Source organism: Benincasa hispida, chromosome 5 (genome assembly GCF_027475165.1).
Source record: "Benincasa hispida cultivar pf3 chromosome 5, pf3_genome.v1.1, whole genome shotgun sequence".
NCBI lineage: Eukaryota > Viridiplantae > Streptophyta > Magnoliopsida > Cucurbitales > Cucurbitaceae > Benincasa > Benincasa hispida.
In genome coordinates this window covers 18,465,344-18,537,432 of record NC_143482.1, presented here as the reverse complement: position 1 = coordinate 18,537,432, position 72,089 = coordinate 18,465,344, and the positions used below count along the sequence as shown (strand labels likewise).

Genomic DNA, 72,089 nt, shown 5'->3' with positions numbered 1-72,089 from the left:
GATTATCTTTCACCAGCGCAATCTCTCTTTTTCTTTTTGGACAGGCGATTCAAAATGAAAACCATTTTCATTTAGTTCATCGGTTACAATAATCGACGCTGCCCCACTAACCCACGTCCAAACGTGATTTTTGGGTTAATTATCATATAATTAACCAACTAAAATATTAATAAATATAATCATATTATATTTTTAACCTATAGTTTGATTTCACATATCTACTATAGTATTTTTCTCCTCTACTTGATATAAATCATATTTATATCTAATTTCCTTCAAAATAATGTATCTCATACATTTAGCCAATTATATTATATATAATTAACCAGTCCAATTATATCATATATAATCGAATTTCTTCTTGTCAATTTGAACATTTCAAATTAACCAAACACTAGTTCTCGACTTTATCCAAGCTACCCAGAGGACCTAATAGACTTGGGGCTCGAAGCTCCAACGGTTCGTGAATAGCTGACTAAACTCTTTATCCACGAGATCCACCATCCGTTAACTGTCAGGAATTCCACTAAAGACCAACAACTGAACCCTTCATATCACAGATATATTTCTGTGTCCATCGGATATAACCAATCATGAGTACGATGACCCTTCACAGATGCTCGTAAGTACAGCGGGGCCAAATTACCGTTTTGCCCCTGTAGTTACATCTCACTCCTTAAGTACCACTGATTCCTCTAATGAACAATACGACATAGTCCAACTATGTGTGAACACCTCTCGGGCCAAGAGAAGGTGTATGGTGCCACATCGTTCAAGCCCCAAAATCAGCCCTTAAGGGAGCTATCTATCTACTTACCCCTGCCTCAGGGAAGGTGTGAATTCCATCTTGTGTAGCTGAGTTCCCAGCTCCCAAATCAGACAAATCCCCAAAATGGTATGTTTGAATCGGCGACCTAGCCACTCGCACCCATACAAATCAAAGGGCCGCCCTCAATGGCAGGAGTTCCCAACTCACTCAGGATTAAGGTCATGTTACCTATCATCCTAGTGAAGTGAAGTCTCTGTCATGAACGATGTTATATAACGAGACATTAACACTTCGTTGTCAGGTCTTATACAAACTCTCTGTATAGGATGCCCCTGTTCCCATGTCCCCAACACGAATGATCAGGATCAGACCATCTGTGACAAGTCACAACACTTGTGACCATTCCACAAAGTGGGCCGCATCCGTAGTATTACTAGGATAAGGTTTCCCTTCTATATCCATATATTACAGACCATTTTGGTTATCACTCAAGACATGATCCACTTGTATGTCACCACACACATGCTTGAGTCACATATAGATAACTAGATTTTATATTTACTGGTTTGTGGTAAAGAAAATAAAACAAGCACTGAGCAAAATACAAGATGTGAATTAAATATCATATATTAAACAACACAAGCGTTCGTACAAACTGTTTATAAACTACAGGACATGAGACTTTAGGGCATCAACCCCAACAAGTGGGAGGTTGCAATCGTTATAGTTTACTAACTGATTGCAACCTCCCACTATCTCATTCATCTCCTCATCGTTATAGTAACATGCATCGAGTATCGAGTAAGTTGCATCATGTATTGGGTAACTTGCATCGAGTATGGTATAACGTGTATCGTATATCAAGTGAAGTTATCGTGTATTGGGTAACTTCCATTGAGTATGGTATTCTCTGGTGGCTTTTTCTATTTGGATACATGACCAAGCGTGTTTATTGACTCCTCGAATGCTAGCATTAGAGAATCAACACTATAGAACCTGATGCATAGAGTAAACAAATTGATATTGTGCTCTCTAATTGCAGCAATAGTGTGCGAACACAAAATCTCCAAACACTGAAATTCTATGCAACTACATTCTCGAGTGTTAAGACTGACGATACCATTTAATCCATAATTCATGACATGAAATCTATAACAATTAATTGTATGTACTCGGTATCGCCTACCGTTGTCACACTCTAAATGTTGGGTTTAATGCCCTTAAACTCGTGAATTGTAAACAATAAAACTTATTTTTGAAAATTCAATAAGTTGTTGTTGAAAAATGTATTACTTATTTCATTTTAGAAATAAATCCAATAAACTAAAAGATCCATGACCAGTACTTGAACTTTATGTGGAGACATAAAAGTGGATCAAGTTCAAGTAAGTAGTCAAAATAATCTATAGTACATGAATGAGGTTGGGTGTCTTATTTTGGTAACACTATTGGATGTGGCCCACTCTGTAGTTATTACAAGAAGTTGTAAAGTGCTACAGACGATGCGAACATAATTTGTACATGTTATGACATGAGGAGTGTGGGCATCCTGTGCAATGGGTTTGTATAAGATCGGAGCATAAAATCAGTCACTCTGACTTTATAATGTTGTTTACAATTTAAGACTGACTATTTCAAAGAGATGACCTAGGTAACTTGTCCTTAATCCTAAGCTAACTATGATTTCCTGTTTATTCGAGATTATTCTTAGATTTGCATAAGTGAGGGTTGACTCAACAGCATCGGCTCAATAAACCTTTGTTTAAGGGGTAAGATCGAGTAGATAGCTTGGGACATTGGGTGTAAGATGGAATTCACTCCTATTCATTTTCAGGGATAGTGGGTCTTGAACAAGGGCCCCACTCTCTCATTGGCCTTAGAGGGACTCGATTTGTTGATCGAAACATAAATCAATTGTTCATTAGAGTATCAATGGAACTTAAGCAACAAGAGGTAATCTCGAGGGTAAAATAGACATTGGCTCAGTCGTTATTACGAACAACCTATGAAGGGTTAGCTTACTAATCATGGTTATATCGAGTGGACATAATATATCTATAGTAAGGGGAGTGCAATTTTGGGCTTTAGTGCAGTGACCCATTAGTTAACGAATGGGAGTTAATTTGGTGTAATGAGTTTAGCCAATTAATCTTGAATCATTGGAACCCATAATCTATAGGTCTACGAGGTCCCCTACTAGCTCGTAAATGGATTAGCTTTAGAGTAGCGTGATAAGTTAATTTGAAATGTTCAAATTAGAATTAAGGTAATTAGTAATTATATGAGATATAATCACACATTTAATTTTGGAACTAAATAGAATTGGAGAATTTAATAATATTTAAATATGATTTAAATAAATTCATGAAGGTGGAATTTGTATAAAATTAATTTAATATTTAATATTAAATTAATTAGAATTAACTAAATTGTTTAATTATTTATTTATTATTAATTTTATTAGAAAATTAATTTGATAAAATTAATAATGTTTTCAATTTTGTAATTAAATTAATTTTTGAAATCATTTTGTAAAATTGGAAAAGTTTGGAAAAATACAAAATGGGAAATGTTGGATTTCTCCACTCACCTAACCAAGGAGCTCACAATAATCCCACTTGAGTTTGCTGCAATTTTCCAAGCATGAGCTGCACCTCATCCAGGCTTCTCCTTTACATGATAGTCCTGCAATATATAGAGAAGATTGAAGTGGAGATGAAGCATGCATTAGTTGAATTTTTATAGAAAAATTTGAGTTGAATAAGGTGTTCTTTGATATTAAATTAATTAGAATTAATTAAATTTTTTAATTAATTATTTATTATTAATTTTATTAGAAAACTAATTTTGTAAAATTAATAAATTTTTAAATTTTTTTAAAACTAAATTTATTTTGGAAATCAATTTATAAAACAAAATTAATTGTAAAACACAAAATTGAAAAGAATGGAAAAGTCCATTATCTTCAACCAAAGGAGCTCACTCAAAATCCCACTTGATTCTTGCTTCAATCTTCCAAGAATGAGTTGCACCTTATGAAGGCTTCTCCATTGCATGATAGTTCTGCAATAAATATAGAAGATTGAAGTGGAAATCGAGCATGCATCAGTTGAGTTTTTGTTGAAAAACTTGAGTTGAAGAAAATGTTCGTCAAGAGAGTGCAGCAGTGAGCTTCTTCTCCAAATTCCCTTCATTCAAACTTATTTTGAGTCCTACAACTCAATATAAAGCTCCAAGAGAATAGTAGGGAACATCTTTAGGTGGTTCACAAGAAGAATTGGAGAAAATTTGCAACTGAATTCGAGATTAAAGAGGTTCTATAAAGGTATTACTTGAAACCCTCTTATAATTGTATGAGCATATTTCATTTATAGCCAAAATTGATGAATCAGGATGCTTATTTGAACCTTGTTGCTTCCACTGCATGCTGATATACTTCTTCTATTGGTATCAGAGCATCACTTAAGCATTCAATTTGATTTAATTTTGGAGTGGTGGGTGTTTTTTCATGAGATATATGAAAATAGTGCACTGATATGGTTTTCTGAGATTTGATATTTTTTTCTCTCTTTGATTCCTTGATTAAATTTGTAATTTGCTCTTGCATAATGAGCTTATATGTGTGCTCAAGAGTCTGTAATTTTTTTGGAGTCATTAGAGTTAAAATTAAGTTGTAATTGATGAAACAAGTGATGAAGGCCGAGCTGTAGATTTCCAGATCGTGAGCTTCTGTCTAGGAAGCATTGCAACGCTGCTCATAATTCCAACGAGAGCGAGATTTTCATTCGACAGCGTTGCAACGCCGCACTTGAACGTTGCAACGTTGCTCACAATTCAAGCGAGATTTGGTGATCGAGCAGAGAGATATGATCAAGTTTCAAACAAGATTTCATTTCGAGCAAGATTCTGATGGAATTTTCGAGTGAGATTTTGAATCTTGTTTGATCGAGATGTCTAGTTCAAGCGAGATTCTAATGGAATTTCGAGCAAGAGATCGAGTTCAAGCGTGTTTTTGAATTGAGTTCTAGCGAGATTTCGAGCGAGGTGCGAGAGATCGAGTTTGAGCGAGATTTTTGAACTTGCTTGATGAGTTTGACCTGTTGACTGAGTGAGAACCATCGAGGATTGACCGGTTTGACCAATTTTTCTGCAAACTCGATCTAGTTCAACTTTCAAAAGTGTTTTGATTGGTTCGGTTCAGGTGGTTCACATCTTGTTCGAGATATTTGTATCCAGTTTGGAGCGGTTCGAGTAGTCCAAAAGTGGTTTAGAGCTGTTTCTTTTCATTTTTGTAATAATTGGGCCTTATCTGTTTAATTATTTATGCATGTGATGTATGTTATAATTAAATAAATCTTGGTGCATACAGTATACCATGTAGATTTAAAATCCCACCATAGAAAACATGTTACATGCATTGAAAGTATGTTATAAAATGTTATAATATATAGTATGCAGGTTTAGGGTTTCTTTTATTTAATATAAATGTTATATTTAATATTGAATGTCTTTGGTGTATGTTGTGGATTTTTAGCATGTCTAAAACTTTGTAAGTTGTTACAAAATTGGGTTAGACATTTAAAATCCATAACAAAGAATAATTGCATGCTCACGTAGGTTAACCACTCGTTTTAATAGTTAAAATAGGACATTAAAACTTGTCAAACTTGGGTTACAAACTCAACTGGTATATAATCTTATCAAAGGCTGGAGCTATTTAAGCTGACAGTCTACGAAACACCTCCTACCTGGGGATTATGGCCGAATTATTGAGCGTTGTTAACCAGTTTTATGAGTAATAAGTGAGCGATGTGAGGTTTTATAACTAGTTTATCACCTAGCATCGTAAGTTAAATCCAATTATAAACGTTATATTTGGATAAACACCTAGACTTAAGTTGTTTAATTGGCCGAAACAAATCATAAGAAATGTATACCCCATTTAATGTTAGAACACTTTAGTGGGAGTTTAATAACATATATGATATGCTATTAGAACACTTTAGTAACAATCAAATAACGTATATGATATATTAAGAACACTTCAATGGGAGATTAATAAACATATATGATATGATTATTTCTAGCTCTCACGTCCCTAAGAGTTCACAATCAAAATTTATGTGGCACTTTGTGTCACCATGGGAGTGACCTCCATTCGAAAAGTGTGCACATGAATTTATCATGGTAAATGAGAGGAAGCTGTTCAATGGAAAATCAAATATACGATATATTGATTTCAATTCTCACGTCCCTATATAATTCCCACCGTGAGATCCGTGTAGCACTTCGTGTCACCCTCAGAGTGACCTTCATTCGGAAAGTGTTCACCATAGATCAAGACCAAAATGAATGGGGGAAGTAGTTCATAATAAGTGGGTGACGGATATGTGTCACGGTCTCTTCTATTGGTTTGAACCTTGAGATTCCTATGTTGCGCCTGTTTTTCGTCTTTAAGTTTGTCTCGCTAATCATTTAACAATGGCTATCCCCTTGGAGGGTTTTAACATAGGATTCGGAACAACACAAACTCCAGAAATGGATAGCATTTCTAAAGTCAGTTTCAAACTTTTACTTTCCAACTTTGGGAGAATCATTGAGATCAGACTTCTAAGGTCTAAAAAACAGAGGGTTACACTTACAGAATTACTAAAGAGTTAGAATTTCTGACAAAAAATGGTAGCTAAATGACTATTAGAATATGAGTTATTCTGGAGATAGTTTTTAGTCAAGAATGTCTTGTTGTAGTATTGTTGCAAAAATAATCTTGGGTACATTATTACTTTACTAAAACATGATTGGTTTAAAAGCGATTCACTTATAAAAATTGTTTATTTTTTTCAGAATGACAAGTTCACTAATACAATTGTTGGCATCTAATAAACTGATAGGGGATAATTATGCAACATGAAAATCGAATCTGAATACTATACTGGTGATAAACGATTTACGGTTCGTCTTAACAGAGGATTGTCCTTCCATTCCAAGCTTTAACGCAAACCAAACTATTTGGGATGCGTACGATAGATGGATCAGGGCGAATGACAAAGCCTGTGTCTATATCCTTGCTAGCATATCTGATGTTTTGGCAAAGAAACATGAGGTTATATGTAATACCCTAACCCCTAACTTGGAAGGCATGAGGAAATAGGATATTAAAACAAGAAATATAATTAAATTATGAGGAATTTAGACGCAGGAAAACCAAGATAAATGAATTAAGTATGAAATAACGCAATGGTTTAAGTATTGTCTACATGCTGCAAAGGGCATGCGGTGATGGAAACGTTGGACCAAACAACTGTCCTACGCGTGATGCCAAGCGATATTGGAGAGAGCAGTTTGAGCGAGAAAATGGGAGAGAGCAAGATTAGAGAGAGCAGTTTGAGCAAGAGAATGGGAGAGTGCGAGAGCCTCGAGAGCAAACCCAGCGAGAAAGTTGGAGAGAGCGAGAGCCACGAGAGTGAAACCAACGAGATTGGGACAGATGGATGCGTTTGAAGAGAATTGGATGCATTCATTAGTAATTTGGATAAATAAATCAGAAATTAAGCAGATGAAGTGGCAAAAGGAGATTACATGCAGGAAGATTTTTTATCAACTTAAGTAGGTGGTGTACGGTTGAGATTACATGAAAATTAAGATAATTTTGGTTGGCAAACCCAAAATTAGACAACTCAAAGCTCGGTTAGCCAGAGTTAGCGTGGGCAGTCTAAGTAAGAGCCATTTGTATGGTGAGTTGTCGTGAGGAAAGAGGCTGGGAACGACTATAAATAGGAGGCCTCGGCATGAAGGTTAAACTCATTCCAAACAATTTCAGTAGTAAAAATCCTAAGTAGAGAGTGAGCATTTAGTGGGAAAGCTACCGTTGGTGGTGGAGACAAGGAATTCGAAGGAGGTGCTGCACAGATTCATATTCTGTTTGAGTAGGGAAGATATTTACAAGTAAATTGCATTAGAAGGATTTGCTGACGTGAGTGTTATATAGCTTTGATAATTAAAGCATATGATGAGTGTTTATATAGCTTTCATAATAGATGCATATTGTGAGTATTTATAGCTTTGATATATGAATATATGCGTATGTAAATGCAAAATACATGCTTTTGATGATATGATGATCTACATGATATTATTTGTGTAATGACTATGAAAACTGGAATTATACCCGAGATATAGTTAGCATGCTCAGCAAAAGGTGCTTGGCAGGAAAATATAGTTGGCCTCGATCGGCAGAAAATAATAATCGGTGACGACCGGTGGGAAATATAGTCAAGTACCTAAGCATGACTAGCGGGATAAAGAAATAGTCGGTGTGCACACTAGCGAGAAATGGGTCATATGAGGTTTCCGTAGGTGATTGTGATGATTGATGATGATGTTATATGCCTGCCACGTGTAGCATGGGAATAAAGGTTACTGATTACATGACTATATCGACCATGCATAAGTTATACTGTGAGTATTATCATGAGATTGATTTCCCAAAAATGATGATTTGCAAAGTGATTTCTGTCTTAAAAGAACCACTCACTGGGCTTATTAGCTCATGTTTTCTTATATTCCCCCCCCCCTCCCCAGGTAGCAACGCGGAGCATTCGAAGAGGAGTCCACCACCCACCACCACCATCTCAGGATTTGGTAAACTCTCAGGGCACAGCTCAGACCATGTAACAAAGATTAGGGAGAAAATCTACTTATGTGTATAGAGGGATGGGGGAATACTGTAAACTTACTAAAATTTGTAATAAATATGGGGGGAAATATTGAACATGAGTATTGTCTTAGGATGCTATTAGTTACCCTCACGCTCCCTTCCCGGTCTTGGGGTTTAAGGCTTGGGAGGGGGTGTGACATTATAGGTACTGCCAAAGAGATTATGGAATCTCTACAAGGGATGTTCGGACAACCATTCTTCTCCCTTAGGCATGATGCTATTAAGTACATTTACAACTGTCGCATGAATGAGGGGGCATCTATTCATGAACATGTCCTGGACATGATTGTCCACTTCAATGTGGCAGAAGTAAATGGGGTTGCCGTTGACGAGAGAAGTGAAGTCGATTTTATTCTAGAATCTTTTTCGAAGAGTTTTCTGCAGTTCTGCATGAACACGCTTATGAATAAAATTGAATATAAACTCTTCTGAATGAGGTATAGGCTTACCAAACAATAGTAAAAGCTAAAGGTCTGAAACTGGAAGTACACGTTACTACTACTGGGAAGAGAGGAACGTCCTTGATGACATGCAGAAATGTACGTTATTATAGGCCTTTTATTTAGAATTCTGAGGGCTATAAGTAGAATATGCGGTGATTGTACTAAGAATTCATGAGAAAGTAAGCTTGCGTCGGTCAACAATGAAAATCTAGGCTAACCCACTATTATGTGTTATTATCCGTCCAATTGTCTGTTTTTGAAACTAACGCAGGAAACGATCGCATGCGGTGATTCCTGATAACGGGCTGAAATACACGTTATCATAGTACTAAGTTCTTAAAAAATGTTGGATGGGTTGATGAAATATGTTAAATTGCATCCATTAAGCATAAATTCTATAATATTACGGTCGAATGCGTCCAACGCATTAGAGCAGTTGATCTTTACATTTTTGTGCAGAATATGCGTTAACGCAATGCAGAGATTGCGATAATAGGAATACATTGGTCGAGCGCAACTTCACCGCAAAATTTTGCATTGTTCGTGCTTGCAAACATTCACCCAAGAAGAATCACCGCAACTTGGTCAGCGCAACATGGTGGGCGCATCCGAGTGAAAGGATAATTAAGAGTGATGAGAAAGAAAGCTGATGGCAGTCGGATCCAAATTAAGTTGACAGTCGATAACGGTCACGAAGTACATTCAGCTTTATCATTGAAAATTATCCCGCACATCAGTCAGGAATTGAAGCTGTTCCATCTGTACAACCGGGAGAGAGAAGCCGCCTTTCACCATGGAAACTCTACGCATACCAAGTGCATCCTTCAGAGAAGGGGTTAAGCAGTCGATTACTTCATCACTTTACACGTTCACACCTCTGTCCATAGTTTTCTTTCAATTTACGATGGACACGAGAAAGAAGGTGTGCTGGTAGATTGTTCCGGTAAGCTTGGGAAAGCACCGGAAGCTCCAAGATAGAGAGAGGGCCGACGCCTACGGAAGTGGGAACATTTGTAGATCAGAATAGAGATTCAGTGTAAAAAGTCTCAATCAGCAAGGAATTGCTACCAGGCTCTCTACCTTTACTTTTCATTGTCATTTTGTACTCAACTCATTTATAAGAATAGAATGTCTGTCTCTATATCTGTTCACTCTTTGTTATTTATGCATGAGTAGCTAAATTAGTTGAATGGGTTGATAAGTAGTTAGCTAGCATAACGAGGGAATCTTCATCTTTGCGATTATCTTGTTTATGTATGCTTCATTCGTCTATTAGAGATACTTAGGAGGGGTAGTCTAAAGACAGGATCTAGACTTGGGAAGGTCAAGTCAGAATCTAGGTTTAGAAGAACCAGATTAGAACAAATAAACGGGAGATAGGCGCTTAGGAATGAGCACTATTTGTTATCAAAGCATCGCATGCATCTTAGCAATAAGATATGATTGTATGCGGTCACCTTGCTTTCATGCATTTTGCATCAACGCATAGGACAAGAGTAGAGACTTAGGGATAAGCTCTATGGACATTTTGCATTCAACACATGCGTCCTAGACTTAGGAGCATCACATTTACATTGGGAAATGACTTGCTGTGCATGGTTGTAACATGATCGCAAAGTTTGACGCACTCCCGAGTAACGCTAGCTAAAGATCTTCTCAACCCGTTCATCGCATACTCATTGCATCTATCAACACAACTATCTTTCCCAAATCTATTGCCTTTGTTTACTTCTTTTTCATTAACGCAACAACACACCCACACTTTATTTATTTACTTGGTTACCACAAAGTTTCATAAACATTACCAACACAACTATTTTCACAAATCCCTATGTTCGACCCTGGACTTACCAGGAAACTAAGAGGAATTTACACTTGAATTTCGCTGGGAAAAATTGAGTGCATAATGCAATCCATCAACGCATATCTTCCATATTTCCATTCATAAAATAACACATCAAGTATTTGGAGCTATTGTCGGGGACTTAGGCAAAATTGTTGTTAATGGTAATTTTTTTTATTTCTTTACAGAACTCTTAATCTCTGGCGAACTACGACCCGGAGATTGAGAGAACATTTTGAAGGAGACTACGAGACCACGAACAACAACCACAATCCGATAAAGAAGAGATGGTGGAGCAACCTGGAGGTTGAACACCAAATGATAATAATGTCATGGCGAATCCGATTTTGTTGGCAAACGATCGCAATAGGCCCATTAGAGACTATGCATCACCGAATCTCTATGATTTCTCTCCGGGAATCATGAGGCCTGCCCTCGATGGAAGTAAATTCGAGATGAAACCGATGATACTGCAGATGATCCAGACTGCAGATCAATTCGGAGGAAGGCGTGGCGAGGATCCGCACGCCCACCTCCGAAGTTTTATTGAGATCTGCAATACTTTTGTGTTCTCGAACATCTCTACTGAAGAAGTTCGTCTTACGTTGTTCCCATTTTCTCTCTGTGATCAGGCTAGGAAATAGGCTTATTCGCTCGAACCAGGAGCGATTACTTCTTGGGAGCAGGTAGTGGAGAAATTCATGAAAAAGTATTTTCGACCTACCGAGAACACAAGACGAAGAAAGCTTATTACTAATTTTGAACAATATATGGACGAATCACTCAGTGATGCTTGAGCAAGGTTTCAAAGGTTCGTCCGAGATTGTCCGCATAATGGGCTACCAGACTGCCTTCAAATGGAAATTTTCTATCACGGTTTGAATCTTGCTTCGCAAACTGCTGCCAATGCGGTAGCCGCTGGTGGTCTACTTGACAAAACTTACGAGGAGGTAAAGAATATTCTGGACCGCATCTCCAAGAATCATGAAGACTGGAGGGAAAGTGACCAAAGATTAAGACTCAAAGATTCTGACTTAAATAACGGTGCCATTATTTCATTACAAAACCAAATGACCGCAATTATTTGATTCAAGGAATGGCGATCAGTAGCCCAACACTGCAAGGTGGGCAAATTAACGCAATGTCAAAATAACGCAAGGTGTGCAACTTGCGATGATGGTCATGCGATGGAAGATTGCCTGCAAAATCCACAGTCTATATATTTTGTAAAGAATAATCCCTTTTCAAACACTTACAACCCCCGGTGGAGAAACCACCCAAATTTTGCTTAGAAGAATCAACAACAAAATTTTCAATTTGTGGTGCAAAAAGAAGGGCCACCAGGATTCTTCCAACGCAACAACGGTCAGCAGAGAAACCAAGCAAGTAGCTTATAACAACCAATGCAATCTTCTTCTCTAGAGAGCCTATTGAAGCAATATATAGAGAAAAACGAGACAGTGCTTCAAAGTCAGGCTACGTCCATCCGCAACTAATAAGCTTAGAATGATGATATGATTCTAGATAAGCATGTGGATGGTGATGAATGATGGATCATACAAGCTCATGTTGCCATAAACTTGATGACTTGGGATGGAAATGGAATGTGGATGATGTGTTATGCTTAATTAGACTTTTATGCGATACTACTTCTAGATGTATGTGTTATTAATGAAATGCTGGTAGTATGCTATGCGTTGTCACAAGTTTCCTTGCGTTGAAACCAAGTATAATTCCACTGCAAGTTTCTCGGAGTGATCCGAGGTCGAACACAGGGATTGCTTAGTTAATGCGTTATGTTCGTGATATATGCGACCGCGGGTTTTTCAATTAATAAAAGTTGTGTTTATACAGGTATTTAAAGTTGCGGTAAAGTAAAATTGTGCGGTAAAGTAAAGTTGCGATAATAAAATAAAGTGCGGTAAAAGTAAACCTAAGCTATTATGATACAAGATACAGGATACTGATACATGATACTGAGTTTAAGACTGACTGTGAAGGTTATAAAAAGGGTCGTGTTATGCGGTGGCAAGTCTTTATGTATGAAACAAAAATAGAAAAGATAACTAGTATAAACATCACAAGTTATTAATTGCGTTAAAGACATAACTACGGTTCCGCTTTCCCTTGGCGTACACCTCTCGGTGATAGGCCGCATTCCCACATCTCTGTGGTGAAACAAGGATGAACGTAATGAACGCAAGGTTGCTTCCATCTTTGGAAGTACTTATCGCTTTAATTAATGCATTCTTCTAACCTTCTCTCGATAGGCAGAATGGCATCTTCACTTCTACTCTCACAGGTGAAGATGTCGTCTAGCATACTTTAGCTAAACATATTTATTTCCTTAGCAAAAATTAATTTACTTGTTAGATTCATTCTAATTACCAAGAGATTAAGAGAATATCATGGAGAAAGCGATTCATGGATGAATGGAAATAAACAGAAAGATGGAGATGAAAATGATCATGACATTCAATACTAATATTTGGCGTCTGATACATGGTGTGAATGATACAGATTAAGAAGATGAATACAATTGATGATGAAGAGATAGAAATAAATACAGAAGAGTGAAAATGTCTTGACATAGATCTGGACGGTGGATTTGCTTGCCAGTGAATGGGTTTAACCGCTGCATTCAGCCAGCCATTTTATCTATTTTCCCATGCATCTTACTATGCGTTAACAGTTGCCATGTCTCTATCTCTCATAGCCATACTTCCATTGCTTAATCTGTTTAGTTATGAGTAGGAGTAGCGCATAGCCCTTAACTTCAATATTCTTTTATTCTTCGCCGCAACACATTACTCCATAACATTTAGCTACAAGTCCCTAAGTTCGACCTCGAATCACCCGAGAAACATGCGATCTCGTTATACTTGGTGAGAGAGCAAGAAAACTTGTGGTAGGAATGCATGGTCATCGCATAGATTCTTAGACGCATATTGCATATCCTTTACTTCAATGCATTGTTGGATTTTATGTCCTAAAACTCGTAGTTTGTAATATCATATTCTTGTTCAATGAAGCAGTTATTGAAAATATTTAGTAAATTTAAATTCTATATTCATGAATCCAATAAACTAAGGTTCGCTATTAAGTTTAAGTTTGAACTTTATATAGTGACATAAATGTGGATCAAGTTCAAATATATATAGCCAAAATGGTCTATAGTATATGAATAAGGCTGGGTGCCTTATTCTGGGGACACTATGGATGCGGCCCATTTTGTAGTTAGTACAAATGATGTGATCCTAAACCGTTCATGTGGAGACATGAAAACGGGGGCATCCTATGTAAAGAGTCTACATAAGATTGAACCATGAAATAGTCACTTTTATGTTTTAAATGTTGTTTAATGTATAAAACTGACTATTTCGTTAATTGATGACCTAGGTAACTTAATCTTAATCCTAAGCTAACTATGAACTCCTGTTCACTCGAAATTATTCTTAGATCTACATAAGTGAGGGCAGCTCATTATCGCTGACCCAATAAGCCTCTCATTTAGGGGTAAGATCAGGTGGATAGCTGGGAACATAGATTGCAAGATGGAATTCACTCCTACCCATTATAGGGATAGTAGATAGGTTGTTCCCTTTAGTACTGAATCCAGATCTTGAACAAGGGGCCCCACCCTCTCATTGGCTCGAGAGGGGTTCGGTTTATAGGTTGGATCTTAAACCAATTGTTCATTAGAGGATCAGTGGAACATAAGGAATAAGATGTAGTCTAGGGGGTAAAATGGTTTTTATGACCAAGCCGAGATTACGAACAACTTGTGAAGGATTAGCTTACTAATCATGGTTATATCAAATGGACACAAATATATCTATATTTAGGGGAGTGCAACTATGGGACTATAGTGAAATGACCCGTTAGTTAACGAATGTTGATTAGCTCCATCGAAAGAGTTTAGCCAGCTAATCTCGGATCATTGGAGCCCATGATCTATAGGTCCATTAGGTTCCCCTACTAGCTCATATGGAATAAACTTAGCACAGAATGATAGAATAATTCGAATTGTTCAAATTAGGTGAAGAGAGAGAAACTGATAAGTATATGTGATATAGTGATCAGTTTTTTCAGTTTAGAGATACAACTTTAATATTTAAATGTGATTTAAATATCAAGAATATGAATACGTTCGTATTTGAAAGCTCGGAAATAATAGAAATGGTCAAAGATGTAAAAAGTCAAAGAGTTGATTTTTGACTTTGAATAGTCAAACTTTGACCGACCTTATATTCAAATGTGATTTGAATTTCGAGAAAATGAATACGGATTCATGTTCGGGAGGTCAAAATTAGTCAACATGGAAAAAATAATAAAAAGTCAAAATGTTGACTTTTTGGTCAATGTTTGACTTTGACCAAATGACTATTTTGCCATTTGACTAAAGTTAGTGGGAAAATCCAAACTTTTGTTAGATAATTCCACTAACAAAATTAGTGGGCTAGGCGTTGGCTTATAGTAGAGACATTAAGCCCACTAAGATAGTGGATTCTAGGCGTTGGGATTTTATGAAATTATTTCATGCAATTTTGCTTGACCCTTTTCTATAAATATGGGCTTGTGTTTTTGGATTAAAAACTTTTGGAAAATTTGCAAAATTAGTTTTTAAAATTGGGCTGAAAAAAAAAACCAAACTCAACCCAATTTCACTATTCTATTTCCATCTTTTTTTCTCTCTCTCGGGTTCTTCATCCATCAGGTCCCACAATTCGGTTCTAAGTCCAAAGAATAGTAGGTCAGCTCTAGTGGTGGTCCATTCGTGTTCGGGTGGAGGTAGACGAGTTTTAGGAGCTTCAAATGTATTATTTCAAAATAATCCTAATTAATTCTTTTAGGGTTGCATGTTTATTTTGGGCAATTAGAGTAAAATTGATTCTTATTTCCGCTGTGCATGTCGATTTTTCATCATGTGGTATTAGAGCGTGTTATAATTTTATTCTGTTGCATGAGGTGGGTATCAATTTATTAGACAAAATTGTGATTGGAAACTAAAATGGTTTTTAGGTTTTGGCAATTAAATTAAGTTTTTTTTTTAATATTAATTTGTAATTGCTCACATGTTTATGAGCATTAATGTGTGAAAAAGGGTCTGTAGATTTGCTAGAGTTATTAGAGTTGAAATTAAGTTGTAATTACTCGGTTTCGAGAAAGAGGACGACTTCGAAATGGAGAAAAAATGCTCACAGACCCGATTTTATGCTCCCAGATCCGATAAAGGGTGCTCCTACACCCGACTCGCATGCTCCATGCACTTGTCCAGACCCAAGACCTGCTTAGATCCGACCCAGATCGCTGCTGCCTACTCGCGCCTGCGTTTCGCGCCCAGATCCGACCCGATTTGCTGCCCACCAGCTCCACTTCACGCGACCCGTGCACCGCAGCTTCCGTTTGACTGCCCTTGATTTAGTTGACCAGCCGGTCCAGATGGTCTGGACCGGTCCAGTTGAGTCGGTTTGACCAGTTCAACCTAATTTTTGGAGTTTTTGGGCCAGTTTGAGTGTTTGAAGCTGGTTCGAGAGCGGTTTTTTGTACTACACCAAATTATTATTGTAATAATTTAGTTGTTAGCTTAATTTTAGAGCCAAAACCAATCCATTTTAATTAATTATGCATGTTGATGTATGTTTTAATTAAATTTTGAATCTTGTTGTGCATATATGCCATATAGATTTAAAATCCCACCATAGGTAAACATGTACATGCATTTAATATATGTTATAATTGTTATAATGTATATAGTATACATGTTAAGTTTTTTTAATAAAAGGTGTTATGTTAAAGCATGATCATTAAGTATGAATGTATGTTATGGATGTATGATTCTAGGGTTATTATGGTTATAATTTTATTTTATAATTGTTATAAAATAACCTAGACTTTAAAATCTATAAAAAAGGTAAAAGTTGCATGCTCCCTAAGATTAAATTGGTGCAATTTCAATCGGCTTTTCTAAAGAGTTAGAATAGGTCAATTACTTGTTAAACAAAGAGTTATTTACTTACCCTGGGAGATCTTGTCTAAGGTTGGGGGTTCTTAAGATGACGATTTATGGAACACCTCCTACCTGGAGATCAAACTGGCATCTAAGTTAAATAATCATAGTTTTAATGAGCATGCGTGAGAGATGTGAGATAATAAAATTTGTTAATCACCTAGACATCATAGGTTAAAATCCAGTATAAGAGTTATACATGGATCTATCACCTAGACTTAGGATATGTTTAATTTAACCGAAATATAACTCTAAGTATTTTTTTATACCCTAAACCTTTATAGAACACTTCAACTAGAGAGAAGTAGCGTACTTTTAGCTCTAGCATCCCTAAGAGTTCACATCGTGAGGTCCATGCAGGGCTTTGGGCCATGCTTAGGAGCGGACTCCCTTCAGAGAGTGTTTGCATAGATCAATATCAAGGTGAATAGGAGAAGTAGTTCATAGTAAGTGGGTGAGGGGTATGTAACAACATATCCCACAGTCTCTTCCATTAAGTCGCACCGTGAGATTCCTATAATGTGCCTGCATGTCTGCCCTGGAGTGACCTTTCCCTTCGGAGGGTTGTATTATAGGATTCGGAACACCGCGAACTCCAAATCTGGATAGGCGCTCTTAGATCAGTTTTCCTATTGACTTTCCACTTTCGGGAGCATGTTGATTCTAGTTTTTGAAATCCAAAAATGGAAGGTTACACTTACAAAAATTACTAAGATGTTAGTATATTCTCGACCAAAGTAGCGATAACTAAAGTGCTATAGGAATAAAGAGTTATTATGGGGTTAGCATCTAGTCAAGATTGTCTTGGTTCAAAAAAGAAATAATCGACTGCCCTTTGGTGGAGGTAACTATAAACTTTTAAAATATCGTTGAAAAATATAATAATGAAAGGTACATTATTAGTTTTTTTCTAAATTAAATTGGTTTCTTTGTGATTATAGTTTTTTCTAAAATAATATGTTTATCTTTTTCAGCATGAATAGCTCAATAATTCAACTCTTAACTTCTAAGAAACTAAACAGCGATAATTATTCGACATGGAAATCAAATCTAAACACAATTCTGGTAGTTGACGATCTAAGGTTCGTCTTAACTGAGGAATGTCCTTAAGCTCTAGCCTCAAATGCTAACCGAACTGTTCGGGAAGCATACGATCGATGGGTCAAAGCCAATGAAAAGGCTAGTGTTTACATTCTTGCCAGCATGTCTGATGTTTTGGCAAAGAAACATGAATCCTTAGCTACAGCTAAAGAGATAATAGATTCATTAAGAGAAATGTTTGGGCAACCATCATGGTCCCTTAGACACGAGGCAATTAAACACATTTACACGAAGCGAACGAAGGAGGGGACCTTTGTTAGAAAACATGTCCTTGACATGATGATGTACTTCAATATCGCTGAAGTAAATGGCGGACCCATTGATGAGGCTAACCAGGTTAGATTTATCTTACAATCTCTTCCGAAGAGTTTTATACCTTTCGAGACAAATTCGTCTTTAAATAAGATAGAATTTAACCTCACTACCCTTCTCAACGAGCTCCAGTGATTCCAAAACCTTACTTTAGGTAAGGGGAAGGAAGTGGAAGCATATGTTGCTACCACTAAGAAAAAGATTTTAAGAGGGTCGTCCTCTAAAGCCAAAGTTGGACCCTGTAAAGCTCAAATGAAAAAGAAGGGAATAGGGTAGGCTCCCAAGATAAAGAAGGGAAAGAAGGATACAGATAAAAGAAAATGTTTCCACTATAACCAAAATGGGCATTGTAAGAGAAATTGTCCGAAGTACCTTGCATTCTAGGAATGGGAATGATATTATGTGGTCGCATATTTATGTGATTGTCATGTTGTCATCGCATAAATAGAGATAGAGGTTTATGTGTAAACCTTGTAGACTTATCGCATATTTATCGCATACGTTCTAGCCTTAGAAGCCGTAGCATTCATGCCGAGAGATGGTTTACTATTGTATGCATGTTGCATGATCCCAAAGCATGAACGCATTCTAGGGAGTGTTAGCCGAAACTTTTCTCAACTCGTTCACTACATATTCATTGCATTTCCCATTTACCGACTCTTTTCAAACTCTGTCGCATTCTTTATTTATTTTCATCAATACAAACAATAAACCCAGCGATTTATTTATTTAACTGGTTACCGCAAGTCTTCATAAAAATTACCAACGCAACTGTTTCGCAAATTTTAAGTCATACAATAGATGCAAGCAAGGTTCAAGTCCATAAACTTGTAACACAATTTTAGTCTTTAACATGATGACTTTATTATCTATATGTGATACTACTTCTAGATATGCATTATTTATGAGAATCTTGTAGTATACTATGCGTTGTCACAAGTCTCCTTGCGTTGGAACCAAGTATAATTCCACCACAAGTTTCTCGGTGTGATCCGAGGTCGAACACAGGGACTGTTTGAGGTTATTGTGTTATGTTTGTGATACATGCGACCAAAGGGTTTTTCAATTTATAAAAAGGTTGTGTGTACAGGTAATTGAAAATGCGATAAAGTAAAGGTAAGCAATAAAATGCGATAATAAAGTAAATTGTGGTAAAGGTAAAGTGCGATAAAATAAACCTAAGCTATGATGATACAAGATACAGGTTTCATGATACAAGATACTGAGGTTGAGACTAACTGTGAAGAATATACAAAGATCGTGTTATGCGGTGGCAAGTCTTATGTGTGAAACAGAAAGAGAAAAGATAATTAGTACAAACATCGAAAGTTCCTTAATTGCGTCAAAGGCATAAATACGGTTTCACTTTTCCCTTGACGTACACCTCTCGGTGATCGGCTGCGTTCCCACATCTCTATGGTCAAAAAGGGAAAAACGTAATTAACGTAAGGTTGCTTCCATCTCTGGAAGTACTTCTTGCTTTATTTAACGCGTTCTTCTAACCTTCTCTCGATAGATCAGAATGACATCTTCACTTCTGCTCTTACAGGTGAAGATGCCGTCTAGCATGCTTTAGCTAAATATCTTTAATTCTTTAGCATAGATTAAGTTACTTGTTTAATTCATATTAATCACCAAGGGATTAAGAAAACATCATGGAGAAAATGATTTAGGGAGGAACAGAAATAGACAGAGAAGTGGAAATGGAAATCATCAAGACATTCAATAATATTATTTAGCATCTGATACATGGTTGTGAATGAAGAGATTAAGACAATGGAATACAATTGACGAAATAAAGTTAGAAACAAATACAAATAAGCGCCAACGTCTTGGCACAGATCTGGAATGAAAAATTGCTTGCTGGTGTGGATGGAGTGAATGGATGGATGAGCTTCCTTTTCAGGCTTGCTCAACAGGTAGAAGGAATCTAAGTACAGAGCGTCTCGGCAGGGATTTGGCAGAATTGCACTGAGACTCACCTCTCGGCCTTGTCTCTTCTCTTCCCGAATTTCCTCCAATCAGTACTCAGATCAGCTCTCTCTCAATAGCCTCATATCAATTACCCCGTATCAAGTATATCTTCTCTAAATTCTATGGGGGTATTTATAGGTGAAAAGCTTTGACTCTTGGCTTGTGGACCCCACTTATTATTATGGAAATTTCAAAGATGGATGAATAAATATTCCTTCTATTATGCAATCAGACCATCGAATCTGCACAACGGTTAGTTGTACACGTGTCGCATTCCTCTGCCTTTGTGTTGCTCATTTTCATCTTTCGATTGTGTGCTCGCATGCGGTGTTGTTTTTATAACCACATGCGGTTGAAATTCAGCTCTGGATCAACTGTCACATTCCGCCGTCATTGCGTTAATCGTCTCTTCATTGTTGATTGACGGGCGCAATGTGACAAAGATGCGTTGTTCAGTTTCTCGTTGAGCCTTGATCACATGTGGTGACTTGGTTTCCTACAAAACAAAGTAGAAATATCCTCTTCTACCATCTTAATGATGTTAGTGGGTGTATTTGCGATAATTTATATTTATTGTATTTCAGAGCTAATTTTCATACAATCAATGCATATTTAGGCACATTACTTGACAATGCAATTTTCTCCTATCATTGCTAATTCTTAACAAGGCCCTACTTTATTCTTCTACATAACAAATTTTTGCTAAAAAATGCTTTCCTAGTTTTAAAAATAGAATGTTTACCTCTTCTTTGTCAAAACAACTCGATGTATCTATATGCGGTGGTCAAACTTTGTGTCATTTATTTAGAGACTGTTGGTCATGGTTACACTCTTCGTTTTGGCTTGTTCCCACAGGTGTCATGCGAACATCCAACTACGGTTGTGTGCCAATTTCCAACTTTAACTCATGATAATCAGAGGAGTTGTCTCTTGCATTTATTTTTCTTTTCTTTTTCATATTGCATTGTTCTTGGGAACCCACCTTCGTTTTGGCTTGCTCCCACGGGTGTCATGCGAACATCCATCTACGAGCAGGTTCCTTTCACAAGTAACTCTTATCAGGTTGGGATTATTTTTTAGGTTTTCCCTTGCGCTGACATTGGAGCTTTGTATGAAAATAAATTTTTTTTTTTATTATTTTTTTTTTTTTTTGGAAATGAACGCATTTTCTTAGTGGCCGCATATTCTTGATCTCATCTGCTCAGACCTTCCCCACCCCCAAATTTAGAGATGCGCAAGGTCCTCATTACATTGTTTGGATAGACTAGACAAACACTTAGAAAAAATTTCAAAAAGAAGGTTTGAGTAGAACTTTGAGAGATAAAAGGAAATACACACCCCCCCCCCCCCCCACACACACACACAAACAAAAAAAAAAAACAACAAAAAAAACACACACAACACCACAACACAACAACACACCAATACTGAAACTACGAATTAACTAAGTGTTAGTCGGAATTTACAAAGTGTGGGAAATGTTTCTAAGTATAAACATATTATACATCATGGCAGCACAATTAATAATGCAAAAGTAAAAGATCAAAAACATCACAAATATTGACAAAAGATGATAAAGAAAAAGGCACAGGCAAATGGAGAGAATATTTACTCAATTGTATTGAATATTAACAAAGTATACAAATAATTAAAAATTAACGCAATACAAAAATTGTTGCCTATACAAAGAATCAAAGAATTTCGTTAACTTATAAGAATAATGAATGGAATAAAAAAATAATGAATGGCCGCAAAAAAATGTAAAGATGATTGCTGAGGAGTAGGAGGATCTGAAGGAGGGTTTGGAGGTGGTGCTAAGGGAGCTTCTTCAAAATTAAGTTGCTGCCTGAGATGTAGAGGCACCATGGGACCATAAAGTTATGCTGTGAGAAAATTGAAGTACTCATGGTTTCGCTCCACAATCTGATGGCGATGGACCTTATAAATATTGCGCTGAATATTGATCAACGCCTCCCTAGATGTAGTAGCACTGCACTGTATGTCGTCGATTTACTCCATTACCACATCAAATCTCCGGTTGAAGAAGTCCTGTTGTTGAGCAAAGAGTTGCTGCTGTTGGGAAAAGAGGGACCATATTTCAACTAACTTAGCAGCCAAGGAAGGGATGGAAGGTTGCGCCTGCAATGTCTCGCCAGCATCGTTTTGGGGTTGGGCAGAGGTTCCTTCACCCAAATCGTGTGAGTCATCAATATACGGTGGTGGAATGGAATGTTGCGGTGATGATGCCATAGGTGAATAGACTGGCGGGTATGTAGTTGGAGAATTTGGAGTGAGGAGAAGGTTGGTGAAGTGCTCATGGAGTGGAGAAGAAGGTTGTACGGGTGGGCTCGAAGGGCTTCGAGGGCGGATTACTAACGGTAAAGGATCCAAAGGTCTTGTTTTTTGCGATTGTAATTCTTGGACCTTTTCTTTTCCCTTATCATTTTTTGTGCTGTCTCTTTGGCTTGGGTTCTTGCGGTGCATTAAGATCGATTGCGGGCCTCTTTTAAAGATAACTCTGGGCAATGCGAGGAGTCTTTGAGGAGCAACCTCAGGATTTTTATATTGATGAGGTCGTGGATTTCTTGCATGGGTTCTTCCTCAATGCCTACTCCCATTGACAGGCACAGACTTGAGATAATCCATGGAAGAAGTATTTTCCTCTAATGTGCACCACAAAGCCTCAAATTTGACTTGCGCTCAACCGGCCCACATCGATTGGAATGTCGCACGCAATGCAATATGCGGCCATAACTCGATCCCTTGAAATTTTCTTGTCATGGGAAGTTAGGATCAACTGCTTCTTAACTAGATAAACCCAAAGCCTTGCCTCTAGAAGCAGAGTCTTGGATGCTAGGGTCTTGATGCCTTTTAAAGAAACCGACCACTTCGTGCCCGGTTGTGTTAATACTCGCAGCACATCTTCCATCTGCCGTTCCGTGGGATTATCGATGATTGTGTTGCCCGGTGCATTCGGGTTATCCTTCATTTGGTATAGTTCATTGATGTCCCTTGCGCTGAAAGACACCGTTTGCCCTTTTATGGTCAGCACGTCCTTGGTGCCATATAGTCGTCCATGGTAGAAGTCCCTCACCACCTCTAGAACAAAAATGACTGGGCACTGGAAAAATGTGTCCCAACCATGCTCCACGATCACGCTCGTGATCAAATCTGGTAGTGGTGTTGTCGTAGGGAAAAAGCCCATCTCCATTAACAAGTCGTCATTTTCTTTCGTTCTTGATGGACGCACATTTGCCAACGCAGGCTTGCTGCTTTCTGCGACCGCTTTGCCCTTTCCTTTGGCCAACGCAAGGAGGGATTGTTGCCTTTGTTTTCTTTCCCTTTCCTTGTGTTGTTCCTCCTTCTCTCGCTCGGCAAGTTCCTTGCCCTTCTTCTTATTTATGCGCTACTTGTTGGCTTCGCGCTTTCTCTCCTTCTCTTCTCTCATTCTCTTGTCTTCTTCTGCCTTCCTTTATTCTCTTCTTCTTCTTCTTCTTCCCTCTCTTCTCTTTCAAATTCTTCCACAAACGACTCAGAGGCCAACAAAAGGCATTGTTCCTCTTCGATCCGCCTTAGTTCTTCAAGCCTTGAGATCTCGTTATCGCAGCGAACTTCCTCATCATGTAGTCTTCTTCTTCTATCACCTTCTGCGGTGATGAGTTTTGCCTGCTCCATTTTCTCTTGTCTCTCTTCCTCTTCCTTTTTCCTTCTTTATTTTTCCTTTAATGCGATGATCATCTTTGAGGGTCACCAATAGACCCTTGCGGCGCATTCTCCCTACAACCCCGCATCAGGGGGGTACCTTCTCCTTCTTCACCTTCATCGATCGTAACCACTTGCGTTGTTTCAGGTTGCACTGGCTCCATTAATTGCGCTGTTTCCCCCTCGTCCTCCCTTACAGAGGTTGATTCTCTATCCTTTTCTGGCTCGCAGCCCTCTTCTTCTTTTCTTATTCTTTTCTCAGGCACTTTTTCTCATGCTGGCGCTCTCTTCTTTCTTCCTTCTCTTTCCTCTTCCTTTCCTTCTTGGCTTCCTCATCTTCGTCATCATCCTTCTTTTCTTTATTCTTTTTCTCCTTGCGATGATGATAAGACTCAGCCTCTCCAGCCTTTCTCCCTTTGCTTTTCTTCTTCTTCTTTTTCTCTTCAACTACTTTTGGTTGCGTCTCCATTGTAACCTCATCCATCGCAACTTCAACCACCACCATAACTCTGGAGGGTCCATCATAGGTTTCTGCGTTGGCAGTCACCTCAGGAGTCTCTAAGGCCAGAGTGCCTTTTCCTGCCTCCTCTTCATTCATCACTGCATCTAGCACCACCACCTCTTCATTCACCACCACCGTCACCTCCTCCGTAGACAGTGGTTGGTTTATAACCCCTGCCTCGGGTAATCCTCCTCTTTGCTCCAAGTGACTCAGAATATTGCCAAATACTTCCTTATCATCGTGCCTCTTCTTCTCACTCTCAGTTGAGATGGCTGGAGTTGGAACTGGGGTACTTTTAATGTTGTGCCCCCTCTTAAACTGAGGAGGCTGGATGGATAATGGGTTTCTCCAGGTTCTACCGACGATTCTCGGGATGGTGTGGGGTTGGGCAGCAAGTCTGCGACTGGCAGCAAGGAATGCTGCCTCTCGCATGGAGATTTGGTCAGAGGAAGGGGTTGAGGGTGAAGCAGAAGATTGGGAAGCTTGGTCGGCCATGGATGATAAGGTGAAAGGAACCAGAAAGGTCGCTAGGGTTTCGGGGAAGAAGAAAGCTCTGTATGCTGGGCGCTAAGGTTTTCAGTTTGCAAAATGAGGTAAAGAGTTCACAAAGAGGAAGGGTTCCTATTTATAAGTTGGCTCATAATGGGCCTAACGCGATTTTTTCGGCGACAAGCCTTGAGACACTCAAAAGGCCCTCGAACTTCCCTCATTTATGAAATTTTCGAAAAACGTCCTTTCGTATACAGAAGCATCATTGCTTTGGGATACAAAACGATTAGACTTCTCAGTTTACAAAAATAAATTTTCTTTAATATTTTATTTGAATAGACGCAAGGTAAAGATTAACGCAATGTGTCCACCAACGCAAATGCATCTTCATAGAGGACGGGCAACAACGTACATCCCCGCAACACACCCCTTAACTAAACACATTTTTGGAGGATCGGGCACACGACATTTCTACCAGCGCATCACTACCTCAACATAGTGCATTTAGCTAAGGACGGGCAAAGGACATATACGCGCGCAACACACCCCTCAGCTTCAACGCATTCGAGTTGGATGAACGCAAAGCGTATCTTTTTAGTTCAAGATGCGTCCATTATCACGATGCATACCGAATGTTGATTGTTTTATATTTATTAATTTTTTTTTATCAACGCAAGTGCTATGACTTGCAGTAATCAATTTCTTCTCATTACTCAATCATCCACCATTTAAACAATAATGCATTCAATACATAAAGAGTTAAAAGAATTAAAGATGGTACAGAAACAAATGCAAGGGAAATAAATGAAGAATTAAATTCATAAAGTTAAGAAACAAATTAAATGAAGTAATAAAGACAAATTTCAAGAATTCAATAAGACAGAAAGTTAACAAAAGCATTTAAACATAGTTGTGAGATATGGACCAGAAGATGCATTTCTTTGAATGAGCACAATCCACACCTCTGTAAGCGGTCCAACTTGCCTGCCCAATGTCCTAGGGACATTGCTCCTTTCCATTAGATCCCGATGCTTCTGAGTTGCTGGGCAACGTAACAGGTGTTCTATTTCTCAGCTCAGATGCCAGCTGGCCCACTTGGATCTCTAAGTTTCAAATTGAAGACGCCTGCGCCTGCATCACTGGGTCATTTTTGTCCATATATTGTTTAAGCAGGGCCTCCAATGAGCTTCTAAAGGTGTTTGAAAATGAGGGTTGCTGATTATGCGATTGCCTTGGTTGCCCCTGATTTGAGTTATGGTGAAAAGGAGGGTTCCCTCGACTGCCACTTTGATGGTTGCTTGGCCCCCCTTGGTTAGGGTTCCCTCCCCAACCGAAGTTATGATGGTTTCTCCAACCCGGATTGAAGGTGTTGCTGAAGGGGTTGTTTTGGATGGCGCATCGTTGTTGGATATTCGATGGGCACATTTCTGCTACATGAGCCCCTCCACAATTAACGCAACTTATTGCGGCCACTTGAGCCGGTGCAGCGGGTTGTGCTGATTATTGAGAGATGGCTCCTTGATTGATTGCCATCGATTGGAGGATTGAAGTCACTGCGGCCATTTGAGTGGCCAATATGGTCATTGTCTCTGCAGGGACAATGGCATTGTCATTCTTTCTTCTTTCAGAGCCTCTACCTCCATAACCATCATCAATCCAGTCATCCATGTTCTGCGATATGCGTTCAAGGATGACCTTGGCCTCTGTATACGTCTTGTCCATAAAACCTCCTGCCACGGAGGCGTCAGCAACAGCCTGCGTTGATATGTTGAGGCCGTTATAAAAGGTCTCCATCAAAACGCAATCGGGTATTCCGATATGCGGGCATTTTTTCACCAATCTTCTAAATCGCACTCAGGTGGTGCTCAGGGTCTCATTTTCCATTTGCTCGAAGTTCAACACGTCCTTTCGTCTCCTTGCGTTGATGGCTGGTGGAAAGAAGTTCTTCATGAATCGCTCAACTAGTTGATCCCATGATGTAATCTCGTTCGGCTCCAGTGAGTGAGCCCACCTCTTGGCTTCGTCCCTCAAGGTGTAAGGGAACAAATAAAGTCTAATGCCGTTATGGGTAACGTCAGGTAGCAAGAAGTTGTCGCACATTTCGACAAAACTGGTCAAATGGGCATGCGGGTCTTCACCTTGCAAACCCCTAAATTGCCCTGCATTTTGGATCATTTGTAGCATGACCGGGTTTATTTCGATCCTTCCGTTCTCCTCAACTGTTGGCCTTGAAATCCTAGGCAAAAAATCATACAGGTTGGGTGCCACGTAGTTCCTCATGGGAATGTTATGATTAGCAACTAGGAACATAGGATCTTGTGTTGGCCGTACAACTCCTTGATTTCCTACGGGAACTGTATCGTTATTCTTTGCCATACTTGCTGCTTTCTTTCGCCTTATCCGATTCTGACGTGGCTGTGCACGAAAGGTACGCTCGATCTCAGGGTCAGCTTTCGATTCTGGTTCAGCACCAGTACTCATAAACTGTCAAGCTGCTCTCCGCATTGAACAGCTAGTACAACGAGATCTGTCCTGCAAAACACCACAAACATACTCAAACAATAAACCGTTAACCAATCCCCTGCAACAGCGCCATAAACTTGTTATGCAAATTTTAAGTCATACAATAGATGCAAGCAAGGTTCAAGTCCATAAACTTGTAACGCAATTTTAGTCTTTAACATGATGACTCTATTATCTGTATGCGATACTACTTCTAGATATGCGTTATTTATGAGGATCTTGTAGTATACTATGCGTTGTCACAAGTTTCCTTGCATTGGAACCAAGTATAATTCCACCGCAATTTTCTCGGTGTGATCCGAGTTCGAACACAGGGACTGTTTGAGGTTATTGCGTTATGTTTGTGATAGATGCGACCAAAGGGTTTTTTAATTTATAAAAAGGTTGTGTGTACAGGTAATTGAAAATGCGATAAAGTAAAGGTAAGCGATAAAATGCGATAATAAAGTAAATTGCGGTAAAGGTAAAGTGCGATAAAAGAAACCTAAGCTATAATGATACAAGATACAGGTTTCATGATACAAGATACTGAGATTGAGATTGACTGTGAAGAATATACAACGATCGTGTTATGCGGTGGCAAGTCTTATGTGTGAAACAGAAATAGAAAGAGAAAAGATAATTAGTACAAACATCGCAAGTTCCTTAATTGCGTCAAAGGCATAAATACGGTTTTGTTTTTCCCTTTACGTACACCTCTTGGTGATCGGCCGTGTTCCCACATCTCTGTGATGAAATAGGGACAAATGTAATGAATGCAATATTGCTTCCATCTCTGGAAGTACTTCTTGCTTTAGTTAACGCATTCTTTTAACCTTCTCTCGACAGATCAGAATGGCATCTTCACTTCTGCTCTCACAGGTGAAGATGTCGTCTAGCATTCTTTAGCTAAACATCATTAATTCTTTAGCACAGATTAAGTTACTTGTTTAATTCATATTAATCACCAAGGGATTAAAAAAACATCATGGAGAAAATGATTTAAGGAGGAATGAAAATAGACAGAGAAGTGGAAATGGAAATGATCAAGACATTCAATAATACTATTTAGCATCCGATACATGGTTGTGAATGAAGATATTAAGACAATGGAATACAATTGATGAAATAGAGTTAGAAATAAATACAAATAAGCACCAACGTCTTGGTACAGTTCTGGAATGGAAAATTGCTTGCCGGTGTCGATGGAGTGAATGGATGGATGAGCTTCCCTCTCAGGCCTTCTCAATCGGTAGAAGGAATCTAAGTACAGAGTTTCTAGGCAGGGATTTGGCAGAATTGCACTGAGACTCACCTCTCAGCCTTATCTCTTCTCTTCCTGGATTTCCTCCGATCAGTACTCAGATCAACTCTCTCTCAATAGCTTTGTATAAATTACCCCGTATCAAGTATATCTTCTATGAATTCTATGGGGGTATTTATAGGTGAAAAGCTTTGACTCTTGGCTTGTGGACCCCATTTATTGTTATGGAAATTCCGAAGATGGAGGAATAAATATTTCTTCTGTTAAGCAATCAAACTGTCAAATCTACACAATGGTTAGTTGTACACGTGTCGCAATCCTCCGCCTTTGTGTTGCTCATTTGCATCTTTCGATCATGTACTCACATGCAGTGTTGTTTCTATTAACACATGCAAGTGAAATTCAGCTCTGGATCGACTGTCGCATTGCACCGTCATTGCGTTAAATCGTCTCTTTATTGTTGATTGACTAGCGCAATGTGATAGAGATGCATTGTTCAGTTTCTCATTGAGCCTTGATCGCAAGCGGTGACTTGGTTTCCTGCAAACAGAGTAGAAATATCCTCTTCTACCATCTTAATGATATTAGTGGGTGTATTTGCGATAATTTATATTTATTGTATTTCTGAGCTAATTTTCATACAATTAACGCATATTTTCTCTCTTTTGGCCGCAATATCTGAATAAGGCAGTATAAATAACTTGTATTTCTACAAGTTATCAGCAACTATTTTCACAAGTCCCTGTGTTTGACCCTGGACTTATAAGGAAACTCATAGGAATTTACACTTGAATTCCGTTGGGGAAACTTGAGTGCACAATGCAATCCATCAACGCATATCATCCATATTTCCACTTAATAAAAATAATGCATTAGAAAGCCGGAGGGTGGATTAAGAATTTCTCGAGTATAAGGCATGCTTGAAGACAAGCATGATTCTAAGTCCAGGGGTGTGATGACGGGCAGAAATGTACGTTATTATAGGCCTTTTATTTAGAATTATGAGGGCTGTTAAGTAGAATATGTGGTGATTGTACTAAGAATTCATGAGAAAGTGAGCTTGCATCGGTCAACAATGAAAATCTCGGCTAACCCACTATTATGCGTTATTGTGCATCCAATTGTCTATTTTTGTAACTAACTGATAACGGGCAGAAATGCACGTTATCATAATGCTAAGTTCTTAAACAATGTTGGATTGCGTTGATGAAATACGATAAATTTCATCCATTAAGCATAAATTCTATAATATTGCGGTCGCATGCGTCCAACGCATTAGAACAGTTGATCTTTATATTTTTGTGCAGAATATGCGTTAACGCAATGCAAAGATTGTGATCATAGGAATTCATTTGTCTAGCACAACTTCACTGAGGGGCTTTGTGTTGATCCTGCTCACAAACATTCGCCCAAGAAGATTCGCCGCAACTTGGTCAGCGCAACATGGTGGGCGCATCCGGATGAAAGGATAATTAAGAGCGATGGGACAGAAAGCTGATGACAGTCGGATCCAAATTAAGTTGACAGCCGTTAACGGTCACGAAGTACATTCAGCTTTATCGGTGACAATTATCCGGCGCATGAGTCAGAAATTAAAGCTGTCCCATCTGTACAACTAGAAGAAAGAAGCCGCCTTTCACCATGGAAGTTCTATAAATACCAAATGCATTCTTCAGAGAAGGGGTTAAGCAGTCGATTAATTCACCACTTTACGAGTTCATGCCTCCATCCATTTCATTTTAAGGCGGATGCGAGGAAGAAAGTGTGCCGGTAGATCATTTCGGTAAGCTTGGGAAAGCACCAGAAGCTCCAAGACAGAGAGAGGGCCGACGCCTACGGAAGCAGGAACATCTTTAGATCAGAATAGAGATCCAGTGTAAAAAGCCTCGGTCAGCAAGGAATTGCTATCAGGCTCTCTACCTTTACTTTCCACTGTCATTTTGTATTCAACTTATTTATTAGAATGGAATTTCTTTCTGTATATCTATTCACTCTCTGTTGTTCATGCATGAGTAGCTAAATTAGTTGAATGGGTTGAGAAGCAATTAGCTAGCATAACGAGGGAATCTTCATTCTTGCGATTGTCTTGTTTATGAATACTTCATTTGTCTATTAGAGATACTTGGGAGGGTAGTCTAAGGACAGGATCTAAACTTGGGAAGGTCAGGTAAGAATCTAGGTTTGGAAGAACCAGATTAGAACGCATAAACAAGAGATAGGTGCTTAGGAACGAGAGATATACTGACGCAATCTCGAGTAATGCTAGCTAAAGATCTTCTCAACCCGTTCATCACATTCTCATTGCATCTATCAAAGCAACTATCTTTCTCAAATATGACGCCTTTATTTACTTCTTTTTTATCAATGCAACAACACACCCAACACTTTATTTATTTACTTGGTTACCACAAAATTTTCATAAACATTACCAACGCAACTATTTTCAAAAGTCCCTGTGTTCGACCCTGGAATTACCAGGAATCTCAGGGGAATTTACACTTGAATTCCGCTGGGGAAACATAAGTGCACAATGCAATCCATCAATGCATATCATCCATATTTCCATTCAATAAAATAACGCATCAAGTTTTTGGCACCGTTGCCAGGAACTTGGGAAAAATAGTTTGTTAATGGTAATTTTTTTTATTTCTTTGCACTCTGGAAAACTACAACCCGGAGATTGAGAGAACATTTCAAAGGAGACTACGAGACCGCCAAAAGCAACCACAATCAGACAAAGAAGAGATGGCGGAGCAGCCTGGAGGTGGAGCACCAAATGATAATAATGTCATGGCAAATCCGATTCTGTTGGCAAACAATCGTACTAGGCCCATTAAGGACTATGCATCGCCAAACCTCTATGATTTCTCTCCGAGAATCATGAGGCCTGCCCTCGACGGAAGTAGATTCGAGATGAAACCGGTGATGCTACAGATGATCCAGACTGCAAGTCAATTCGGAGGAAGGCGTGGCGAGGATCCGCACGCCCATCTTCGAAGTTTTATTGAAATCTGCAATACTTTTGTGTCCTCGAACATCTCTGCTGAAGAAGTTCGACAAACATTATTCCCATTTTCTCTCTGTGATCAGGCTAGGAAATGGGCTTCTTCGCTCGAACCAAGAGAGATTACTTCTGAGGAGTAGGTAGTGGAGAAATTCATGAAAAAGTATTTTCCACCTACCAAAAACACAAGACGAAGGAAGCTTATTACAAATTTTGAACAAGATATGGACGAATCACTCAGTGATGCTTGGGCGAGGTTTAAAAGGTTATCCGGGATTGTCCGCATAATGGGCTACCAGACTGCCTTCAAATGGAAATTTTCTATCATTGTTTGAATCCCACTTCGCAGACCGCTGCCAATGCGGCAGCCGCTGGTGGTTTGCTTGACAAAACTTACGATGAGGCGAAGAATATCCTGGACCGCATCTCCAAGAACCATGAAGATTGGAGGGAGAATGACTAGAGATTGAGATTTAAAGATTCTGACGCATACAATGGTGCTATTGTTTCATTACAAAACCAAATGACTGCAGTGATGAATTTGATTCAAGGAATGGCGATCAGCAGCCCACACTACAAGGTGGACAAATTAACGCAATAAGACAAAACACCGCAAGGTGTACGACTTGTGTGATGGGCATGCGAGGGAAGATTGCCCACAAAATCCACAGTCTGTATATTTTGTAAAGAATAATACCTTTTCAAACACTTACAACCCCAGGTGGAGAAACCACCCCAATTTTTCCTGGAAGAATCAACAACAAAATTTTCAACTTGTGGTGCAAAAATAAGGGTCACCAGGATTCTTCCAATGCGACAACGGTCAATAGAGCAATCAAGCAAGTAGCTCACAACAACCACTGCAATCCTTTTCTCTGGAGAGCCTATTGAAGCAATATATAGAGAAAAACGAGAAAGTGCTTCAAAGTCAGGCTACGTCCATCCGCAACCTCGAATTGCAAATGAGCCAGATTGCGAGTGAGCTAAAAAGTAGGCCGCAAGGGGCGTTGCTAAGTTCAATCAAACATCCACGCAACCCAGGGGGATCAGGAAAGGAGCAATGTCAGGTTGTGACATTACGCAGTGGAAAGACTGTGGAGGGTGAAAAGAAGGAGGATAGTAGAACAGCTTCCATCGCAACGGAGTCTGAGATTGCGGTAACGCAAGAAGAAGAATGAGAAAATGATGTAGTGGAACTTGAGGTTACGTCGACCTCAAAGTCAAATGAAATGGGAACCATGAAAGTCCAGTTACCACCTTTCCCTCAGAGGCTAAGAAAAAAAGAAAAACGAAGAGGTACAGTACCAACGCTTCTTATCTATGTTAAAGCAATTACATGTTAACATTCCCTTCAGTGAAGCGATTGAGGAAATGCCTGCCTATGCCAAGTTTCTAAAGGACGTGGTAACTAAGAAAAGAGGCATTGGAAAATTTTGCCACGCAAAGTTCAAAATCGATTATTCCACCGAAGATGAGCGATCCTGGGAGCTTCACTATTCCTTTCTCCATAGGAGGACTCTATATTGGGCAAGCCTTGTGTGACTTGGGGGCCAGCATAAATTTGATGCCGTTGTAAATCTTTAGACAATTAAATGTGGGGCAACTCGTGCCCACATCAGTGACTCTTCAATTGGCTGACAGATCTCTGGTACATCCAGAAGGTAAGGTAAAGGATGTGCTGATCACGATTGATAAATTTATTTTACCAGCTGACTTCATCATTCTAGACTATGAGGCCGACTAACAGGAAATGATTTTTACTGCTTTTCGGATGGGTATGCTGGATATAATCAAATCATGATAGCTTCTGAAGATCAAGACAAGACCACATTCACCTGCCCATATGGGACATTCGCTTTCCGCCGCATGTCGTTGGGCCTCTACAATGCGCTGAGCACGTTCTAGAGGTGTATGATGGCGATCTTTTTAGATTTTCTCGAGGACTCAGTGGAAATATTTATGGATGAATTCTCCGTATACGAGAACACTTATGAAGTCTACCTAGCCAATTTGGAGAAAATTCTGAAGAGATGTGAAGAGACGAACCTGGTGCTCAACTCGAAAAAATCTCACTTCATGGTGAAAGAGGGTATAGTGTTGGGACACAAGGTCTCCTGGGAAGGGTTGGAGGTGGACAAAGCAAAGATTGAAGCAATTGAAAAACTCCCACCTCCAACCAGCGTGAAGGCTGTGCAAAGCTTCTTGGGGCATGCTAGATTCTATAGATGATTTTTCAAGGACTTTTCTAAGATTGCACAACAACTGAGTGCATTGTTAGAGGTGGACAGGAAATTTTAGTTTGACAACAATTGCCTCAACGCATTCAGAGTATTAAAATATGCGCTGATTACCGTGCCTGTACTAATTGCACCGGATTGGAAAATTCCATTTGAAATCATGTGCGACGCAAGTGGGTATGCGATGGGGGATGCATTAGTGCAAAAGAAGAAAACTATTTTGTACCCCATCACATATGCGAGTAAAACTCTAAACGCTGCTCAAATAAATTATACCACCACTAAGAAAGAACTCCTGGCTATGATTTTTGCGTTGGAGAAATTTAGGGCATATCTGTTGGGAACCAAGGTATTCATTCACACTGATCACTCGACAATAAAATATTTAGTGTCAAAAAAAGACGCAAAGCCAAGGTTGATCAAATGGATCCTCCTCCTTCAAGAATTTAATATCGAGATAATTGATCGGAAGGGGACAGAGAATCAAGTTGTGGATCACTTGTCCAGACTGAAAAATCTCGAGGTTGACCGTAATGAATCTGAAGTGAGTGTCGTGTTTTCGGACGAGTAGTTGTTACACATAGAAGAATTGCCCTGGTATGCAAACATCGTTAATTATTTGATTTGTGAAAAATTTCCTGAAGATTACACCTACCATCAACAGAAAAAGCTCAAGCATGAATGCAAACATTATTATTGGGGTGAGCTAAATCTGTATAAAAGAGATGCAGACCAAATCATTCGATTATGCGTACGAAATGCTGTTCAACAACGCATATTGTCGCAATACCACGGCTTGCCATATGAAGGGCACTTTGGAGGGCAATGCACTGTAGCCCAGGTTTTGCAAAGTGGATTCTTTTGGCCTTCATTATTCAAGGATGTGGCTGACTATGCAATGAAATGTGATCGGTGTCAACGCACAGGCAACATTTCATGGAAGAACGCAATGCCAATGAACACCATCTTGGAGCTGGATTCGGCGTATGATTGATTCATGAGACCATAGCATGGCAAGCACTATATTTTATTGGTCGTCGATTATGTCTCCAAGTGGGTAGAGGCAATAGCATGCGCCGCAAGTGATGCGATGATAGTCTCCCAATTCCTCAAGAGAAATATTTTCACGCGTTTTGGCACTCCCCATGCCATCATAAGTGATGAAGGATCACATTTTGTCAATCACAGTATCAAGGAGCTGCTGCACTAGTACAATAACCTTCACAAAGTGGCCATCGCATACCATCAGCAAACGAATGGCCAGGCTGAAGTGTCCAATCGTGAAATTAAATTGATACTTGAGAAGGTAGTAAAAAATTCATAGAAAGATTGGGCAATGAAGCTTGATGATGCGTTTTGGGCATATCGGACCGCATTTAAAACACTAAAAGGTATGTCCCCCTATGCATTGGTATTTGGCAAGGCGTGTCATTTGCCTTTGGAGCTGGAATATAAAGCATTGTGGGCGGTCAAGAATTTGAATTTCGATTTAAAGAAAGCAGGGGAAGCGCGAAAACTGTAGCTGGTTGAGTTAGAAGAATGGAGGATCAACGCAATGACGCACTCCCGAGTAACGCTAGCTAAAGATCTTCTCAACCCGTTCATCACATACTCATTGCATCTATCAACGAAACTATCTTTCTCAAATCCGCCGCCTTTATTTACTTCTTTTTCATCAGCGCAACAACACACCCAACACTTTATTTATTTACTTCGTTACCACAAAATTTTCATAAACAATACCAACGTAACTATTTTCACAAGTCCCTGTGTTTGACCCTGGACTTACCAGGAAACTCAGGGGAATTTACACTTGAATTCCGCTGGGGAAACTTGACTGCACAATGCAATCCATCAATGCATATCATCCATATTTTCATTCAATAAAATAACGCATCACTAATGCAGGAATCGATCGCATGCGATGATTCCCACCATCACTAAAGGTGATTGCATACGTTCGACGCATGGATGTTGCGGCCATTAATCGCATCCATCCATCGCATAGAGGTTGTGGCTATCGAGTGATAACCATAATTGAGAAGTGCTTAGCTAGCATGACCTAGGGAAATGGGCATATTCCCTCCTACAGAGAATGCAAGAAGGAGAAAGTTAATTACGAATTTTGAATAGGAAATAGACGAATCGCTCAGCGACGCGTGGGCAAGGTTTAAGAGATTAGTGCGAGATTGTTCGCACAACGGATTATCAGACTGCCTCCAGATGGAAATATTTTACCATGGCTTAAATCTTACATCGCAGACAACTACCAATGCGGCAGCAGCTGGTGGTCTGCTTGATAAAACTTATGATAAGGTGAAGAATATCCTTGATCGTATATCAAATAATCATGAAGATTGGCAGGAAAGCGATCAAAGAGTAAAACTTCAAGAAGGTAATGCAAACAATGGTGCCATTGCATCTTTACAGAATCAAATGAATGCGATGATTAATCTGTTACAGGGCATCACAATCAACAACCCTGGAACGCAAAGAGGGCAGGTCAATGCAATTGAACAGACGAGCACCAGTTATGCCACTGGTGGAGAATCACATCCGATTGAAGAGTGTCCAAGGAACCCGCAGTTAGTATACTTCATAAATAAAAACACTTTCTCTAATACATACAACCCCGGGTGGAGAAACCACCCCAATTTCGCTTGGAAAAATAACCAACAACAGAGTTATCAACTTATGGCGCAAAAAGAAGGACCGCTAGGATTTTTCCAACGAACAGACGGTCAACCTCAACATCAAGCCAGCAGCTCACAAGCACCACCGCCATCATCCTCTCAGGAGAACCTACTAAAACGATACATTGAAAAGAGTGAGACGACCCTCTAGAACCAGGCAACTTCCATCCGCAATCTAGAAATCCAAATAGGACAGATTGCGGGAGAGCTAAAAAATAGACCGCAAGGGATGCTTCCGAGCTCAACTAAGCTCCCTTGCAACCCGAGGAATATAGGGAAAGAACAATGGCTAACAGTCTCCTTACTAAGTGGAAAGACGACAGCGGAAGAAAGGAAAGAGCCTAGCAAGACCAATTTGAATGCGATGGAATCCAAGAACTCGTTGACACAAGATGAATCAGGAGAGCTCGAGACGATGAAACCGGAAGTTGCATCCACCTCCAAGCCTCTAGAACACAAAATAGAGAAGGTACAACTACCACCATTCCCACAAAGATTGAAAAAGAAGCAAAATGATGAAGGAAAGATCGCTACGGTGGCAGTAACGGAAAGATCAAACACTATAATCCCACCAAAGATGCGCAACCCAGGAAGCTTTATGATACCCTGCTCAATTGGAGAGGTCTACATCGGTCAAGCACTATGCGCTCTTGGGGCGAGCATAAATTTAATGCCACTTTCAAACTTCAAACAATTGAATTGGGAAAACTGACGCCCACGACGGAGACTCTCTAGCTTGTGGACAGGTCCCTAGTATACCCTAAGGGAGAGTTGAAGGATGTCTTGGTCACAATTGATAAATTCATTCTACCGACAGACTTCATCATTCTAGATCATGAAGTGGACAAAGAAGTGCCTATCATATTGGGGCGACCATTTCTATCTACTGGTCGTGCTCAAATTGATGTGCACAAAGGAGAGATCACGATGAGCATCAATAGGAAGAAGCTCAGGATTGAGGCGATCAAGATCCCAGAGGATCAAGAAAAGGAGAGAAAACCTCCATGGACCTGAAAAATCTAGATTGAAGAAAAAACGAGTAGTCCTTGTGTCAGATGTGACACAAACTCATCAGCGACGCATTTTTTTTAGTATCCTTTTGATAACTTTCTTTCATGAACTTACTTTACTTTTTGTATAACCACTACTCTTTAAAATTACCAACTCTGTCTTTCATACTTTTTACCCTCTTGATATTTAGCTATGATCGTAGTAAAAAATTGTGGTGGAGCTATGCGATAACCTAAAAACACTCGACCAGTTCGACTAGCCCATCTCAATCGAGGAATCAACCCACCACAAGCAAGGATGCGATCACAAATGATGTGGGCAACAGAGCAAATTTGGGGGATGGATCTTTCTTTGACTCTTTTATCCCAAATTTTGCACTTCTCGCATCTCATTTTAATATTGCTAATTTTATTATCGAATCCTCTTTAGTTTGACGCAATCATTGAATTTTGATTACTTTATTTAGTCACCACATTCTTCCCCGTACCAATTATGATTTCAATGATGAAATTCATGCTCTTATTTCTTACCGCATGTACTAGAGTCAACTTAATTTTCGGACAGTAAATTCATGAAACATTTCTAAAAGTTAGTGGTCCACCAACTTTCTTTCAAAACGTTTTTTTTACAAAACTTCCTAAGAGCATCGCATGAGTTATTTCAGTCTATCAGCAATGAGGACATTGCTGTGTATAAATTTGGGGATGCTAGTATTTATTTTCAACCTTACTACATTTAGAAATTTCAATCTAAAAAAAAAATCATAACGTTGAGATCGGATCTAGCTCGTAGTTGGATGCTCGCATGACACCCGTGGGGGCAAGCCAAAACGAAGGTAGGAATCGTGATCAATGCATAAATCAAGTATTCACAATTCCGCTGCCAAATAAAAGAAATGGTTATTAGTTTAGACTGGGAAAGAGTGCCTTGCTCATAGTTGGATGCTCACTTGACACCCATGGGGGCAAGCCAAAACGAAGGCTAGGCACTTGGATCAACACAAGATCACAAAAATATCTAAATCATGCAAGGATAAAAATCACTTGGAAACACCCCCGTTGGAGAAAGTTTTGAAATAGATCATCCGATGTCCTAGAAACGAGTAAATTTATTTGAAGGTTAAACTTGCAATCCCTATAAAATAGAAATATTTTAGGAAGAGAACATGATAGAAATTAAGAAGGCATTGGTTCATGAAATTTGAATAAGGCACATTGAGAAATCTAGGTAGGGTAAAAGCAGTTGACTTTTTAAAGAAAATCTTTAGTTTATGCTTGAGGACAAGCATTTTTTTTTTTAAATTTCGGGGTGTGATAAGGGGTAGAAATACATGTTATTATAGCTCAAATAAGTAAAATAATGAGAGAATACGACGGTAAAAATAATCAATATCATGTCTAAAAGCGCTAAACTGAGGAAATCGTGATCGCATGCGCCCATCGTATAAAAGTAGTTAAATTACTTATTTTGTTCAGGAAAAATGCGTTGGCGCAAGTAAAATTGTGATCCAAGGAATTAAGCATCCGCACGCTTGAAAGATTGTGATCGCAAAGTCATGCGATCGTATGCAATCGTGAGAAGTTGCTCAAGAAGGTGGGCGCATAAAGACTGCGCATCTAGGTGACAACATAATAAATCATGATGGGACGAAAAGCTGATGACGGTCGAATCCGAATTTAGTTGACAAATCGTTAAAACCACACTGTTGCAAGTACACTCAACTTCCGTTGACCATTAATCGGTGCATTAGAGCAGGGGATTTAATGACCACCCATCATTGCAATCATTAGAGAGAAAGGCTGCTTCACCTTGAGCTCTATAAATACCAAAGGCCACCATTGTAAAAGGGGTTAACAAGTCATAGATCATATACAAGTTAGAAAGTCGTTGTCTTTTCACGTACATACTCATACTTATATTTAGAGGATGGAGACGAACTAGGAGATGAAGAAGCCGAGAGATCATTCTCAAACAGATTGAGAGACTGCCAGATAGCGCTACCAAAGGGAGAGAGGGCCAACACTTGCAAGAGTAAGAATATTCATCTGGACAGAGTTGGAGTGAAAAAGGCAGTGTAAAAGGCCACGGGAAGCAAGACATTGCTTACCGGGCTTCTTATCTCTAAATTCCATTGTTATTTTGTATTCAACACTTTATTTATAGAAAATGGAAATCTCACTTCAATCTTTGTTCAATCTCTCCACACTTCGCATGAGTAGCTAAATTTCCAAATGGGTTGAGAAGTACTTAGCTAGCATGACCTAAGATTTACATTTTATGTGATCATCTTGTATTATGTATGCATCATTCACCCTTTAGAGATACTTGAGAGAGTAGTCTAAAGATAAAATCTAGACTTGAGAGAGTCATATTAGAATCTAGGCTTGAGAGAGTCAGATTAGAACTGCATAAGCAAGAAATAGAAACTTAGACATAAGTTCTATCGCTATTTACACATCGCCCTAGAAATAGGATATGATTGTATGTGGTCACCTTGTTTTATGTGTGCAACATTCATCATCGCATAGGCAAGAATAGAGGCTTAGACATATGTCCTATCGACTTTTTCGTATACATCGCATGCGTCCTAGAAATAAGAGTTATGGCATTGAGAGATGACATGCTGTTGTTTGTGTGTAGCATGATCGCATAACTTGTATGTAATCTTAGGAAGTGTAAGCTAAACCCCTTCTCAACCCGTTCATCGCATACTCATTGTAACTCTTGATTTCATCAACTCCTCATTCGAACTCTGTCGCATAGGAAATATTCTTAATCAAAACACCATCCAACTTATTTGTTTTCACCACCGCAAGGGAATTAAAGTAACTGTCGTATATTTCCTCAGTAGTCCCTGTGTTTAACCCTGGACTTACCAGGAAACCTAGTGAGGCTTATACTTGGGTCTTATTAGGAAAACTTGCATGTGCACCGCATAACACATATCACGGAAAACTCACACCATAATCGCATCACAATTCACAACGCATCAGTGTCTTATTCTGGTAACACTATTGGATGCGGCCCACTTTGTAGTTGTTACAAGAAGTTGTTAAGTGCTACAGACGATGTGATCGTAATTCATACATGTGATGACATGAGGAGTGGGGGCGTCCTGTGCAATGGGTTTGTACAAGATCGGACCACAAAATCAATCATTCTAACATTATATCGATGTTTACTGTTTAAGACTGACTATTTCAAAGAATGACGTATGGACCTTTATCCTGAGCTAACTATGAACTCCTATTTATTCGGGATTATCCTTAAATTTATATACGTGAGAGTTGACTCAACAGCACCGGCTCAATAAACCGCCATTTGAGGGGCAAGATCGGGTAGATAGCTGGGGACATAGGGTGTAAGATGGAATTCACTCCTACCTATTTTTAGGGATAGTAGAGAGGTTGTTCCCTTAAGTGCTGACTTCAGGTCTTGAACAATGCGCCCCACCTCTCATTGGCCTGAGAGTGACTCGATTTGTTGATTGGAACACAAATCAATTGTTCATTAGAGGATCAGTGGGACTTAAGGAACAAGAGGTGATCTCAGGGGTAAAATAGACATTTGACCCAGCCATTATTACGAACAAGCTACGAAGGGTTAACTTCCTAATCATAGTTATATCGAGTGGACATAATATACCTATAGTGAGGGGAGTGCAACTATGGGCTTTAGTGCAGAGACCCATTAGTTAACAAATGGGGGTTAATTTGGTGTAATGAGTTTAGGCAATTAATCTCGGATCATTGGAGCCCATGATTTGTAGGTCCACAAGGTCCCCCTAATAGCTCATAAATGGATTAACTTTAGAGTAGCATGATAAGTTAATTTGAAATGTTAAAATTAGAATTAAGGGAATTAGTAATTATATGAGTTATGATTACACATTTAATTTTAGAATAAAACGGAATTGGAGAATTTAATAATATTTAAATATGATTTAAATATTAAATTCATGAAGGTCGAATTTGTGTAAAATTAGTTTAATATTTTAAATTAAATTAATTAGAATTAATTAAATTATTTATATATTTATTTTATTAAAAAATTAATTTGTGAAATTAATTCTATAAAATCAATAATGTTTTCAATTTTGTAATCAAATTGATTTTTGAAATTGTTTTTTAAAATTTGAAAACTTTGGAAAAACACAAAATGGGAAATGTTGGATTTCTCCACTCACTTAACCAAGGAGCTCACAACAATCCCACTTGAGTTTGCTTCAATTCTCCATGCATGAGCTGCACCTCATGCAGGCTTCTCCTTTGCATGATAGTCCTACAATATATAGAGAAGATTGAAGTGGAGATGAAGCATGCATTATTTGAATTTTTACAGAAAAATTTGAGTGGAAGAAGGTGTTCTTCAAGTTGGTGTAGCAGTGTGTTCTTCCCAAGATTCCCTTCATTCAAGCTTATTTTGAGTCCCACAAGTCAATTTAAAGCTTCAAGATAATAGTAGGGAAGATCTTAAAGTGGTTCACAAGAAGAATTGGAGAAGATTTGCAGCTACATTAAAGATTAAAGAGGTTCTACAAAGGTATTACTTGAAACCTTCTTATTATTGTATGAGGATGCTTCATTTATAGCCAAAATTGATGAATTAGAATGCTTATTGATCCTTGTTGCTTTCGTTGCATGCTGATATACCCCTTTACTAAACCCATTATTTTCTCTGCATACTTTGAATGTGTCGATGTACGATTAGACCACATTGTTCGCCTCTTATGAAATGAACCTTGAAGTAGACCTCTTATGTATTCTAGCAACGAAGTTATTTGCAACACTTCTTTGGTAATAGCATTGAAGCATTTGACACTATTGTTGGTCATGTTATCATATCAGTTCCCGAAGTGGTAACACCGTGCCCATCACTGAATATCAACATCCTCCAAATACCTTGCAAGAGAACCGTTGTTGTAGTGTATTCGTTTTTTTGTCCTAAAACTCGTGGAATGTAAACAATAAACTTATTATGTTATCAATAAAGATGTTATTGAGGTTTTATTCAATAAAGTTGTTATTTAATGTATGAATTGCTCATTTCATTACCTAAATCCAATAAACTAAAGATTCATGGCTATTATATGAATACTTGAACTTTATATGCTGACATAAAGATGGATCAAGTTCGAGTAAGTAGCCAAAACGGTGTGTAGTATATGAATAAGGTTGGGTGCATTATTTTGATAACACTATCGGATGTGGCCTACTCTGTAGTTGTTACAATTTTATGTAAAGTGCTACAAATGAAGTGATCCTCATTCGTTCATGTAATGACATGAGGAGCAGGGGCATCCTATGTAATGAGTTTGCATAAGATTGAACCAAGAAATAAGTCGTTCTTACTTTATAATGCTGCTTACCATTTATTACTGACTATTTCAAAGCGACCACCTAGGTAACTCGACTTTAATCCTGAGCTAACTATGAACTCCTTTTTATTCGGGATTATCCTTAGATTTACATGGGTGAGGGTTGGCTCAATAGCATCGACTCAATAAGCCTCCCATTTCAAAGATAATATCGGATAAATAGCTGGGGACATAGGGTGCAAGACGAAATTCACTCCTACCAAATTTTAGGGATAGTAGAGAGGTTGTTCCCTTTAGTGTTGACTGTGGATCTTGAACAAGGGGTCTCAACCTCTCATTGGCCTAAGATGGACTCGGTTTAGTGATTGGATCATAAACCAATTGTTCATTATGACTTTCTCTAATGGGACATTTTTCTACAAATAAGTCAATTAATAGAGGATCGATGGGACTTAAGGAGCAAGGTGTAATCTCGGGGGGAAACCAGCATTTGATCCAGCCGTTATTTTGAACAATCTATGAAGAGTTAACGTACTAATCATTGTTATATCGAGTGGACACAATATATCTACAGTGAGGGAAGTGTAACTACTAGGCTTTAGTGGAGTGACTCGGTAGTTAATAAATGTTGGTTAATTAGGTTAAAGAGTTTAGACGGTTAATCTCGAATCGTTGAAGCCCATGATCTATAGGTCCATGAGGTCCCCATACTAGCTCATGTCATATTAAACCTTGGAATAGCGTGACAAATGAATTTGAAGGGTTCGAATTCAATTTTTGGAGCAGAGCGTTAAATATATACGATATATTTAACCTAATGTTTAATTTTGAATCAAACATAAAAAAAAATAATAAATAGGAGAAATTTAAATAAGATTTAAATATCAAGATTATGAATTGGGATTCAAACTGATTGGTATTAGTGTTTGATTTAATATTAAATTAAATTAATTAAATGGTTCAATTAATTATTTAATATTAATTTAATTTTAAAAATAATTATTAGAATTAATTTTGAAATTAAATGGAATTGGTCAAAATTGAAACAAAAGTTAAAATAGTTGACTAGGTCAAAATTGCATCAAAAGTCAAAATTGTTGACTAGGTCAAAAATACAATGAAAGTAAAAAATGTTGACAATGAAAGTCAAAATTGTTGACTTTGGACTTTGAGAGTCAAATTTTGACCTTTGACCAAATTAGTGGAAAGATCCAATATTTTTTAGTGGGAAATTCCAACATTTACATTGCTAAGTGTTGTCTTCAATTGAAGACACTTGCCCCATTAAGCCCACTTTGAGTTGGTGGATTTTTAGTGTCAAATTCTCATCAAACTCAAAGTTGCATGTTTTGCATGAAATGACCTTCAAAAGGAAGAGTTTTATGTTTTTTTTTACAACTCTTGGCCAAGTGGAATTTTATGAGATTATTTGAGAATCTCAACCCTTATTTTCTCTCAAATACTTAGTCTTTTCCTCCCCAAATTAGTCATTCACCGGATCCCACCATCCCATTCTAAGGTCAAAGAATAGTCGAGAAGACTCTCGTGGTAGTCTACGAACAATTCGTGAGGAGATTGAAGCTGATTTGGAAAAGACTTGAGTCTACAAAGGTTGTATTTTTTTCTATTCCTTTGTAGTTAATTTAATTGCATGCTTATTCTTTGAAATTAACCTAATTGGAGTACTTTAGATCCATGAAAAAATATATGTTGTATTTTCTCTTCATGTGAAAAATAGCGGCCTAGCGTGTGAAAAAAATAGTGAGAAAATAGCAGCCTAGCATGTGAAAAAATAGTTTGTGTGTGTCATGGATAGAGGTGAAAAGAGCTATCTCCACTATGTCTAGTTAGGGCCTGTAAGAAAAGAGTGATAGGTTTCTGGCGGTCGGGTGTGAAAGCTAGCTCTCTAGAGAAAATCGATGCCCTCTATGTTTTGTGTGTGTCAGTTTTGGGCACTCTTAGATAGTGTTTCTCTTTGATATGCAATAACAATATGTCTCGAGCTAATGACTGGGCTAGAGTAGAGGGAAGATGAGATGGGAGTAGGATAAAATTTTCTTGAGTACTTTTTGATTTATGAAAATGTTTCGTGTCTTAATGTTTCATTTATACATGTCTTTGATTGAAAACCAACCTTTTATAACAAGTCTCAATTAAGTGATTGTTTGATTTTGATATGAGATTAGATAAAGGATTCGATTAATGGAGTGAACACTTTCTTGTCAATTTCCATGACTGAGTGTTATAATAATGCTCGGGACAATCAAATCTTAAGTTGGGGGTGTTTGCTAGCTCTAAAAAAGAGCTAAGTTTAAGGTCTTAACTTTTCTATATTTGGACAATTTTGTGCTTTATTTGTCTTTTTTTGTAGTAGAATTGACCCCATAGAGCATACATTGCAAGGATGAAGAATCAAGCAAAAATAAAGGAAAAAGTAGGAGTTAAATGCACCAAATCGAGATGAGATGAAAAATGACGATTCTGCCCTGTTTCAGCATTGCAACACTCTTCATAAGCCTAAGACCAACGCTCATTCGACGCTAGGAGGCATTAGCAACGGGTGCAGGGTAGTGTTGGTATGCTGCCCCGAGCGTCACAACGCTCTAGAGTTAGATCATCGCCACCGCTGCAACACCATCTGACGCTTGACTTCAACACTAAGGGACAGAATACTTAGCGTTGCAATGCTCCTTCAGAGCATTGTGACACAACAATGATTGACAGAAGTTCAACGCCGCGCGCACGCAACTCAGCGTTAGAGGGAGCACTGTGATGCCTTCTTGACGCTCTCCAATTTGCACTGTAGTGTTGCAACACTATTTCCAAGCATTGCAACACTGCGAGAAGCCTATAAATAGGACGTTCGGGTCCAACCTTTGAGACACCCTCAATACAATTTAGAATAGAGTAAAATTTAAGAGTTAGTCCAATTTTAGGAGCCATTAAAGTCGAATTGCTGAGAGATTGTTGTCATAGTTAGCCTCGATTCTCATTCGATCATTGTAATTCTGATGTTTCTTTTAGAGGCTAAATAATTTTCTTGGGATAGTTTGTATGTCTTGATTCTTAATGATCTACTAGTTAAATTTAATCAATTTTTGTGAATCCTTTGGGTGGATTTGTTTTAATATTAATTGAGTTTCTTTGAATTTTTCTGACAAATTAATTTATTGAAATTCTTGTATGCAAAATCATTCTAGCCTATGCATTATTCATTGATTAAGTTCCACGTACGAGGATTGCATGTTTAGGGACTAGAATTTTTCCGGCCAAACTCATGTATGCCATAGTATAATCTTTCCCTATAAATCTTGCTATAAGGTATGGCTTTTCCGGCTTACTATATCTCAACAATTGAACCCTTTTCTTAATGCTTTCAGTTTTAACTTGTATGTCGCTCATAAGGAAAAGTTTTAAATTGAATTAGTGCTTGTCGCTCATAAGGAAAAGTTTTAAATTGAATTAGTACTTGTTTGGATTTTTATCAAAATTGGCTAATTGGGCTATTAGAATTTCTAATAGGTTGAGGGGTTCACAAGATTGGTAAAATTAACTAGTTCCTAATGATAGAGAATAAAAAGCATACAAACTAATCCCAAATCATTTTCTATGCTAATTCTTGTTTTTCTTTGTTTGTTTGTCAATTTACTTTACAAAAACACAAAACCATCCAAATCACTTTTCACGTGGAATTCATAAATTATCCTAGTTGATTCAATAGTCTTTGTGGATTCGACCCCGATCTTACTGCTTTACTACGTTTGTGGTACTAGTCTTGGATCGGTAAAATAAATTACCTTTGCTCGAGCTGGGGGTTGGTTATGACGACGCCAATCTCGGATTCTGAACACTAGCGCATGCCCTAGAGCGTAATGCGGTTAGGCAAATGTGTTTAGTATGAATTCATCTAGTATGTTTAACTAATTAGGTAATTAAGACCATTGATTGGATGTCCAATCAATTGGGCTAGACATAATTATGAACAACAAGATTGCATTCGAATAACTCGAAGAATGAGATTACATTGAGTCATTCTGATTTTATTTACTAACAATTTATTTTCTTGCAATTCTACTTATCCAATCCATACCAAACACCTGCATTTTACCAATATAACTAAAAATAATCTTTGATGAACTAATCTTCCGTGCTTCCCCGTGGTTCGACACTGAACTTGCCATTTGTACTACTAGTTAGTATAAGTTGTTTACTGTCCGTCAGTCATCACTTACGCATTGACGATTTATATGAATCTATGTATAAAAATCCCAAAATCTTAAAGGAAAATCCTGTTGTTCGATTTCTCAGCTGCTATCTACTGAATATTATGGTTGGAGAGTAACAATTGCTCATTTTTTAACATATATCATAGGACTTGACAGCTTTGTGAATATTTTATTAACTTAGCTAGTCTCTGGTCTATCAGATCTAATTTCCATTCAAGTTACGATACTTCTTCTATTACGCTAAACTTCTCTACTTTTCTATAATTGTTCTCTCGTATGTTTCTCATATACGCTTCATTTTGGTAATGGAGTATCCTTTATTGAAAAAATTAATCTCAATATAAATATGACATACAATAATATGATCTATAACATAGTTTGGAAGTACAAATAACTTAATTATTAATTAAAATAAATTTTATAAATTTCTATACTTACAAAAATATCCATTGATATCGATATACATATCAACGAATCCGTAAAATTGAAATTTTGATATCAATATCAACATCATAAATCTATTTATTTATGTTTATGTGTTTTATTATCAATAAATCAATTCGGATTTTAGAGGTTAATAAATAAAACTTGCAACATGTGACATAATAGCACAAAATTATATCTAGACGTGAACAAAGCTCAAGAAACAAATTTCAAAGTGAGATAGGTCAAAGGTAATGAACATGTAACCTCCTTTGAGGTTAGAGGTTAGAGGTAACTGAAATCTATTTCTGCTACTTAACAGATTGTGGTTTATGATTCTTTTTTTAATTTATTTACAATTTTATTTTTTGCAATTGAGATAGCTCAAAAGGAATTGATATGTATCTTTATTACGTTTTAGTCCTTGAAAAAAGTAATCCTCATTACCTCCATTATTATACTAAACAAAAATAAAAAGGAAAAGGAAAAAAAGCTCAAAGAGTTTATATATTTATAAGTAGTAGAAATAGGTTCTACTTTATTTAATTGTTATTTGAAACACACACACAAACACACAAACACACAGACAAACACACATACATATACACATATATATATCTTCACATTTTAGCCCTCATGAGGAGTTTCAACCACTTTTCCCTCTACATTAATAAATAATCGAACTCGACCATGTTTAAGATCCTTTGTTACTGGAGTTCCTGCCAACAAAATGATTATCTGGAAGTCAGGATGTTCTTTCTTGATGATATTTGCGACAGTGTTTGCATCCACGAAGATAAATGCAGGCCATGATTTTACTGTTGTCAAACATATGCAAACAGATTTTGTTAAGTAATTAACATTAAAATTATATTAAAAAAAAGAAGATCAACTCAACCAAAATATTATGAGAAGATATACTTACAATGGTATGACATCTTGCAATTGTTATATTTGTCTATTTGCTTCTAAGTGGATGTGTGCTTTGTTGTTGATTTGGTAGTTACATTTATAGCTAATTTGGTCATGTTGCTCTCTATAAAATAAAGAAATAAATTGTGTTATATTGATTCTACAGCATATCAATGAGAATTAGAAGGAATAACTTTACATGTGCCTACTTATTGAAAAATGTTAGTTGATATTTTAAATAAAGATTAATCTATATTAAAAGAAAGACTTTAAAAAAAATTACAAATTTTTATGTTTAACTTTTAAATCTTCAAAGATTATTATGTGTTTTATTTTTAAAATATACTTAAAGTTTCCTATTTAAAAAAACGTGGAATATATTTTCCTTTTTTAATAAACAAGTGGAATATTGTTATGTTTATCTTCCAAATCTTTACAAATTATTCTAGATTTTAAACAAGCATTTGGTGTTTTTTTTTTTTTTTTTTTAACAGTAGAGTTTAGTGTTCCTCGGTTTGATCAAAGCTAAATAAATATATCGAATAAGAAGTCATCATCAACGCCATTTTACATTGAATAAAAGAGAAGTATAGTTGAGTAAGGATTCATAGAACCTACAATTTTTTATTTATATAAATATATATGTTTGTTTATAATGTTATTGTGGCCTCAGGTAACTATAATTCTCTTGTTTGCAGGCCCAAACTACTCAGCATAAACGGTCAACTTCACTTCAAGACTCAGGGAAGACTATGTCCTTTAAGCTTCAAAACTCGTCAATCATTTACCTGTATACGAGCTCAATTGTGTAGACGAAGCTCTGAGAAACTAGACGATAGTTCAATTATGTAGACGATACTTAGAAGCACTAGACGATCGTGTAGACGACAGTTGTATAGAACTAAACGATCGTATAGACGATAGTTAAGGAACTAGATAATTGTGTAGACGATGCAAAGTGGAATTGGACGATCGTGTAAATGATGCAAGAGGAACTAAACAATCATGTACACGATACTTTAGAAAAAAACTAGACGATCATAGAGAAAGAAAGAACACAAGTATTTAAATGGTTCAGTGAAAGGCCTACGTCCATTGTGCAAGAAGGGAGGGTCTCTTTTATTACTTCTTCTTTAAACTTCTTTACAGAATGAACGTCTCACTCTCTCTCTTATTTCCATTACCTTCTCATTCTTTTCCTTTTATATAAGCTCTCATTTTCAACGAAGGAAGCTCTGGTGGTCACAACAAACAAAACAGAAAGAAGACGACAACGATAAACTGCCTTCTACTTCTTTTGTCTTTGGTTCTTTCTATTACAATCTCCACCTTTGTAAACATCTAGAGAACCTTTCCCTCTTTGCTTGTTGAGCTGATTTTGAGCTAACCTTTTTCAGATAACTCGGACCCAAGGAGGTCCAAGCAATGACCAAGCTTGCTTTGAGAAACTGTCTTGGTCAACATATCAGCCTCATTATTTGAGATATGTATTTTTGCTACCTTAACTTCCCCTTTCTCAATCTCTTTTCTGATAAAGTACTAAACTTGTAGTCATTTACCAGGATTGGCCATGTATATACCGACTAAACTTGTAGCATAGGACAGATCTAGTCTGGTTAAAGTCATTAGATACATCAAAGTTCTCAGTGCCTAGGAATGGGGAACAACCTTCATATGGTTAATGTGATCCTCATCTATGCTCTTAGGACTGTTTGCAGCTGAGAGTTTAAAATGAGGTGCAAGGGGATTGCCAACAGGCTTAGCACCATCCATGTTGAACCTCTGAAGTATTTTCTCACAGTAATCAGCTTGACTTACATACAATCTGTCTTGCTTCTTTCTCTGCTAATTTCAATGCCAAGAATCCTTCTAAATTCCCCTAGGTCTTTCATGTCAAACTCTTTCTTTAGAAGCATCTTGACTTGCCCCAACTTTTCTTTGGAACTTCCAGCCAACAACTTGTCAACTACATAAAGGAGTAGATACACTGGTTCTTTGAAGCTTTTAGAGTTGGTATACACACACCAATCATATGAGATTCTCTTGAATCCCATTTTAGAGATCACCTCATCAAACCTGTCATACCAACACCTTAGTGACTGCTTCAGCCCATAGATTGATTTTTTTAGTACACACACCAAGTCTTCTTCTCCTTTCTTTACATACTCTTGAGGTTATTTCATATAGATAGTTTCATTCAACAATCCATGTAAGAATGCTGTCTTCACATCCAATTGGTCTAACTCCAAGTCCTTTTGTACAACTAGGGAGAGGAATAGCCTAATGGATGTGTGTTTCACCAAAGGAGAAAAGACCTCTGTATAATCAATCCCTTCCTTTTGTGTGAACCCCTTTGCAACAAGTCTTGCCTTGAATCTACACTTTTGTACCCCTGAAATTTATTCTTTAAACTTGTATATCCACTTGCATGAAATAGGTTTGTACCCTTTAGGCAAAGGTACTGTGTTTTCAGGTATCATTTAGGTTGAGAGACCTCATTTTATCATTCATTGGCTCAATCCATTATCTAGCATCAGGGATGTTAGATTTTTCCTAAAAAATCGTAGGTTCATTGTTGCATAGTGAAATGGTAGCACTCAATCCAATACTAGTAATATCAAATTCTAAATACCTTGTAGGGGGCACAATGGTTCTCCTTGTCCTATCCCTTGCTAAGGAGTAATTTTGTAGATCTCCTTGTGTCTCTCCTTGTTCACTTGACACAAATTCACATGTCTCAGTAGTGTCATCACCTTCACCTTCTAGATTCTGGGAAGAAGAAGAAGCTCCTTGTTCACTTTGAGGCTCCACCTCAAACCTTGTACTACGCATCTTTGACTTAGGTGTAGGTTGTTGCTTGGACATGATAAACATCTCATTTTCTCTGAACACAATATTTCTACTATTGACACATATCTTCTCAATAGGATGCCAAAGTCTGTATCCTTTCACTCCAGGTGTAAAACCTAGAAACATGCATTTGATAGCCCTTCGTTTCAGCTTACCTTGGCTTTGGTGCACATACCCTACACTCCCAAATACCTTCAAGTGTTCCAACTTGGGAGGCTTTCCTGTCCACCTTTCTTCTGGTGTTTTTAGCTCAATGGATTGATATGGACACCTATTTTGACTGTAGATAGTGTAGGACACTACCTCTGCCCAATATTTCTCAAGCAAAATAGCATTGGACAGTTGACATCACACTTTTTCCAGCACTGTTCTGTTGAGTCTCTCTACAACTCCATTTTGTCGAGGTGTATACCTCACTATTCTATTCCTTACTATGTCATTCTCTTTGCAGAACAAGTTAAACTCTTCTCCACAAAACTCTAAACCATTGTCAGTTCTCAAGTATTTAATGTGTTTAGAGGTTTGTTTTTCAATCAAGGTTTTCCATTCTTTAAATCTCTCAAACACTTCATCTTTGGTTTTTAGAAAATAAACCAAACTCTTTCTTGAATAATCATCAATAAAAGAAAGGATGTACCTTGCTCCACTCAGTGAAGGAGAATGTGCTAGACCCCATAGATCAGAATGCACATATTCAAGTATTTCCTTGGAAGTATGCTGTCTTTTAGGGAAGCCTTGCCTAGTTGCCTTGCCAAGAATGCAATGTTCACAAAACTTCAAGCTGTCTCTAACACTTTTAGGAAGAATCCCCTGTTTGGAAAGAATTTCACACTAATATGAGATAGCCTCTTGTGCCATAGCTCGTCTTCTGTAGGATCTTCATTTGTATCCAACAAGGCTGAATGTTCCATTTGCACATTTTAGTGACATACAAGCCATTAACTTTACTTGCCACCAACACCACCTTTGTTCTTTGATTATCTCAAAGGTGCCTCCAGCTTTTCTATATTCACAACCAATGGAGTTAAACATCCCCAAAAATATAGGAACATGCCTCATATTTCTCTTCAATGTAGGAACATGCCTCATATTCCTGATTAACTTCACTGAACCATCTTGTAACTTCAAGGAAACAAACCCAATGCCTACTGCCCTGTAGGTATTTGTAATACCCTAACTCTTAATCTGAAGGGAATGAGGTTAAATAAGGAAATAGGATAGAACAAATAAAATTCGAGAAAATTTAGATAAAAATGATTCAAGTGTTATCTATATGTTGGTGGGTGCAAAAGGACATATGGATGTGAGGGTATTTGAGATCGAAATCACTGAGAGCACTGAAGAACAAAAGCATTGAGAGCAGAATCAACGAGAGTGGAGAGAGTGAGAGAATGGGAGAGAGCGAGAGTGGAGAAAGCGAGAGAATGGGAGAAAGCGAGAGTGGAGAGAGCAAGAGTGGAGAGAGCGAGAGTTTGAGCGAGAAAGTGGGAGAGAGCAAGAGCCACGAGATCAAAACCAGCGAGAAGGTTGGAGAGAGCGAGAGCTACGAGAGCAAAACAAACGAGATTGGGACAGATGGACGCATTAGACGAGAATTGGCTGCGTTCATTAGTAATTTGGATAAATAAATCAGAAATTAAGTAGATGAAGTGACAAAAGGAGATTACATGCAGGAAGATTTTTATCAACTTAAGTAGGTGGTGTACGGTTGAGATTACATGAAAATTAAGATAATTTTGGTTGGCAAACCCAGAATTAGACAACTCAAAGCTCGGCTAGCCAGAGTTAGCGTGGGCAGCCTAAGGAAGAGCCATTTGTATGGTGAGTTGTCGTGAGGAACGAGGCTGGGAACGGCTATAAATAGAAGGCCTCGGCATGAAGGTTAAACTCATTCCAAACAATTTAAGTAGTAAACATCCTAAGTAGAGAGTTTACATTTAGTGGGAAAGCTGCCGTTGGTGGTGGAGGCAAGCAATTTGAAGGAGGTGCTGCACAGATTCATATTCTATTTGAGTAGGGAAGATATTTACAAGTAAATTGTATTAGGAGGATTTGCTGATAGTGAGTGGTTACTATATGTTTTGATTTATGCATGTATACATATATGTATGATGCGTATATGTTGAGGTAATGTCAAATATGCATGAAAAGGGATGCATGGTTTTTAATATTGTTGTGAGTACCATGATGTTGCATGTGTATGTACGATGGAAACTAGAATTATACCCGGGATATGGTTAGTATGCTTGAAAAGGGTGCTTGGCGGGGAAATATGGTCGGCTTCCATCGGCAGGAAACGATAGTCGGTGACGATCGGCGGGAAAATATGGCCAAGTTACCTAAGCATAACTAGCGGGAAAGAAATGATCAATGTGCACATTGGCGAAAAAATGGGGTATAAGGAAAGTTTCCATAAAATTATTATTGTGTTGTTGGGTTGACAGTAATTGACTATCAACAGGAAATGATTCAGCGGCTTGGCTGAGGAAATGAATTTGAAATGATATTAATGTGTTTTGATTGCATGCTGTTTTCCCCAATAGTTTATTTTTGATAAGTTAAGGTTTCGTTTATAAAAATATATATACTACTCACTAGGCTTATTAGCTCATGTTTTCCAAATGTTTTCTTATATCTCCTCCACCCCTCCCCCCCCCCCCAGGTAGTTTGGAGAGGAGTCCACCACCCACCACCACCATCTCAAGATTTGGTAAACTCTCAGGGCACAGCTCAGACCATGTAACAAAGAGTAGAGAAAATTTAATTATATGTATAAATTGATAGGGGGAATACTGTAAACTTATTAAAGTCTGTAATAAATATGGGGGGAAATATTGAATATAAGTATTGTCTTAGGACACTATTAGTTACCCTCATGCTCCCTTCCCGGTCTTGGGGTTTAAGGTTTGGGAGGGGGTGTGACAGTATTATTATTTCTCATGTAAATCAGCCCTCCATCCTACTTCTTGTAGATATAAAATCACCCTGTAGATAGTGTCATATGGATTGAACAACCAGAATCTATCACCCAATCTTGAGTCTCCATAGAATTTTGCTCACCACACTCTTCAGTTGTTGCTAAGGCATCTGAATACACAAGGGAACTTTTCCCCACAGCTGCCTCTATCGGTTTTCCTCTTTTGTTCTATTGGTTCAACTTTCTCTTCAAGGCATAATAATCTTTCTTCATGTGTCCAAGTTTGTGGCAAAAATGACACTCTATTTTAGACTTGTCACCCCCATTCTGCTTGCCTTTTCCATTGTTCTTTGTTTCCCTTTTGAAAATAAACCTTCTCCTCCTTACTGATCTTTCTTGCTCATCTGTAATTCTAGTTTTCTAACTCTGATTGTTGAAATAATTGCTTCTGTAGTGATTCTTTCTCTACCATACTTCATTGTTGTTTTAACATCCTTAAACGAGTCTGGTAAGGAGTTAAGTAAGATAAATGCATCATTTTCTTCTCCAATGTTGTTTCCTATTTATTTGAATTCTGATGACAGTCTCTTAAATTCGTTCAAATTGTCAGTTAGGGATTTTTCAGTATCCATCTTATATGTGAAAAAATTTTCCCTCAAGAAATCTTTGTTAGGAAAATCTTTGTTGAGATAAATCTCGTTTAATTTGTTCTAGAGGTCCTAAGTAATTGACTGGTCAACTATTTGCCTTAAAACACTATTTGTAACATTCAAAACAATAGTTTCATAGGCATTTACCTCTATTGTCTCTTTTTCTATATCTGTGAGTGCTTCAGGGTATTTTGTTGGGTATGGGATGGCTAGAAGTGCCTTTTGTTGTCCCAATACTGGCTTGATTTTAGCTTTCAGTAATTCAAAGTCTGTCTTTCCATCAATCTTCTCGATTTCATACCTAGTTATTCTTGAGCTTAAAGATTGACTTGTTTGAATCTTTGTATGCAAGAATTCAAATCTTGGATCTGTCTTGAGTTGTTCTTTGAGCTTTAATACCACTTGTGGCCCTAGATAACTATCTCTTGTTCGCAGACCCAAACTACTCAGCATAAATGGTCAATTTCACTTTAAGACTCAGGGAAGACTGTATCCTTTAAGCTTCATAACTCTTCAATTGTTTACCTGTATACGAGCTCAATCATGTAGACGAAGCTCAGAGGAACTAGATGATAGTTCAATTATGTAGACGATACTCAAAATCACTAGATGACCGTGTAGACGATGGTTGTATAGAACTAAACGATCATATAAACGATAGCTAAGTAACTAGACGATCATGTAGACAATGCAAAGTGGAACTGGACGATCGTGTAAACGATGTAAGAGGAACTAAACGATCGTGTACATGTTACCTTAGAAAAAGCTAGACGATCTTAGAGAAAGAAAGAATACAAGTATTTAAGTGGTTCAGCCAAAGGCCTACGTCCACTGTGCAAGAAGATAGGGTCTCTTTTATTACTTCTTCTTTAAACTTCTTTACAGAATGAATGTCTCGCTATCTCTCTTGTTCCCATTACTCTCTCATTATTTTCCTTTTATACAGGCTCTCATTTTCAATGGAAGAAGCTCTGGTGGTTACAATAAACAAAACAGAAAGAAGACGATAACGATAAACTTCCTACTTTTATCTTCGGTTCTTTTTGTTACAATTATGGTTATTTTGATTTTTAAGGCTAATTGTAAAGATGGAAGAAGGATGAAACAAATTCAGGTGGTGGTAAGTTCTAAACATAGAGTTCTACTTTGTAAACATAGAAGAACGAGAATTGTGATGTATTTGGAATTTATTTTCAAGTGTCTAATTTTTTTTTTAAGTTATTTAAAAAAAAGGGAGTGTTTGACAACTACTGAAAAATATTTTGAAGTGTATTTTAAACCGTTTTGTCAAATGTGTTTAAATAAAATTGAGTATTTTGAAAAATACTTTTTTTCTCATGTCAATCGAAACGGACACGTGAGAGAGGTGATGATAGTTTTGAACATGGTGCTTTCTTCTTTTACTTCTAGGCCTTGGGCAATTTAGGTTAGTGTTTTTTTTTTCTTTTTTTGGTTAAAAAATCTCTTGCCTGAAATTGAGTGAGATAATTGTGCCCTGAAATACAAATATTATAAAACTTATGCTTTAAAATATAGGAAAGAAAATACTATGGGTTTGTTATTCTTTTTTATGAAGAGTAAAAAATACTGTGTATGTTCTAAAGAGAGATGAAAATCTGTTTTTTTAGGCTAATTTTTAGTTGTTTGCTTTTGATTTGGATTAGTGATAGATTAGTTAGAATTTCTTACATATAAATGAGTGAGAAGTCCGTACTCTTAAACATACTTTGTTGTTCTTAACATTTGGTATACAGATACAATGTATTTGATTGATAGACATAAACAAAGTACAAAATCATAAAAACATAGATGTTTAATAATGAACAATCTGTTTTTTTAGGCTAATTTTTAGTTGTTTGCTTTTGATTTGGATTAGTGATAGATTAGTTAGAATTTCTTACATATAAATGAGTGAGAAGTCCGTACTCTTAAACATACTTTGTTGTTCTTAACATTTGGTATACAGATACAATGTATTTGATTGATAGACATAAACAAAGTACAAAATCATAAAAACATAGATGTTTAATAATGTTCAAACAATAAAAAACAACCAAACAATCGAGATGTTGGTTTGTTGGAGTAGTCTCAACATTAGTCACATAAAATGCATTGTATTTGGTTGAAAGACAGACAAAATACAAAATCATAAAAAATAGATGAACAGTAGTTTGAAAGGTAGAAATGAACGGAAAACCACATTTAAGATTCGTTGGAGAAGAAAATGAAGTTTAAATGACAAAAAAGATTAGGAGTTAAGGTATTATTCCTTCTAGATTAGGTTTAAAATTAGGACATGCACGCGTGCGCACACACAACTTTTTTAAAATGACATTTTGCAAAATTTTTAGTTTAACGTGATCCTCAAGCACACACATACACCTTTTAAAAATGACATTTTTCAAATTTTTAATTGAACATGATCATTTATTTAGTTGCTACACACATGTTCTTAAAAATGACATTTTTCAAAAAATTTAATTTAACATCGTCATTTATTTAGTTGCCTCAAAAGAAAATTATTTAAGTACACTCCAAATGGATCAATCGTTTTATAGTTTACGCATTTTTATTAAACCACAGTTTGTCCAATAACAAACTCATCCCTTTTTCAAGAAATATATATTTATTTTTATTTTTTTGGTTGCATGGTAAGATTAGAGGAACAAAAGATGGAAGGCAACGACCATGTATTCAAGTATTTCTCGTAAAATAAATATATAGAATTTAAATGAATTTTTTGTATAGGTGACCTCATTTCGGAGGCCCAGATGAAAAATGGGCACCTTTAGAAAAAGTAATGGAAAGTGGCCTTCTGCTGACGTCATCCACGTGTGATTTCACCGCTTCGGCCCTGAGATGCACCCTGCACGCCTGGGCCTACCAAGGAACTTGAACGTCGATTCCTATCACTTGATCCTCGATTACTCGTCACTCGATCCTTGTTGGCTAATTGATGGCAGGAAATTAGAAGTCAATTTTACTCGACAACTAAAATCTCGTGGACGCGGTATGCGATGCATGTTCTTAAGATATGCATTGATAGTCATGTGTCGATGGTCATGCGTTGGAATGAAAATGCGTTAATAAATGTATGCGATGACCATGCGTCCTGTCATAAGTTTTTTTGCGCTCACGCCAAGTATAATGTGAACGCAAGTTTCTCGGGTAATCCGAGGTCGAACACAGGGACTTGTAGCTATATGTATGCGGTGATGTGAATGCGGTGGTTTAAATAAAAGAATGGAAGGGAGGTTGCTAAGTTAACCCTACTCCTATTCCTATCTAACAGACAACGAAATGAGAATATGTATGAGACGTAGAGAAACGACAACATTTGACATGAAATAAATGTGTGGGAAAAATAGACAAAATGCGTAGATGACTTCATTGCAATACTTAAGAGTGATCGCAAGGGCAACCTTAGTCAACGCAAACCATGCAAATGCTACATACACTAAAAGCCTAAATCTAGGATGTATGCGGTGTGTATGCATAAATGTCGAGATGACCGCATACCGCTACCATATCCTACTTCCTGGACGCACGCAAATCCATTCTGTTGGGTGCATACGCTGTGTGAAGCAAACGGAGCTTATCCCTAAGTTCCCCATTCTTGCCTATGCATTCCAATCCGCTCTCCTGAGTCTTAGATTTGTGTTTTAGACTACTCTCCCAAGTATGCCTAAATGATGAATGATGCGCTCATAGGACAAGGTAACCGCATGAACTTTGCTGACCTAAGATTGTTACTATCCCTAGTGAACAATGCATACATTGCTTAATGCGACCAACCACTTACCCTCCCAGGCAGTTGATTGTTGCTGAGTTCACTCATTGACAAGCAATGCGTTAGCCTATAGAAAGGCGTTGCAGCATCTTCACATTAAGCAAATTTACTCGCACACTCGCGTAACACACATCTCTCGGTGGGTTACTACATGCTTCATATCCCTAATCCACATGACTAAGTATATGTTACCCAAGAAATCCCACTAAGTGTTGCAATGAAGGTAAAGATGCTAAGCAAAGAAGATGGAGATGGAGTCAACGGAATAGAGAAATGGATTGAAAACAAATTGTATTAATTCTTTAATCACAAAATGCCATACAATACAGTATAAGAAAAGAAATGAAAAATGAAATGACTGGCTGGAAGCAAAGACTTGCTTCCAGCGGATGTGCGTCAAGGTTGCCGGTAGTGCCATATGTGGAGGAGCTGACTCTCTCGAGATCTAGCTTCGGTTGAAGGCTCTAGTCGTCACTCGAAATGGATGAAGGAGGTGAAGAACTCTCGGACATCTTCACACACAATTTGTCTAGATCATGAGGAAAATCCCCGGTTCACAAGGATCATCCCCGGATAGCTTGAATTTCGGCTCATCGGTTTCTATATATAGAGCTTGGGTCACTGACAACATTAATTGGACTACTCTGAGTCTGACATTCGGCACGTTAGTCTTTTTTGAACCTCTGCCACTAACAGTGTGGTAGGTGAAATGTCAACATCATCTTTTGGTTTTTCTCGAGGTAGATGCGTTGATGCGTTCATTCCACCAACCTTGCATTGATCTCATTAGCATGCGTTGTCGCGTAATCGCAATCATTCAATGACCGCATTTGCTTAATACTATAACTCTACATGATGACCTCAATCGCTTGACGAGCGCAACTCCCATGCGATGGACGTATACGGCTTATTACTGCAACATCCATGCATTGATGGATGTGTATGCCTTTGCGATGGAGTGTTTCTCCGCATGCGGTCGTCTATGCGGTAGTCCAGTTTCCGCGTTTTCATCCATTTCGTGTTTTGGCTACAAAAATTGAATATTGAACGTATAATAACGCAAAATAATGGGTTAGTTGAGATTCAACATGCTAATCGACGCAAGCTCATTTTCTCGTGAATTTTATCATGATTGCTGCATATCTGCCTAACAACCTTCATAATTCTAAGTAAAAGGCCTAATATGACATGCATTTTTGCATGTCATCACCCGTCTTCTAAACAATCGTATACCCGCGTTAATAAACGATCGCCTGCGATTTCTTAAACGATTGCTTACCTTTGCTAGGAAATTTCTTAGCATGCCGAACGTAACTAAACGATCGCTTATCTTTCGATAAACAATCGCTTAGCATTTATTACACGATCGTGTACCCTACTCTAAATGATCAAGCACACCCAACTATACGATAGTCTTCCCTTTTCTCCCACTTGCTTGTTCATAGTACACGATCACTTTTCCTCCTCCCCTCTACAAAATCTATCAAAGTCTAACCTTTGGATTCTCATTCCGAGAATACTAAGGGCTTCGAGTGCTGGTGTCGTCCCTAGTTTCTTGTTGTTCGTGCACTGCTGATCATGTAGACGATCGTGGTACTGCAAGGTGACTACTTGCTGGACGAGTAGGAACGAGAGGAGTTTGCTCACGTTGGACCAAGTTCTATTGAAGATAGTCTTCAACTAGTATTTTCTCTCAGTCTTTTGTATTTATTGTTAAAGCATGCTAGTAATTAATGTTTTCAATGCATATCTGGTTGTTGGAATGTGTGTGTGGAAATTCTGTCACAATGAAATTGGAAAGATCTGATTGCGCACATACATATTCTTGTATAAGAGTTCCTTCACATTTCGGATAGGGAGAGGTGGTATAGGGTTGATGAACGTGATGGAACACGAGACATACGCAGTGGAATTAGAACCTAATTACACTCTAATTGCTTTTAATTTAAAAGAAAATACCATGCAATTGAAGGAAAAAATAGTAAAATAACTTACCTTTGATGCTCCTGAAAATAACTTACCTTTGAATCTCGACCCGACCTCTTTTGGACAACCACTAGAGTTGACCTACTATTCTCTGGACTCAGAACCGGGTTGTGAGACCCGATAGATGAAGAAAATCGAGAGAGAGAAAGAGATGGAAAAAGAAATGGATCTTTGGGTTGGGTTTTGGGTTATGAATTTTCCTCAAAGAAAAGAGTTTTTTTCAGCTTGAATTTGAAAAACTTTTTTTACAAAAATGGCAAAAGTCTTTCAATCAAATTGAAAAGCCCAATTTATAGAAAAAAGTCATGCAACAATTACATGAAATAAATTCATAAAAACCCAACACCAAGAATCCACTATGTAAGTGGGCTTAATGTTTCCACTATAAGCCAACATCTAGCCCACTATTTTGTTAGTGGAATTATCCAACAAAAGTTTGGATTTTTCTACTAACTTTAGTCAAAGGACAAAATAGTTATTTGGTCAAAGTCAAACTTTGACCAAAAAGTCAACATTTTGACTTTTTATGATTTTTTCCGTGTTGACTAATTTTGACCTCCCAAGCATGAATCCGTATACATTTTCTCGAAATTTAAATCACATTTGAATATAAGATCGGTCAAAGTTTGACTTTTCATAGTCAAAAGTCAACTCTTTGACTTTTTACATCTTTGAGTATTTCCATTATTTTCGAGCTTACAAATATGAACGTATTCATATTCTTGATATTTAAATCACATTTACATATTAAAGTTGTATCTCTAAACTGAAAATCCAACCACTATATCACATATACTTGTCGGTTTCTCTCTCTTCATCTGATTCGAACAATTCGAATCATTCTATCATACTGTTCTAAGTTTATTCCATATGAGCTAGTAGGGGAACCTAATGGACCTATAGATAATGGGCTCCAACGATCCGAGATTAGCTAGCTAAACTCTTTAGACGGAGCTAATTAACATTCGTTAACTAATGGGTCATTCCACTATAGTCCCGTAGTTGTACTTCTTTCACCATAGATATATTTGTGTCCATTTGATATAACTATGAATAGTAAGCTAATCCTTCACAGGTTGTTCGTAATCTCGGCTAGGTCATAAAAATCGTTTTACCCCAAAGACTACATCTTGTTCCTTAAGTTCCACTGATCCTCTAATGAACTATTGGTTTAAGGTCCAACCTATAAACCGAATCTCTCTTGGGCCAAGGAGAGGTGGGGCCCCTTGTTCAAGATCTGGATTCATTACTAAAGGGAACAACCTATCTACTATCCCTATAACGGGTAGGAGTGAATTCTGTCTTGCACTCTATGTTCCCAGCTATCCACCCAATCTTACCCCTGAAATGGGAGGTTTATTGGGCCAGCGATGATGAGTTACCCTCACCTATGCAGATCTAAGGATAATTCTGAGTGAACAGGAGTTCATAGTTAGTTCAGGATTAAGATTAAGTTACCTAGGTCATCAATTAATGAAATAGTCAATTTTATACATAAAACGACATTTAGAACATAAAAAGTGACTATTTCATTGTTCAGTCTTATGCAAACTCATTGCATAGGATGCCCCCACTCACATATCTCTATATGAACGATTCAGGATCACATTATTTGTACTAACTACAAAGTGGGCTGCATTTGTAGTGACCCCAAAATAAGGCACCCAAACTCATTCATATACCATGGACCATTTTTGCTATATATTTGAACTTGATCCATATTTATGTCACTACATAAAGTTCAAACTACATTAAATAGCCTCAGGACCTTAGTTTATTGGATTCAAGATTACAATTTCAATAACAACTTTGTCAAAAAACAAAACAGAATATGTTTATTAATTTACAAACTACGAGTTTTAGGACATAAAATCCAACAAACTCCCACTTGGACTAAATGTCTTAGTAGAGTATCACAATGTTGAATTTAAGTGAGAAACATATGAGTACAATAAACATATGAATACAATAAACTAGGGCATATACCTAAAAGTTAGCTGTGAGGGCCTTTGTAAAAGGATCAGCAATATTTTGCTCAGAAGATATATGGGTTACTACAACGTCTCCACGATGTACAATCTCCCAGTGTATCACAAATAATCTAGACTGGGAGATTGTACATCGTGATCCTTTGACAAATGCATAGGCAAGATAATCTAGAAGATATATGGGTTACTACAACGCCTCTTGAGGTGTCTTAGGACATTGATCCTTTGACAAATGAATTCCATATCTGTAAGGTAACAGACCTCTTTTGGAATTCTACATCTTATATCTAGACAACATTTTGTCTATATAAGTTGCTTGAGACATGGCTAGTGTCCTGTTCTTGTGGTTACAAATAATCTGAATCCCGAGAACATACTGTGCATTTCCCAAATCTTTCATTTGGAACTGCGTTGCTAGCCATTTCTTGATTTCAGTTAGACTTCATTCCCAATGAGTAGGATATCGTCAACATATAAAACTAAGAACGCTATAGTAGAATTGACGATCTTCTTGTAAACACAAGGCTCGTTAACATTCTGTGTAAAGCCATAAGATTTGATCACAATATCAAATCTTATATTCCAAGATCTAGAAGCTTGTTTCAACACATAAATGGATTTTTGAAGATTACAAACCTTTTGTTTTTTACGCTATGCAATAAACCCCTCTGGTTGAGCCATATAGATACTCTCCTCAAGATTGCCGTAGAAAGGCTGTCTTGACATCAATCTGCCAAATTTCATAGTCATAAAGGTGGCAATGGATAAGAGTATTCTAATCGACTTAAGCATGGCAACGGGAGAGAAAGTTTCTTCATAGACCACTCCCTCTCTTTGGGTATAACCCTTTGCCATAAGTCGAGCCTTAACAGTCTGTACTTTACCGGCTTGGTCTCGTTTTCTCTTGTAGATCCACTTACAACCAATTGGTTTTACCTCATTTGGTTGATCTACAAGTTTCCAGACAAAATTGAAGTACATAGACTCTATTTCGAGGTCCATGGCTTTGACCCATTGATCACGGTCCACATCTTTCATCGCCTGTTTATAGGTTAATGGATTCTCTCTGCCGTCATCAGGTATAACGACTTGTTTGTCTATTAAACCCAAGTAACGGTCAGGCTGATAAACAACCCTCCCACTATGTCGAGGCATTCTTAACTCTTGAGAAGGATGTGATTGACCTGATGTACTAGTTTCATCTACTACTTTAGTAGATGAACTAGTTCTATCTGTAGCATCTTTGGAAATTTCATTCAATACTAGTCTATTGCGAGGTTGATGACTTCTTATGTTGTCTTCCTTTAAGATTGTGGCATTTGTCGATACAAATACCTTATTCTCTTGAGGATCGTAAAATAGACCATCTTTTGTTTCTTTTGGATAACCTATAAATAGGCATAGTTTTGAATGACGTTCCAATTTTTTAGGATTTTGCACCAACACGTGTGCTGGACATCCCCAAATCCTAAAGTAACGTAAACTGCCTTTACGCCCTTTCCATAGCTCATAAGGTATTTCTAAAACACTTTTTGAGGGAACGTTATTCAAAATATAGACAGCAGTCTCTAATGCATGTCCCCAAAAGGAATCAGGTAACTCAACAAAGCTCATCATTGAGCGAACCATGTCTAACAAGGTTTTGTTTCTTCTTTCAGATACACTGTTCTGCTGAGGCATATTAGGTGCAGAGCGTTGTGACTTGATTTCGTGTTCTATCATATAGTTCTGGAATATTAAGTCCATGTACTCCCCACCTCGATCTGAGCGTAGTGTCTTAATTATTTTACATAACTGGTTCTTAACCTCGGCCTTATATTCTTTGAACATTTCAAAAGAATCAGACTTGTGATGCATTAGGTAAATATGACCATACCTTGAATAATCATCAATAAAACTGATGAAATATTCATACCCACCTCGAGCTTTGACATTCATCGGTCTACATAGGTCCGAATGTACAAGCTCTAAGGGTATTATGGCTCTGAGACCTTTTCCAATAAAAGATCTCTTAGTCTCCCTCAAGACGGTCACATGGAGGTAAAGAATTGTCTTTAGGAGTCCATTCTTAACCAATCTCTCAATCCTTTTGAGATTCATGTGGCCAAGTCTTACGTGCCATAGATAGGCATTAGAAGAAACTTTTTGTCTTTTATTCTGAGTTTCGATTGTTCTAAACATTTCAGTATTTAAGACAAATTTTGCTTTAGTTTGTCTTAACTTATATAAGTTGTTTTCAAGTATAGCAGAACAAATTTGAATACCTTTTCTGAAAATGAACGCTTCATTAACTTCAAAAGATATTTTATACATTTGTTCCAATATACATGTGGTAGATATTAAATTCCGTCTCATTTTAGGAGCATACAAAACATCTTTAAGTATGATATATCTATCGTGCTTCGGCTGAGACAACCTCTCTTGTTCCAACCGTGAGGGTGATCTCGCCTTCTTCAAGCTTTTTCCAGGAACTAGTTTCCTGAAAAGAGAAGAAAATATGATTAGTGGCTTCTGAATCCAATATCCAGGTCGAGGTATCATCCTCCACTAAACTGTCTTAGCAACTAGTAAATCATATTTACCTTGTGCTTCTTTCGAGGGAGGAGCCTCAGGACATTCCTCAGTTAAGACAAATCTCAGGTCATCTATTACTAGTGTTGAATTCAGATTGTTCTTCCATGTTGAGTAATTATCGCCATTTAGTTTCTCAGAAGCTAAGAGTTGATCTAAAGAGCTAGTCATGTTGAAAAGAAAAACATATCCTTTTTAGTAAAAACATTAATCTTTTAAATCCAATCAAGTTTAGCAAAAAAAACTAATAATGTACCCTTCATTATTATATTTTGCAACGATATTTCAATGGTTTAGAATAACCTTCACCGAGGGGTGATCGACTATTCCTCCGTTGAACCAAGACTATCTTGACTAGATACTATCACCAGGATAACTCTCGTCCCTATAGTAACAAAGTTATCGTTACTTTGGTCAAGAATTTACTAACACTTAGTAATTCTCGTAAGTGTGACCCTCCATTTTCAGACCTCAAAGATCGGAATCATTATGCTCTCGAAGTTGGAAAGACAAAAATGTAAATGGACATGAGAGACCCTACCAATTTCTAGAGTTCGCGGAGTTCCGAATCCTATAATACAGCCCTCCGATTGGTAAGGTCGCTCCAGGGCGGACATGCAGGCGCATTATAGGAATCTCACGGTGCGACCTAATGGAAGAGACCGTAGGATATGTTGACACACTTCCTTCTCCCACTTATTATGAACAACTTCCCCTATTCATTCACGTTGGTATTGACTTATGCAAACAATCTCTGAATGGAGTGCGCTCCCAGGGTGACCCAAAGCCAAGCATGAATCTCACGGTGTGAACTCTTAGGGACGCTAGAGCTAAAAGTACATTACTTCTCTCCAGCTGAAGTGTTCTATATGATTAGGGTATAAAATACTTAGCGATACATTTCGGCTACCTAAACATATCCTAAGTCTAGATGATTCATCTGAGTATAACTTTTGTACTGGATTTTTAACCTACGATGTCTAGGTGATAAACAAATTTTACTACCTCAGACTACTCACGCATGCTCATAAAACTGATTTAACCTAACTGAGACGCCGGCTCGATCTCCAGGTAGTAGGTGTTTCATGAACCGTCAACTTAAAAACCTTCAACCTTAGTCATCTTATCTGACTTTTTGCCAAGATCTTGCCGGGTGAGTTTTTTTGTAACTTCAGTTTTACAAGATATCGACCTATTTTTCTTTGAAAAATGGGATTGCTCGATGGTTAACCCTAAGTGAGCATGCATCTTATCTATATTATATATTTTAGAAGTCTAGGTTATTTTATAACAATTATAAAATAAATTATAACAATTATAACCCTAGAGAATTCATCTATAACATGATTCCTTCAATCAAATATGCTTTATATAACACTTATATTAAAACTAAGCATGCATAGTATATATTTTATAACACTTATAAGATAAAAAAAAATGCATGTCACATGCTTTTCCTATGGTGGGGTTTTAAAACTATATGGCATACTATATCCACACATAATCAAACAACACTATACATCACATGCATAATAGGTAAACAACACTAAAGTGGATCGATTTTGGCATTAAAAACAAACAAATAACTAATTTATTACATAAATCAGCAACCAGCTTTCCGGAACCGACTTCAAACATTTTGAACCATCTAGAACTGCTCGAAAATCACTGAACGGACCCAAAAACTCCAAAAAACCAAGTTGAACCGATCAAACCGGCTCAACCAGGTTAAACAGACAGGTCCAGACCGTCTGGACCGGCTGGTCAACGCCCACTGGCGCAGTCAACTGAGGTGTGGGACGGGTTGGATCGACAGAACATGCTGGTTGCGAGCAGGCAGAAGATGCGCGGGTCGCGGGTTTTGAGCAGGCAGGAGGCGCGTGGGTTGCGGGTCGTGAGCAGGCGGGAGGCGCGTGGGTAGCGAGCAAACGGCGCACGCGAAACGGGTCAGAGAGGGCGGAGAAATCGGGTCGGAGCGCGAAACGAGACAGACGCTTCATCGATAGCTGGCACGCGCGGGGCTACTCCAAATTGGGCCGGATCCAGTCTAGCGGGTCGGGTCTGGGAGCTTCTCTCGGGTCTGGAGGCTAATTCCAGGTCTGTGAGCAATTTTCCTTCGATTTTGCTGTTGTCCTCTCTCCCAGAATCAAGAAATTACAGCCTAATTTCAACTCTAATGACTCCAAAAACTTTACAGACCCTTTTTCACACATTAATGTTCATAAACATGTGAGCAATTACAAATAACCACAAGAAATTTAGAGAAAAACAATGCCAAAATCATAATAAGTCCACTTTAGTCCATATTTCATTCAACACTTGAACAGAAAGGAAAACAACACCCACCAAAAGCAATTGAGTGTAATTAAAGTATGCTCTGATACCACATGATGGAACACATACCCAGCGAAATTAGGACCTAATTACACTCTAATTGCTTTTAATTTAAAAGAAAATAACATGCAATTGAAGGAAAAAACAGTAAAATAACTTACCTTTGAAGCTCCCGAAAACTGCTTTTTCTCGCTGAATCTCGACCCGAACTCTTTCGAACCACCACTAGAGTTGACCTACTATCCTCTGGACTCAGAATCAGGTTGTGGGACCCGATGGATGAAGAAAACCGATAGAGAAAAAGAGATGGAAAAAGAAATGGATCTTTGGGTTGGATTTTGGGTTATGAATTTTTCTCAAAGAAAAGAGTTTTTTTTAGCCCAAATTTGAAAAACAATTTTTACAAAAATGGAAAAAGTGTTTCAACCAAATTGAAAAACGCAATTTATAGAAAAAAGCCATGCAATAATTGTATGAAATAAATTAATAAAAACCCAATACCTAGAATTCACTATCTAAGTGGGCTTAATGTCTCCACTATAAGCCAACACCTAGCCCACTATTTTGTTAGTGGAATTATCCAACAAAAGTTTGGATTTTCCCACTAACTTTAGTCAAAGGGCAAAATAGTCATTTGGTCAAAGTCAAACTTTGACCAAAAAATCAACGTTTTGACTTTTTATGAATTTTTTTGTATTGATTAATTTTGACTTCCGGAGCATGAATCCGCATTCATTTTCTCGAAATTCAAATCACATTTGAATATAAGGTCAGTCAAATTTTGACTTTTCAAAGTCAAAAGTCAACTCTTTGACTTTTTACATCTTTCACCATTTCTATTATTTCCGAGCTTCCGAATATGAACGTATTCATATTCTTGATATTTAAATCACATTTAAATATTAAAATTGTATCTCTAAACTGAAAACCCAACCACTATATCACATATACTTGTCGGTTTCTCTTTTTTCACCTAATTCGAACAATTCGAATAATTCTATCATACTGTTCTAAATTTATTCCATATGAGCTAGTAAGGGAACCTATAGATCATGTGCTCCAACGATCCGAAATTAGCTAGTTAAACTCTTTAGACGAAGCTAATCAATATTCGTTAACTAACGGGTCATTCCACTATAGTCCCATTGTTGCACTCCCCTCACTATAGATATATTTGTTTCAATTTGATATAACCATGATTAGTAAGCCAATCCTTCACAGGTTGTTCGTAATCTCGGCTGGGTCATAAAAACCGTTTTACCACCAAGACTACATCTTGTTCCTTAAGTTCCACTGATCCTTTAATGAACAATTGGTTTAAGGTCCAACCTATAAACCAAATCGTTCTCGGGCAAAGGAGAGGGTGGGGTCCCTTGTTCAAGACCTGAATTCAGTACTAAAGGGAATAACCTATCTACTATCTCTATAACGGGTAGGAGTGAATTCTGTCTTGCACCCTATGTTTCCAGCTATCCACCCGATCTTACCCCTGAAATGGGAGGCTTATTGGGCCAGCGATGATGAGCTGCCCTCACCTATGCAGATCTAAGGATAATTCCGAGAGAACAGGAGCTCATATTTAGCTCATAATTAAGATTAAGTTATCTAGGTTATCAATTAATGAAATAGTCAATTTTATACATAAAACGACATTTAGAACGTAAAAAGTGACTATTTCATGGTTCAGTCTTATGCAAACTCATTGTATAGGATGTCCCCACTCACATATCTCTATATGAACGATTTAAGATCACATCGTTTGTACTAACTACAAAGTGGGCTGCATCCATAGTGTCCCCAGAATATGGCGCCCAACCACATTCATATACTATCGACCATTTTGGCTATATATTTGAACTTGATCCATATTTATGTCACTACATAAAGTAAAAACTACATTAAATAGCCTCAGGACCTTAGTTTATTGGATTCAATATTACAATTTTAATAACAACTTTATCGGAAAAAAAAAAACAGAATATGTTTATTAATTTATAAACTATGAGTTTTAGGGCATAAAATCCAACAGAACGACTCATATACGAGTGTATTGATACTGAGACGAGCTCCTTAGAGACTCGTAGATCACACCATGATGAGGATGCTCATAGTCATTCTAGTGACTACGAGAGTCACAAGCATTGGTCCTATGATGGAGCATAAATTGAGCGATGTGTAGTCAGACTTGAAAGATGTGAAGCCTTACTTGAGTGTCCTTCAAGCCGGCATACAAACAATCACCAGCTTATTGTTGGCCTTGTTTGGGTATGTAATATTATAACGTGAATATATAACATGTAGTGTTTGATCTAATGTACTTCGTAAACGATGTAGGGTTTACATGTGAATTCCACTGAGACCAGTGACCCAATTCTACTACCATCCACCGAGTCTCGTGACCCCATTCCTCCACCTTCCATCGAGTTTTATGACCCCATCCATCCTCCATTCACAGAGTCCATTGACCCAATCCATCCACCATCCACCAAGCCCATTCACCCCCTCCCTACACCATTCATAGAGTCTATTGACCCCATCCCTCCACCCTCAATCGGAACCAGTGACCTCATCCCTACACTCTTCATAGAGTCCATTAACCCCATCCCTCCACCCTCCACAGAGTCTTGTGACCCCATGCATCCACCTTCTACCGCATCTAGTGACCCTATCCCTCCATCATCCACTGAGCCACACTCGTCATTGTTATAGTATCCACCACTCTCCCCAAGATACTATATCTTTCAATGTTGCTTCCCGAGATAGCACCCTTTCCTCAATTGACACTATTGCATCCTAAGGTGCTTCCACCATAGACATTGAAGAAGTTTAGGATTAAGATCAGGCCCAAGGTGAAGGGAAACCTAATGTGAAGTACGGGCCTGTGGACTTTTAGGGGAAATAGATACGAACAAGTAGGAAGAGGAAGCCAACATGATCGTATTCCCCTCAAGTAACACGACTAGGGTGACGGGGAAAGAGAAAAAATTCATTCAGCTAGGTAATGAAGTGATGAATGTGTTCACGGTCTGCTTGACTAGCATAGATATGGGTCCTCATTTGTCGGGTAATGAAGTAATCTTCAGGACAAATTGCACAATGAAGAAGTTGTTCCACGAGCTAACACATGACAATTATTGGGTTGAGAACAACGTATGGTAACATCTCTTGTTATTTACTATTTCCACTCATTAACTGAACTTATATATTATAAATTCTCGATGCTTTATTCATGTTTCTCTGATGGAAGTTATTAGCTAGCTGAAGAAATGTGCTCATCAGTTCACAACGTTGCCACATGGCATATTGGTATATATTATAGATGATTTAAAGTTTGTACGATTGATATACACTTAACCTACTGTTATCTATTTTGTAGAGTCACTTGAACCTACAGGGTCCAGATAGCTTGTTTCATGCCATATATAAGAAAACGCGTGAAGAAGCTGCTAAAGTATGGTAGAAAGAGTATGTAGATGTCGATTACGTGCTCGGATTTGTAGTTGAACATCAGTTTGGATGGGCAGATATCGATTACATTTATAGCCCACTAAACTACAAGACACTGGATTATGTTGGTGACAGATATGAACCTTGGGCACATCCTTTTGTATGACTCACTCTCCAAGTATATCAAATATAAGGATCTGGTATCATTCCTAGGGCCTCTATGCTTCACTCTCCCTTCACTAGCAAATTTTTGCAACATGCTACAAAGCCCAACCTTGCATATAGTCCTTGGAGGTTGAGTCTTGTCAATATAGGCTTCCTACAAGGGTCAGATACACTAGACTATGGGATATTTTATCTTAAGTTCTTCGAATACTTGGTGATCGGGTCCAGTCTGGAGAGTTTACAGCAAGATAAAATGCATGATTTTAGGTTGCAATATGGTGTTGTGGGCCGATCAGTTTTTTTATTAGATTTTTCTATGTACATTTTGACAATTTTGTAAATGTATGAACCTGTTAATTTTATATGAGCAATTCGTATATTTATTTGAGCAATTCGTATATTTCCATACTTATATGAGCAATTTTTCCACAACAAGCAACTGTATGTGTATCGAGTGTAAATAATTTTAGGTGTCATCTATCGAGTATCATTCATCGAGCATTGAGTATCGAGTAACTTGCATCGTGTATTGGGTAACTTGCATTGAGTAAGGTATAACGAGTATTGTATATCGAGTGAAGTTATCGGATCGAGTATTGTTTATCGAGTATTGTCAAGTACTCATGTATCGAGTAACATGCATCGAACAGTGAGTAACGAGTAAAATGTATCGAGTATCGAGTATTTATCAGAAAGTCTTTACTTTACCTAACGAACAATATACTCCAAAGTACTAAATTATAAAGTATTTATCATAATGTTATACATTATTTGACATCGATTATGTCTAGGTCCCTTTAGCTCGATCCTTGCCCATTTTTTGCATTTGGACTTCTCAAGGGGTTCGTTGCACTTTTGTCTATTATGTCCCCTTGGCCACACCATCCACATTTCTTTAATGTGTCATGTTTTCTATATAACTGTATCCTGTTTACCCTTT

General features: G+C 37.8%; 1 protein-coding gene and 1 long non-coding RNA gene across 2 annotated transcripts; both read right to left on the bottom strand.

Moving 5' to 3' along the window:
• Nucleotides 1–48,023: 48,023 nt before the first annotated feature.
• LOC150035941 (uncharacterized) lies at nt 48,024–48,679 on the bottom strand. Its single transcript, XR_016529832.1, has 2 exons — nt 48,465–48,679; nt 48,024–48,357 (listed from the first exon to the last, which is right to left on the bottom strand). It is a non-coding gene; the product is annotated as an uncharacterized LOC150035941 (long non-coding RNA).
• Nucleotides 48,680–50,265: 1,586 nt separating this feature from the next.
• Nucleotides 50,266–52,390, bottom strand: LOC150035940 (uncharacterized). Its single transcript, XM_090313521.1, has 4 exons — nt 52,250–52,390; nt 51,939–52,111; nt 51,084–51,581; nt 50,266–50,527 (listed from the first exon to the last, which is right to left on the bottom strand). Exons 1-4 carry the CDS (start codon nt 52,388–52,390, stop codon nt 50,266–50,268), a joined length of 1,074 nt encoding a protein of 357 aa, XP_090169647.1.
• Between the last annotated feature and the right edge of the window lie 19,699 nt (nt 52,391–72,089).

What these genes read in the sequence shown, in the direction of transcription:
- LOC150035940 (XM_090313521.1), bottom strand. Translation starts at nt 52,390, where the DNA reads ATGAGGCATGTTCCTACATTGAAGAGAAATATGAGGCATGTTCCTATA. An exon ending in AAAGGTGGTGTTGGTGGCAA is followed by an intron (nt 52,112 to 52,249) that starts GTAAAGTTAATG and finishes CTTTCCAAACAG; the next exon opens with GGGATTCTTCCTAAAAGTGT. An exon ending in ACCATTGTGCCCCCTACAAG is followed by an intron (nt 50,528 to 51,083) that starts GTATTTAGAATT and finishes TTGGTATGACAG; the next exon opens with GTTTGATGAGGTGATCTCTA.